We start from the raw sequence: 72,089 nt of genomic DNA, 5'->3' as shown, positions 1-72,089 counted from the left end.
GTGATATGTAATGCATATGCGTGCTCCGAAAGGAAAAGATTGATCAAGGCATCAACTTGGAAAATCAAGTGTGCCGCTGGAAAGATGAGATGAATTCGGTCGAAATTGATATAAAGATCACCGGAATCGGATGCACGGTTTGCAAATGGCAAGCAAAACAAGAATGGCACAATTCTGCGATTAACAGCACGATGCCATCTAGAATGCAACAAGAAACTATGCTACTGCACCCCAACATAGCAACAAAGCACATGGAAATGATCTACTCAAGATGCTTGACAAAACATGAACACTGAGCTACGGCTAAATCACACTAGAACAGGTTCAAACAAGCATGGCAAAAGTGCAAAAGATATCAGGTTCACAGACTTGGTGAAAATACTAACATGCTAGGAATTAACATCAGGAAGCAATGTTTAGAGCAAGAAAAACACATGCTACAGGACCACATCATAGCAAAACAAGGCATGGCATGAATCTACTCAAGGCATAGAACAAAAGTCCCTTACTGACCATGAGCCAAAAAGGATCAGAAGATATGATGGCACCCATGTAAACATAGCAAGTTTCGTTAACAGATTCAGACTTAGAAGAAAACTGAGCATGGCATAAACAGAATTATGAAGGCATGTTTGCGAGCTCGATTCACTCAACACAAGGCATAACAAGTGAAATGGGCATGATGGCATGATGGCATGATGCAATGCACATGATGCAATGATGAATGCAACAAACCAACAACTCACATGACGAAACTTGGAAAACATGGAAGGCGTCTGAAGCTCCGGTCTTGGGGCATTACAACACTCCACCACTACAAGAGGATCTCGTGCCGAGATGTAGACTGGCACCGGAGGGAAAACGGGAGAGGAAGAGAACATGTAAAGCTAAGTTGCTTCTTTGACAAATGAGTGAAACCAAAGAACCTCGCGAGGTTGAACAAATTGAAAGAAAGAATACAACGAAGATTAACAAAGTTGGAAACACTCCGTTAGAAAAGAGGAACAAGGAACATTACTAGAAGCTTGTAGGTTGCAAGACATAAGAAAAGTGTTACAATGGACAAGAAGTATATGCAAGCACTCCGGTTGAAACAAGATGTACAAGGGACGATAAAGACCAATTACGACAACACTCCAGTTGGAAATGGAAGGTAAGGAATATGAGCTTGGCAAAATGAAAGCACTTGGATGAGACTCCGGTTAAAAGAGGAATGATAGGCACAACACTCCGGTTAAAACAAGATAGAGAAGGAATAAGAATGATATAATTTGGGCAGCACTCCGACTATAAATGGAAGGAATTGAACATGAACTTGACAAGATGAGAGGATACTTGAAAAGAGGACATGGCACTCCGGTTGAAACGATAAGCACGAAAGGAACACGATCCTCGCAATTCGAGATGATGATTGAAAAGAGCAACATCACAAAGCCTCCAGGAGAAAGAATGGAAGATCGATCATTGGAATAACAGAATGGAGAAGGAAATGCCAACTTCTTCCACAAATGAGCTTGGAGAACACCCTTCCAAGAAAATTATAACGGAGTTGTTGGAAAACCCACAACGAAATGAATAAACTTGTAGAGGGCTTATGGAAAAACTTCTCAAAAATTAGGCGAAATTCAACCACTACGGAAACGAAAGATTGGATTGAGATCAACAGATTGGGTCATAGGTAAGCACCATAATGGAAACATTCCCAATGAAAGGCTTTAGGTGAAATCTAGACCAAGATAACTCCAAGGAAGAAAATGATGGGTTTAAATATCTCATTCCTGACAACTTTTGAGTCATGAAACATGAAGGAAATTGTCACAAATGACATAACACCACCTCAAAAGATAATGTAAAAGAATTTCACTTCGGAATGCAAGATGAAGAATGCTTGAGCTCCTTTGAAAAGAATCTCGATGAACACTTGGAGAAGGAGTTAAATCCTTGATGAGTCGTCATGTAGAGCCTCCCTGAAGAACTCCGGTAATAAAAAGAAAGAGAAGTAGAAAACACGAGGTGAAGACTTGCAATGATTTAGATGGATCTTCGTGATATAATTGAGAGAGCTTGGAAAAAAAGATGAAACAATTGAAACTGATAAATTGCTATCACGAACAATCTCTGGAAGGAAGGAACTAGATGACTTGGATGAAATAATAAGAATTACGTTATGCATATCCTTCATCAATTTGATTGATGACACACCATGGATTTGGCATACTACTTATTCTCATTTGGGAAGGATTAAGATAGATATAACGCCAACTTGGGAATGTTTTCAACGAACCACCGGTAGGACTGAAACAACGGATAAATTAATATGATAAAGAAGGAAGAGAAATCTTGAACGAACCACCGTAAGAATTGAAAACGAACGAAGTAAAAGGGGGTGAATCACCGGTAAGAATTAGAGAACGAATGAAGATACTTGAGGGAATTTAGATACCTGAGAATGAAGAGATCATGATCTAATTAGACAAAAACTTGAATGATGCGCCAGTAAGATTTGGAGAACGAGAGCTGAAAGCTGGAATGAATAATTCTGAGATGATGGCCTCCGGATAATCAAACTGAAAAATACTCCTGAACTACTCCAGATGGGTGAAAAGAATTCTCACAATCGAAAACAATTATGAGAGGATGGCATCAAGCTTGAACTACGCATCTATGAGAGAACGGATAAGATTTGGAGGAAAAACTCTTTTTCGGTCTTCAAAATCTGAGAATGACGGTGAGAAACACCACCAAGCATTTGTTGAGGCACTCCGAAATAATGAAGAATATAAAGGCTGAATCAACAGTGAAAAGAATTTGAAAAATCTTGGAAAAAGACATTTGACTGATGATAATTCATTCTTACGTCAAACTTGGAAAAGAATTTGAGAGTAACAATGGGAAAATAGGAGAGTCAGGTAAGATCCTGGGAAAAACCTGTGGGTTAGGGCCCACTCAAAAGAAACACCGTTGAATGATTACTTGAAAAGGAGATTGCGCCAGTTGAATTAAGTTGCTTGAATGAGATAACATCCTCAAAAGAAGTTGAGCGAACTGAGAATGGAAATGGAATCTTCTGAGATATCTTCGGCACTTCGGATATGAATAGAGAGAGATGAACGATTAAGAGGTGCACCGGCATGAGAAAACATTTGACATGAGGAAAGGATATGATCAACACAGCTTGAATTTAATCCACCGGGGAAGCCGGAGAAGAAAAGAGAACGAAGAACAATGAACTTGAAGCTCTGTTAGAATCTTCATGAGAATCATCGGATAAGAATATTGACGGAAAAGAATGGAGAGACTTCACATCAATAAAAAGGATACTTGATTAAGAAGTCTGAGCCTTAAAAAAAGGGGAGGGGGGGGGGGGGGGAAAAACAAAGGCAACTTGGGGAAAGATGAAACGAACAACATTGGAAAAACCAAGAGGTGATCTTGCGAATGTTGAAATGATCGGATCCACTTGAAGAGAAGCTCACCGGTTGAGAAGAAATTGGGATGACAAACTCGATGATCAAGAAGGATTAGCATCCACATAGAAATATGAGAACACCACTTAAGGAAGGTATGGAATCAACACTTGACATTGAAGCAACTCGAATACCACAATCAAAACAAAAACAAAGGATTGGCTTGCAGAATAAGCTGAAAACAAATATATGATAGATCCCATATCGTATCATGTGTCTGTTGGAAAGATATTCTAGGAGCTACTTGAATTCTCACTTATAAAACTCCCGAAACTTTCTGGTTATGCAATCAGGTGTTGGGAATACAAGGGAAGTATAATATCTCACCCAATACTAGCAAATCCTACATCCAGCTGTATCCATCCTTCAACACATAACCAAGAAACCTTCGGAAATCATTTACCTCAACCTTCGAAAAGCATCTGTTATACAAGTTATGGCAATACTCCCGAACTCCCGCCCCAGTACTGGGTGACGTCGAGGTTATCTCACCAACAACTGCATAAAAGAGATTTTTGATGTCGGCGAACTCATATATTCCAGAATTGCAACAATAAAATTGTGACGACAACACCTCGGAGCTCAACTCCCCAGGACACTGCCACAACCCCTAAATGTCAGGAGGCACCAAGAACAATGTTCTCATCACAAAACCGTCAGAACGATTCCAAGATACCCGCGTGATCCTAAAAAAATCATTAAATTTGAGAAGAGAAGAGTCAAAACTCTACGTCGGGAGGCCTCACCAGAGCGATGAACGGACTGAGGAGTAAAAAGAATCCTACTCTCCGATATATATAATCCTAAGACTCAAAACATTTTCTTCTAGACTCAACAACGTCAGCGATTCGATCAAGAAGGGGGCTCCTAAGTCGGGGAAGGCTCTGATTACCAACTTGTAACACCCACGATGCGGCTATATCTCCCACATGTCGGGGCACGACTTAGAGGCATAACCGCATGGTAGGCATGTCGCAAGAGGGGTAATCTTTACACATCCCATGTACTGAATAAGAAAGGGATAAAGAGTTGGCTTACAATCGCCACTTCACACAATACATAAATATATCATACATCATCCAAGAATACAATCAAGGTCCGACTACGGGACCAAAATAAAGAAAGACAACCCCAAATGCTAGATCCCCGATCGTCCCAACTGGGCTCCTCTACTGATCATCCGGAAAACAAACATAGTAACGGCCCGAATCCTCGTCGAACTCCCACTTGATTTCGATAGCGTCCCCTGCACTAGCATCATCGGCACCTGCATCTGTTTTGGAAGTATCTGTGAGTCACGGGGAATCAGCAATCTCACACCCTCGCGATCAAGACTATTTAAGCTTAAAGGTAGGAAAGGGTAGTGAGGTGGAGCTGCAGCAAGCACTAGCATATATGGTGGCTAACATACGCAAATGAGAGTGAGAAGAGAAGCAAAGCACGGTTGAGAAACTAATAGTGATCAAGAAATGATCCTGAGGCTACTTACGGTCAAGCATAACCCGAGACCGTGTTCTCTTCCCAGAATCCGCTGAAAAGAGACCATCACGGTAACACACGCGGTTGATTCATTTTAATCAAGTTAAGTTTCAAATTTTCTACAACCAGACATTAACAAATTCCCATCTGCCCATAACCACGGGCACGGCTTTCGAAAGTTCAAAAACCCTGCGGGGGTGTCCCAACTTAGCCCATCACAAGCTCTCACGGTCAATGAAGGATATTCCTTCTAGCGGGAAGACCCGATCAGCCTCGGAATCCCGGTTACAAGACATTTCGACAATGGTAAAACAAGACCAGCAAAGCCGCCCGATATGCCGACAAATCCCGATAGGAGTCGCACGTATCTCGTTCTCAGGGCACACCGGATAGGTCAAGCTACGAGTAAAACCAACCCTCAAGTTGCCTCGAGGTGGCCCCGCAGGTTGCCCGTTTCGGACCAACACTCAGAGGAGCACTGGCCCGGGGGGGTTTAAAAAAAGATGACCCTTGAGTTTGCAGAACCCAAGGGAAAGGGTATATGATGGTAGGTAGGCAAATGGTAAAACCAAGGTTGGGCCTTGCTGGAGGAGTTTTATTCAAAGCGAACTGTCAAGGGGTTCCCATAACACCCAACCACGTAAGGAACGCAAATCAAGGAACATAACACCGGTATGACGGAAACTAGGGCGGCAAGAGTGGAACAAAACACCAGGCATAAGGCCGAGCCTTCCACCCTTTACCAAGTATATAGATGCGTTAAAGTAAACAAGGTATAATAATGATATCCCAACAATATCCATGTTCCAACAAGGAACAAACTCCATCTTCACCTGCAACTAGCAACGCTAAGAGGGGCTGAGCAAAGCGATAACATAGTCAAACAACGGTTTGATGGGAAAGGTGGGTTAGAGGATTGACATGGCAATATGGGAGGCACGATATAGCAAGTGGTAGGTATCGCGGCATAGCAATAGAGCGAACAACTAGCAAGCAAAGATAGAAGTGATTTCGAGGGTATGGTCATCTTGCCTGCAAAGTTCTCCGAGTTGAGGAAAGCTTGATCCTCATAAGCGTACTCAACGGGTTCCTCGATCACGTATTCGTCTCCCAGCTCTACCCAAAGCAAGAACACAAGAAAAGGACCAACAATCAAACACGGTGCAATGTGCAAGCAACATGATGCAAAACATGGCATGACATGCGGGATGTGATATGCAATGCATATGCGTGCTCCGGAAGGAAAAGATTGATCAAGGCATCAACTTGGCAAACCAAGTGTGCCGATGGAATGATGAGATGATTTCGGTCAAAATTGATATAAAGATCACCAGAATCGGATGCACGGTTTGCAAATGGCAAGCAAAACAAGAATAGCACAATTCTGCGATTAACAGCACGATGCCATCTAGAGTGCAACAAGAAACTATGCTACTGCACCCCCAACATAGCAACAAAGCACATGGCAGTGATCTACTCAAGATGCTTGACAAAACATTAACACTGAGCTACGGCTAAATCACACTAGAACAGGTTCAAACAAGCATGGCAAAAGTGCAAAAGATATCAGCTTCACAGACTTAGTGAAAATACTAACATGCCAGGAATTAACATCAGGAAGCAATGTTTAGAGCAAGCAAAACACATGCTACAGGACCACATCATAGCAAAACAAGGCATGGCATGAATCTACTCAAGGCATAGAACAAAAGTCCCTTACTGACCATGAGCCAAAAAGGATCAGAAGATATGATGGCACCCATGTAAACATAGCAAGTTTCGTTAACAGATTCAGACTTAGCAGAAAACCGAGCATGGCATAAACAGAATTATGAAGGCATGTTTGCGAGCTCGATTCACTCAACACAAGGCATAACAAGTGAAATGGGCATGATGGCATGATGACATGATGCAATGCACATGATGCAATGATGAATGCAACAAACTAACAACTCACATGACGAAACTCGGAAAACGTGGAAGGCGTCTGAAGCTCCGGTCTTGGGGTGTTACATTGAGTCCTTAGGAAAAGCCAATACTATTAAAAGGGGATGAGGTGTTTCTTAATGGCTTGCTTGCTCAAAGTACTTAGTGATATACTCCAAAGCCCTCAACCACTTTCTCATATTCACATATGTCCCAAATCAAAAGTCAAACTCGGCCCCATCGAAACACTCTATCCGGCGCCATTGAGTTCACTTGACATAGCCGCTGCCACAAACCCTAATCAATTCAGTCTCACTGATGGGATCTCGGTCTCACCGAGATGGGCTTGCAAACTCTCTGTTGCCTGTTAGAATTATTTTGGTCCTATCGAGATAAGCAATCGGTCCCACCGAGTTTGCCTGACCAACTCTCTGTTTTGATTATTACCAAAATCGGTCTCACCGAGTTTGTGTAATCGATCAAACCGAGATGAGGTTTTACCCTAACCCTAGCACATCGGTCCCACCGAGTTGATCATATCGATCCCACCGAAATGCCTAACAGACACATTATGAACTAAATCGTGTTGGAAATATGCCCTAGAGGCAATAATAAAATGGTTATTATTATATTTCTTTGTTCATGATAATTGTCTATTGTTCATGCTATAATTGTGTTATCCGGAAATCGTAATACATGTGTGAATACATAGACTACAACACGTCCCTAGTGAGCCTCTAGTTGACTAGCTCGTTGATCAAAAGATAGTCATGGTTTCCTGACTATGAACATTGGATGTCATTGATAACGGGATCACATCATTAGGAGAATGATGTGATGGACAAGACCCAATCCTAAGCTTAGCTCAAAGATCGTGTAGTTCGTTTGCTGTAGCTTTTCTGAATGTCAAGTATCATTTCCTTAGACCATGAGATTGTGCAACTCCCGGATACCGTAGGAGTGCCTTGGGTGTGCCAAACGTCACAACGTAACTGGGTGACTATAAAGGTACATTACAGGTATCTCCGAAAGTGTCTGTTGGGTTGGCACGAATCGAGACTGGGATTTGTCACTCCGTATGACGGAGAGGTATCTCTGGGCCCACTTAGTAATGCATCGTCATGATGAGCTCAATGTGATCAAGTGGTTGATCATGGGATCATGCATTACGGTACGAGTAAAGTGACTTGCCGGTAACGAGACTGAACAAGGTATTGGGATACCGACGATCGAGTCTCGGGCAAGTAACGTACCGATTGACAAAGGGAATTGTATACGGATTGATTGAATCCTCGACATCGTGGTTCATCCGATGAGATCATCGTGGAGCATGTGGGAGCCAACATGGGTATCCAGATCCCGCTGTTGGTTATTGACCGGAGAGTCGTCTCGGTCATATCTGCATGTCTCCCGAACCCATAGGGTCTACACAGTTAAGGTTCGGTGACGCTAGGGTTGTTAGGAAGACTTGTATGTGATTACCGAATGTTGTTCGGAGTCCCGGATGAGATCCCGGACGTCACGAGGAGTTCCGGAATGGTCCGGAGGTAAAGATTTATATATGGGAAGTTGTCATACGGTCGCCGGAAAGGTCCGGGGGCATATCGGTATTGTACCGGGGCCACCGGAGGGGTTTCGGGGGTCCACCGGGAGGGGCCACCTCTTCCGGAGGGCCTTATGGGCTGTATGGAGAAGGGAACCAGCCCAAGTGGGCTGGGGCGCCACACCCCCCTAGGGCCCATGCGCCTAGGGTTGGGGGAAACCCTAAGGGGGGCGCCCCTTGCTTGGGGGCAAGCCCCCCTCCCCTTGGCCGCCACACCCCCTTTAGATCTCATCTAGAGGGGGCCGGCCCCCTTCCCCCTATAAATAGAGGGGTGAGGGGAGGGTTTCATACGCATCCAAGGCGCAGCCCCTCCCCTCCCCAACACCTCTCCTCCTTCATAAGAGCTTGGCGAAGCCCTGCCGGAGTACTGCAGCTTCATCACCACCACGCCGTCGTGCTGCTGTTGGAGCCCTCTTCCTCAACCTCTCCCTCCTCCTTGCTGGATCAAGGCGCGGGAGATGTCCTCGCTCCGTACGTGTGTTGAACACGGAGGTGCCGTCCATTCGGCGCTAGGATCTTCGGTGATTTGGATCACGTCGAGTACGACTCCATCAACCCCGTTCTCTTAAACGCTTCCGCTCGTGATCTACAAGGGTATGTAGATGCATTCCTTTCTCCATCGTTGCTAGATGACTCCATAGATTGATCTTGGTGATGCGTAGAAAATTTTAAAATTCTGCTACGTTCCCCGACAAATCGGTCCGACCGAGTTTTCTGATTCGGTCCCACCGAGTTTGGTGATTTGTGTGTAACGGTTAGATTTTGTGTGGGGGCTATATATACCCCTCCACCCACTCTTCATTCGTGGAGAGAGCCATCAGAACATGTATACACTTCCAACACATATTTTCTGAGAGAGAACCACCTACTCATGTGTTGAGGTCAAGATATTCCATTCCAACCATTTGAATCTTGATCTCTAGCCTTATCCAAGTTGCTTTCCACTCAAATCTTTTTTCCACCAAATCTAAATCAGTGAGAGAGAGTTGAAGGGGAGACTATCATTTGAAGCACAAGAGCAAGGAGTTCATCATCAACACACCGTCTATTACCTTTTGGAGAGTGGTGTCTCCTAGATTGGTTAGGTGTCACCTGGGAGTCTCCAACAAGATTGTGGAGTTGAACCAAGGAGTTTGTACGGGCAAGGAGATCGCCTACTTCGTGAAGATCTACCCTAGTGAGGCAAGTCCTTCGTGGGCGATGGCCATGGTGGGATATACAAGGTTGCTTTTTCGTGGACCCTTCGTGGGTGGAGCCCTCCGTGGACTCACGCAACCGTTACCCTTCATGGGTTGAAGTCTCCATCAACGTGGATGTACGATAGCACCACCTATTGAAACCACGCCAAAAATCTCCGTGTCTCCAATTACGTTTGCACACTCCAATCACACCCCTTTACATTCTTGCAACTTGCATGCTTTACTTTCCGCTGCTCATATATTCTTTCCATGCTTGCTTGAAATGTATGGTGAATGTTTGAACTTACGCTAAAACTCTACCTTAACTTGGAAAAAATAAAAAATGCAACTTTTATTTGTTAAGAGTCTATTCACCCCTCTCTAGACACCTCTTCTTGATCCTTTCAGGCACGCCCTGGACCGTGCTTGGGCGGGCTGTCACAACATGGCCGATTATCTTATACTCCTTTCGTCTCAAAATAAGTGTCTTAACTTTATACTAACTTTAGTACAAAGTTTTACTAAGCTTAAGACATTTATTTTGAGGCAGAGGGTGTATATATATACTCAGGGTGTAGAATAATTAATTCTTCACCGAGGTAGTCTTACGATCGTTTCATAAATAAATTACATTTGAATGACAAATAGTTACATTCATATTGATTCACTATAAAAATATTAGCATAAGAAAACAAAAATGTAGGTCACAACACTAGGAAAATTGCATTTTATGTGTATTTTACATTATGTTTTTATGTTTGTGATTTTACGTAACATAAAATATTTTACGGCAAGTATATATTTTCTTATGGTATATTTTTATATCTGAAATAAAACAAAATTTACAAAACGTAAAATTACGAAGCATTGATGTTAAAAAAAAAGAGGATGAAAAATAGATATTTCTCATTCAAGGTGACGAATAGTCAATCCCTATATATAGAGGCCGACACAAGACGACCCATATAATAATTATGCCCTAGTGGCCCGGGCCGTGCCAGCCACGATTACAATTGGCCGGGCTGGGCCGGCCCGTTTGGCCAACTCTAATCGACAAGGTGAGGCCGTCTTTGATGTGGGAGCGGCGACAACGGCACATCGTTCTGGCGGCGACAATAGTCCTTCGGTGGCCACGGACCTCAATTTAATTTTTATTATGTTTGAGGTGCTTTATCTTCTTGTGGTTATTTATGATAGATCTGATTTTTTTTTAAGTCGAGCCAAGGTAAAATGTAAATCTTGTGCTGCCCTACTAAAAAAAATCAAAAAAAAGAAGAGGAAAATCCGGTGTTGCTATTGCTGTACGCTGCCGAGCTCAACCACTCCAGGCCTGCTGCTCCGACCAAAGCGTGGAGCCGGACGAAGCAACCAATCTGGATCCCTCAGGCCGGTTTCTCGCAGGAGGCAGCGTAGGGCGGTGGCGCGGCACCCGGCGGGGTCACGGGAGCACAGGTAACGCTCCTTCGAATTTCTCCCCTTCATTTGGGGTTTGCCGATTTAGGAATTGGGGATTTGATGAAGTGTGAATGGTGGCTACAAATTCGAGTTTGCTCACTGTTCTTGACGTGATCTGCGAATGTAGGTTGGCAAGTTAGAGCGATTTGGGAAGCACAGGCTTTGGATTTGGAGTCGTGCGCGCCCCCGTTGACATTTTTTCTAGCTCCGCCACTGCGGTGTACTAGTGGAATGCTTACGAGCAAATGAGGAAGAGCTGTGGCCTCAACTCCGGCCCCGGGCGGCCCTTCAACGACCGCCGGTGGCTGCTCCCCTTCCTCGCGAGCCTCCTCGTGTCGGTGACCCTCTTCCTGGCCGCCGCCTGCGGCCTCTTCTCACCGCCCTATTTGGCCGGCGACGACGCCTTCCTCGTCGACGTCGTCTCGTTCACCGACTGGGACGATGGAGGCTCACCGTCGCAGCGAGACAGCGGCCAGTCAGTGGAACCCGAGGCCAAGGACCCGCTGCTGGATGACAACGACAACCCCGACAACGCCGCCGTGAACTCGGACGACTCCGACGCCGAGCCGCCCAGGCTGGCGTATCTCCTGGAGGGCACCAAGGGCGACGGCCTGCGGATGCGGAGGGTGCTGCAGGCGATATACCACCCGCGCAACCAGTACATCCTGCACTTGGATCTGGAGGCGCCGCCCCGGGAGAGGATTGACCTGGCCATGTACGTCAAGGGGGACCCGATGTTCAGCCAGGTCGGGAATGTGCGGGTGATCGCCAAGGGCAACCTGGTCACGTACAAGGGGCCGACGATGGTCGCCTGCACGCTCCACGCCGTGGCGATCCTCCTCAAAGAAGGCTTGGAGTGGGACTGGTTCATCAACCTCAGCGCCTCGGATTATCCCCTCATGACGCAAGATGGTTAGTGCTCTTGTTCAACATTTCCATTTCTATTTTCCTGCAGTGCATACCACTCCTGTCCAGGGACCAGTCTTTTGTTGCATTGAACAACTAAATGAAAGCTGGAGCTGCATTCTCATGATTGGCAAACACAAACCAGCCAATGTGATACTATGTTCATTCCTTGATTTACCTGCTGAAACTGTACTCCTGTTGTCTGATATAGAGCACTGTAGTTGGTAACATCGGAATTGCTGTGCACACGACGAACAGTATGCACGACCATCAGACGATGGTCCATCAAGGGGTGTGCTGCCTTTTGTTGCTATACATGGACGGTTTGATTGGCTTGTCGTCCAAAAATCGTCTGCATGCTATCGTCTGCGTAGCAGTGCTCTGGCAACAATATCATGTCATAAGATTAAAATCATCATCTTCTGCATTATCATCACTTATGTAGAGGATAGCCTCCTCAGTGAGTGAAGATTGTAAGCGTCAGGAAGCATCACTTACGTCGATATCTAGAGGATAGAGGCCATGGATAGGTTACAGGTGGTGAAGTGCCAGTGTGCAGTGTTCGTTTAAAATTTCACTAAATCAACAACATAACTACTGAAGGCAGTGTACTTGTAGTGTGAACTGATACTATCTCTGTGCTGATATACTTAATTTATTGCATACTCCATAAGTAGTTAACTGCTGTTATTTTTGTACAGATATACTTCATGTGTTCTCGTCTTTGCCAAGAAATCTTAATTTTATAGAGCACATGCAAATATCTGGATGGAAAAGGTACGTTTTCTTAATGGTGTAAACACTTTATTTTGATTTACATTATCTAGCTCTGTTTATCCTTCGCAAACTACTTTGCCTTTTCTGATGTCTGTGTGCTTTCATCACAGGATCCAAAGAGCAAAACCCATAGTTCTGGACCCAGGGCTTTATCTGTCAAAAAAGTTTGACCTTTCTACGACACCTGAGCGGCGAGAATTGCCAACATCTTTCAAATTATATACTGGTAGGACTGCTTTCTGATTTCAGTATTGGCAATTCTACATTTCAACCCATAAGCCAGTACATTTGTGTGGCAGTCGGCATACATGACATGTGGCCTTCGAGAACCACTTGCTTAAATTTATTCAATTGTGCTCTTAATTTTTACACTTGCTATAGCTTCTTAGTTCAAGTTGTACATTTTGCATAAAGAATAACAGTGGCTATTTGTTGGATTGGCATATCAGTCTGGAGGTATTGTGAGCAAAAGTATTTGAATCAGGGCGCTAATTTAGTTAAGACAGCGTGCTATTCTTAAATGATCAAAAGTTTGTATTATCTATGCATATGATTTTTATTTGCATTTCTTGTTACTAAACTGGAAACCCTTATCCTGCGAAACAGTGTATGGAATCATTTGTTGGCATCAAGAAAGTGACTCCAAATTTTATTCTAGTAAACAGGGATACAAACTGAATTAATAGTAGTATGGAAAATCAAAAGTTTTTGTGTATAAGGATGAGAATGTGAGCAACTTTATAACTGGTGGTCTTGGTGTCTGTTGAGTGTTAAGGCATGTTTTCTTGTTGAAACGACACTTTCTAGTGTATCTTAACATGACAGCCCTCCCTGTTGGGATCATCAGGTTCTGCTTGGATAATGCTCACGAAATCCTTCCTGGAGTACTGCATATGGGGTTGGGATAATCTCCCACGCACCCTCCTGATGTACTATGTCAACTTCATCTCCTCTCCAGAAGGTTATTTCCATACTGTGATCTGCAACTCTGATGAGTTTCAGGGCACTGCAGTTGGTCATGACCTGCACTACATTGCCTGGGACTACCCTGCAAAACAGCATCCGCTGACCCTCTCCATGAAGGACTTCAACAACATGGTCAAGAGTGGCGCGCCCTTTGCACGGAAGTTTCCAAAGGAAGACAAGGTCTTGGACAGGATCGACCGTGAGCTTCTGCACCGCTCTGAAGGCCGGTTCACTCCTGGGGCATGGTGTAATGGGAGCTTTGAAGGAGGGGCTGACCCTTGTTTGTCTAGACAGGAAGACTCTGTTTTAGAGCCTGGTCCAGGTGCTGAGAGGCTGCGCGGCTTGATGAAGAAGGTGCTGTCATGGGATTACCGCAACGGCAGCTGCTCGACTCTCTCGTACGATCAAACAAAGAGAGACTGGTATGTTCCCAAAAGTAAAGGATAATTTTGATTGCCTGCTTGTAAATGAAAGAGCTTGACCCCTTCCATTGAAATGAACAATGCTGATAAGTGCGTCATTCTGACCAAGGAAAATGTTGAAATGGTGATGTTCACACCACGATACACACTACCATCTCATGGAAATTAACAATTGTGGAACACTTCATTTTTAGTTCTACAATATTTGCTGTAGTCCAAACAAGACATGGATCCTTGTATCATATATGTTCTTTCTCTGGTCAAGATTTTTTCATGTGTTCTTGTTGCACTTTGTTCACAGGAAAAAAGAAGGAACATATCCAAATTCTGACTATACCTGGAATATGGTAGAAAGGAAAAAGAAAATCTCCCCAACAAAATTTTCCTCTGGAACACGGAATTCTTTTTGTCCGGTTGACAGCATCTTTTACAATACATAGCATTTCGTGATTACAATTTTTTAGACAAATTTTGTGATTACATAAACATGTGGATCTATGGGAGTGTTTGGATAGTCCACTTGGCTCACTGTCGGTTGGACCACATGTCCACCCATGTACTTTTTTTCTCTAGGTCCGGCTGACCCACCCTGCTGTCCGGATTTGATGTCTTAGTGTGTCCGTTTTGAGAAACAATGCTGGAGATGCGCCGAGTGGGTATAGACAAAATTGCAAGCCTTTTTGAATTAGGGATAATTAATTGTAGGGATAATTGGTTTTATGCCCCTAGTTGGGCCACTCGGCAGGTTTATCCCTAGTTCGCCCAAACAATGCTGGAGATGCACATATAGGTGATATTTTTCTGAACATAGTGATATCTTATTTGCATTTTTCAGAGTTAGTGTGAATTTGTTATGAAGTTTTTAAAGTGACAGTCAAACGGTCAAAGGGCAAAAGTATAAAACGAGCAAAGTGGTTGAGCGGAACGAGTGTTTTAGGGAACTAGGGGTAAACCTGCCGCAGTCCGAGTGTGACCCAACTAGAGGCATAAAATCAATTATCCGTGAATTGTATACCCCTAGTTGGTCCTACACGACAGTTTTACCCCTATTTTCCAAAAATCCCCGGTTCTGCCCAAACCACTTACCTCCTTCTATGCTTTCGTTTGACCATCACTTTGAAAACTTCGTAGCAAACTCGTACTAACTCGTTAAAATGCAAATAAAATATCAAAATATTCACAAAAACATCATCTATATGTGCATGTCATTTGCATTCATAACAGAAGTGTTGGAAAGTCCCCATCTCAGTTTGAGCTCATATGATCTCAACATGAACAGTAAAATATGAAACAATTGAAAAAAATATTCTAATTTCTTTTATGGCAAACATTGACCAATGTTTTGATTGCTTGCCAAGTTTCATCAAGGGATGGCATTCATGGAAGTCGTGGCAAAAAAAATTGTTGCTAAAAAAGAAAAGCATTTTGGAGTGCTGAATTTGTGTTTTTGTCACGACTTCCATGAATGTCATCCCTTGATGAAACTTGGCAAGCACTCAGAACAATGTTTGCCACCAAAAGTTTTTTATTTTCCAATTGTTTCATATTTTTACTGTTCATGATGAGATCATATGAGCTCAAACTGAGGTAGGGACTTCCCAACACTTTAGTCATGAATGCAAATGACATGCTCATCTAGGTGATGCTTTTTCTGAACATTTTGATGTTTTATTTGCATTTTTCCGAGTTAGTATGAATTTTCTACGAAGTTTTCAAAATGAAGGTCAAAGGGCAAAAGCATAAAAGGAGCAAAGTGGCTTGGATATAACCGAGGGTTTTTGAAAATTAGGGTAAAACTGCCGAGTGGGGCACAAGTAGGGGCATAAAATTAGTTATCACTTTGAATTATAACTATAAACTAAGCCCATAACGGTTATGTATATGTATGTAGACAAAATCAATTATATTCACATATTTGTCTTTTTTGTAGGCCACAAATAAACTTATATCTTTATAAAAATTTACTCGTGTATGTAAACCTTTGCCCACAGGGTGAGTTAGCAGGCAATACGAGAGTACGTATTTATTTTATTTTTAGAAAAGAAGGGAACACCATCGACCTCTGCATCAGGTGAAGCTCATTGACTTTACTAATTATTTTAAAGTTCATCGTTCGGGTTCAATAAAGTTCAACAAATAAAATGCCTCTAGTGGCTGCCCATGGGCAAATGAAAAAGGACGTAGAAAAATGAGTATTATGCACGAAAGTCTCTTTCTACACCCGAGCTCAAATGAGCTTGGGATGAACAGTAACTTGGAAAAATATTTTCAAAATGTTAAAAAAAAAAGTCTTTTTTTTGTTTGTGGAAAACTTTGACAAATGTTCTAAGAGCTTACAAAATTTCATCACGAAATCACATTTGTGGAAGTCATGGCAATAAATAAATAAATTAGTGCTCCAAAATGCTTTCAAAAGTAGCATTTTCAAAGTATCGACTTTTTTTGCCATGACTTCAACAAATGTGATTTCATGATGAAACTTGCGAACTTTAGAACATTTGTCAAAGTTTTACATTAAAAATAAGATTTTTTTGAACATTTTGTAATTATTTTTTGATTTTACTGTTCATCAGAGCTCATTTGAGCTCAGGTGCAAAAACTTCACGTCTCTTTATGCATCACAAAATGTATAGCATGTTGCCAATCAAATCGGTTGAAGAAATTCGGAGAGACAATCTCCCATCAGTTGCGCTGAAAGGCCATGGGCACGTGCTCCTCCTTGTGAAGTAACAACCACATATGGATTCACTGTTGGGGAACGTAACAATAATTCAAAAATTTCCTACGTGTCACCAAGATCAATCTAGGAGATACTAGCAACGAGAGAGAGGGAGTGCATCTTCATACCCTTGAAGATCGCTAAGCGGAAGCGTTACAAGAACGCGGTTGGTGGAGTCGTACATGCAGCGATTCAGATCGCGGTAGATTCCGATCTAAGCGTCGAACAACAGCGCCTCCGCGTTCAACACATGTACAGCCCGGAGACGTCTCCTCCTTCTTGATCCAGCAAGGGAAGAGAAGAAGTTGAGGGAGAACTCCGACAGCACGACGGCTTGGTGGTGATGGAGCTCGTGGTTCTCCGGCAGGGCTTCGCCAAGCGCTACGGAGGAGGATGAGGTGTAGGAGAGGGGGAGGGGCTGCGCCAGGGAAGGGGTGCGGCTGCCCTCTCACTCCCTCACTATATATAGGGGAAGGGGGGTGGAGGAGGCGCCCTAGTGTTCCCTAGTGGAGGGGCGGCGGCCACAGGGAAAACCCTAGATGGGTTTGGGCGCCCCCTGAAGGAAATATGCCCTAGAGGCAATAATAAAGTTATTATTTATTTCCTTATATCATGATAAATGTTTATTATTCATACTAGAATTGTATTATCCGGAAACATAATACTTGTGTGAATACATAGACAAACTAACGTCACTAGTGTGCCTCTACTTGACTAGCTCGTTAATCGAAGATGGTTATGTTTCCTAACCATAGACATGTGTTGTCATTTGATTAACGGGATCACATCATTAGGAGAATGATGTGATTGACATGACCCATTCCATTAGCTTAGCACCCGATCGTTTAGTATGTTGCTATTGCTTTCTTCATGACTTATACATGTTCCTATGACTATGAGATTATGCAACTCCCGTTTGCCGGAGGAACACTTTGTGTGCTACCAAATGTCACAACGTAACTGGGTGATTATAAAGGAGCTCTACAGGTGTCTCCAAAGGTACATGTTGGGTTGGTGTATTTCGAGATTAGGATTTGTCACTCCGATTGTCGGAGAGGTATCTCTGGGCCCTCTCGGTAATGCACATCACATAAGCCCTGCAAGCATTGCAACTAATAAGTTAGTTGCGAGATGATGTATTACAAAACGAGTAAAGAGACTTGCCGGTAACGAGATTGAACTAGGTATTGAGATACCGACGATCGAATCTCGGGCAAGTAACATACCGATGACAAAGGGAACAACATATGTTGTTATGCGGTCTGACCGATAAAGATCTTCGTAGAATATGTAGGAGCCAATATGAGCATCCAGGTTCCGCTATTGGTTATTGACCGGAGACGTGTCTCGGTCATGTCTACATTGTTCTTGAACCCGTAGGGTCCGCACGCTTAACGTTACGATGACTTTTTCATTATGAGTTTATATATTTTGATGTACCGAAGTTTGTTCGGAGTCCCGGATGTGATCACGGACATGACGAGGAGTCTCGAAATGGTCGAGACATAATGATTGATATATTGGAAGCCTATGTTTGGACATCAGAAGTGTTCCGGGTGAAATCGGCATTTTACCGGAGTACCGGGAGGTTACCGGAACCCCTCGGTAACCTAATGGGCCTTAATGGGCCTAGTGGAGGAAGAGGAGAGGAGGCCTAGGGGCTGCTGCGCGCCCCTCCCCCCCAGTCCGAATTGGACAAGGAGGGGGGGCGGCGCCCCCCCTTTCCTTTCTTCCCTCTCCTCCTTCCCCCCAAGTCCTAATCCAACTAGGGAAAGGGGGGGAGTCCTACTCCCGGTAGGAGTAGGACTCCTCCGGCGCGCCTCCTCCTAGGGCTGGCCGCACCCCCCTTCCTCCTTTATATACAGGGGCAGGGGGCACCTCTAGACACACAAGTTGATCTTCAAGATCGTTCTCTTAGCCGTGTGCGGTGCCCCCCTCCACCATAGTCCTCGATAATATTGTAGTGGTGCTTAGGCGAAGCCCTGCGACATTAGAACATTAAGATCGTCACCACGCCGTCGTGCTGACGGAACTCTTCCCCGACACTTTGCTGGATCGGAGTCCGGGGATCGTCATCGAGCTGAACGTGTGCTAGAACTTGGAGGTGCCGTAGTTTCTGTGCTTGATCGGTCGGGCCGTGAAGACGTACGACTACATCAACCGCGTTGTCATAACGCTTCCGCTGTCGGTCTACGAGGGTACGTAGACAACACTCTCCCCTCTCGTTGCAATGCATCACCATGATCTTGCGTGTGCGTAGGAATTTTTTTGAAATTACTACGTTCCCCAACACCCCCACCCCTAGGAAACTTGCCCCCCAAGCCGGGAGGGGTGGCTGCCCTAGGGGAGGCACCCCCACCTCTCAAAGTTACGTGAGATGGGGCGGGAGGGGTGCTCAGCCCCTTAGTGGGCTGATGTGCCCCCTCCCCTTGGCCCATAAGGGCCCCCAACGCTTGCCGGGGCCTCCGAAACCCCTTTCGGACATGCTGGTCGTCACCCGGTACCCCCGGAACAATTCCGGACTCCAATACCCTTCGTCCAATATATCGATCTTCACCTCCGGACCATTCTGGAACTCCTCGTCACGTCCGGGATCTCATCCGGAACTCTGAACAACCTTCGGTAACCACATACTATTTCCCATAACAACTCTAGCGTCACCGAACCTTAAGTGTGTAGACCCTACGGGTTCGGGAACCATGTAGACATGACCGAGACATCTCTCTGGCCAATAACCAATAGCGGGATCTGGATACCCATATTGGCTCCCACATGTTCCACGATGATCTCATCGGATGAACCATGATGTCGGGGATTCAATCAATCCCGTATACAATTCCCTTTGTCTATCGGTATGTGACTTGCCCGAGATTCGATCGTCGGTATCCCCATACCTCGTTCAATCTTGTTACCGGCAAGCCTCTTTACTCGTTCCGTACGTATCATCCCGTGGATAACTCCTTAGTCACATTGAGCTCATTATGGTGATGCATTACCGAGTGGGCCCAGAGATACCTCTTCGTCATACGGAGTGACAAATCCCAGTCTCGATTCGTGCCAACTCAACAGACACTTTCGGAGATACCCGTAGTGTGCCTTTATAGCCACCCAGTTACGTTGTGACGTTTGGCACACCCAAAGCATTCCTACGGTATCCAAGAGTTGCACAATCTCATAGTCTAAGTAAATGATACTTGACATTAGAAAAGCTTTAGCAGACGAACTATATGATCTTGTGCTATGCTTAGGATTGGGTCTTGTCCATCACATCATTCTCCTAATGATGTGATCCCGTTATCAACGACATCCAATGTCCCTGGTCAGGAAACCATAGCCATCTATTGATCAACGAGCTAGTCAACTAGAGGCTTACTAGGGACATGTTGTGGTCTATGTATTCACACATGTATTACGGTTTCCAGTTAATACAATTATAGCATGAACAATAGACAATTATCATGAACAAGGAAATACAATAATAACCATTTTATTATTGCCTCTAGGGCATATTTCCAATAGTCTCCCACTTGCACTAGAGTCAATAATCTAGTTCACATCACTATGTGATTGTAATGAATCCAACACCCATGGGGTTTGTTCATATCTCGCTTGCAAATGAGGTTTATTAGTCAATGGGTCTGAACCTTTCAGATCCATGTGTGCTTTAAAAATATCTATGTCATGTTGTAGATGCAGCTACCACGCGCTACTTGGAGCTATTCCAAATAACTGCTCTACTATACGAATCCGGTTTGCTACTCAGAGTCATCCGGATTAGTGTCAAAGTTTGCATCAACGTAACCCTTTACGACGAATTCTTTACCACCTCCATAATCGAGAAAATTCCTTAGTCCACTAGTTACTAAGGATAAGTTTGACCGCTGTCATGTGATCCATTCCTGGATCACTCTTGTACCCCTTGACTGACTCATGACAAGGCACACTTCAGGTGCGGTACACAACATAGCATACTGTAGAGCCTATGTCTAAAGCATAGGGGATGACCTTCGTCCTTTCTCTCTCTTTTTTGCCATGGTCGGGTCTTGAGTCTTACTCAATACTCACACCTTGTGACACAGCTAAGAACTCCTTCTTTGCTGGTCTATTTTGAACTCCTTCAAAATCTTGTCACGGTATGTATTCATTTGAAAGTACTATTAAGCGTCTTTGATCTATCCTTATAGATCTTGATGCTCAATGTTCAAGTAGCTTAATCCAGGTTTTCCATTGAAAAACACTTTTCAAATAACCCTGTATGCTTTACAGAAATTCTACATCATTTCTGATCAACAATATGTTAACAACATATACTCATCAAAAACTCTATAATGCTCCCACTCACTTCTTTGGAAATACAAGTTTCTCATAAACCTTGTATAAACCCAAAATCTTTGATCATCTCATCAAAGCGTACATTCCAACTTCGAGATGCTTACTCCAGTCCTTAGAGGATCGCTGAAGCTTTGCATACTTGTTAGCATCTTTTAGGATTGACAAAACCCTTCTGGTTGTATCACATACAACCTTTCCTCAAGAAAATTGTCGAGGAAACAATGTTTTGACATCCTATCTACAAGATTTCATAAATAATGCAGTAACTGCTAATACAATTCCAACAGACTCTTAGCATCGCTACGAGTGAGAAAGTCTCACCATAGTCAACTCCTTGAACTTGTCGGAAACATCTTTTGAGACAAGTCGAGCTTCACAGATGGTGACATTACCATCAGCGTCTCTCTTCTTCTTAAAGATCCGTTTATTCTCAATGGCTTGCCGTTCATCGGGCAAGTCCACCAAAGTCCATACATGGATCCTATCTCGGATTTCATGGCTTCCAGCCATTTGTTGGAATCCAGGCCCACCATCGCTTCTTCATAGCTCATAGGTTCATCGTTGTCCAACAACATGACCTTTAAGACAGGGTTACGTACCACTCTAAAATAGTACGCATCCTTGTCGACCTACGAGGTTTGGTAGTGACTTGATACGAAGTTTTATGATCACTATCATCAGCTTCCACTTCAATTGGTGTAGGCGCCACATGAACAACTTCCTGTGCCCTGCTACACACTAGTTGAGGTGACGGTTCAATAACCTTATCAAGTCTCCACCATCCTCCCACCCAATTCTTTCGAGAGAAACTTTTCCTCGAGAAAGGACCTGTTTCTAGAAACAATCACTTTTGCTTCCGGATCTGAAATAGGAGGTATACCTAACTGTATTGGGTATTCTATGAAGATGCATTTATCCTCTTTGGGTTCGAGCTTATCAGCCTGAAACTTTTTCACACAAGCGTCGCAGCCCCAAACTTTTAAGAAACGACAGCTTAGGTTTTTCTAAACCATAGTTCATACGGTGTCGTCTCAACGGAATTGTGTGGTGCCCTATTTAAAGTAAATGTGGTTGTCTCTAATGTATAACCCATAAACGATAGTGGTAATTCAATAAGAGACATCATGGTATGCACCACATCCAATAGGGTGCAGCTATGATGTTCGGACACACCATCACACTATGGTGTTCCAGGCGGCATTAGTTGTGAAACAACTTCCACAATGTCTTAATTGTGTACCAAACACGTAACTCAGATATTCATCTATATGATCATATCATAGACATTTTATCCTCTTGTCACGATGACCTTCAACTTCACTCTGAAATTACTTGAACCTTTCAATAATTCAGACTTTTGTTTCATCAAGTAAATATACCCAGTATCTACTCAAATCATCTGTGAAGTAAGAACATAACGATATCCACTGCGTGCCTCAGCACTCATTGGACTGCACACATCAAAATGTATTACTTCCAACAAGTTGCTTTCTTGTTCCATCTTACTGAAAACGAGGCCTTTCAGTCATATTGCCCATGTGGTATGATTTGCATGTCTCAAGTGATTCAAAATCAAGTGAGTCCAAACGATCCATCTGTATGGAGTTTCTTCATGCATATATACCAATAGACATGGTTCGCATGTCTCAATCTTTCAAAAAACGAGTGAGTCCAAAGATCCATCAACATGGAGCTTCTTCATGCGTTTTATACCAATATGACTCAAATGGCAGTGCCACAAGTATATGATACTATCATTACTATCTTATATCTTTTGGCATGAACATGTGTATCACTACGATCGAGATTAAATAAACCATTCATTTTAGATGCAATACCATTGAAGGTATTATTCAAATAAACAGAGTAACCATTATTCTTCTTAAATGAATAACCGTATTGCGATAAACATAACCCAATCATGTCTATGCTCAACGCAAACACCAAATAACAATTATTTAGGTTTAACACCAATCCCGATGGTAGAGGGAGCGTGCGATGTTTGATCACATCAACCTTGGAAACACTTCCAACACATATCGTCATCTCACCTTTAGCTAGTCTCCGCAGCCTTTTATTTCGAGTTACTAACACTTAGCAACCGAATCGGTATTTTTACCCTGGTGCTGCTAGGAGTACTAGTAAAGTACACAATAATATAATGTATATTCAAAATACCTCTGTCGACCTTGCCAGCCTTCTCATCTACCAAGTATCTAGTGTAGTTCTGCTTCAGTGACCATTCCCCTCATTATAGAAGCACTTAGTCTCGGGTTTGGGTTCAACCTTGGGTTTCTTCACTAGAGCAGCAACTGATTTGTCATTTCATGAAGTATCCCTTCTTTCCCTTGCCCTTCTTGAAACTAGTGGTTTAACCATCAACAATTGATGCTCCTACTTGATTTCTACTTTCGCGGTGTCAAACATCATGAGTTGCTCAAGGATCATCATGTCTATCCCTGATATGTTATAGTTCATCACGAAGCTCTAATAGCTTGGTGGCAGTGACTATGGAGAACCATCACTATCTCATCTGAAAGATTAACTCCCATTCGATTCAAGTGATTGTAGTACTCACACAATCTGAGCACATGCTCAACAATTGAGCTTTTCTCCCTTAGTTTGCAGGCTTAAGAAACTTGACAGAGGCCTCATACCTCTTGACGCGGGCACTAGTCTGAAATCCCAATTTCAGTCTTTGGAACATCTCATATGTTTTGTGACGTTTCAAAAACGTCTTTGGTGCCACAGTTCTAAACCGTTAGCATTACGCACTGAACTATCATGTAGTCATCAAAACTGGATGTCGGATGTTTCCCAACATCTACAGACGATGCTCGAGGTTCAGCACACCGAGCGGTGCATTAAGGACATAAGCCTTCTGCGCAGCAATGAGGATAATCCTCAGTTGACGGACCCAGTCCGCATAATTTCTACTATCAACTTTCAACTAAATTTTCTCTAGGAACATATCTTAAACAGTAGAACTAAAGTGTAAGCTACGACATAATTTTCAAAGACCTTTTGATTATGTTCATGATAATTAAGTTCATCTGATTATTTAATGAACTCCCACTTAGATAGAAATCCCTCTAGTCATCTAAGTGATGCATGATCCGAGTCAACTAGGCTGTGTCCGATCATCACGTGAGACAGACTAGTCATCATTAGTGAACATCTTCATGTTGATCGTATCTACTATACGACTCATGTTCGATCTTTCGGTCTCTTGTGTTCCGAGGCCATGTCTGTACATGCTAGACTCGTCAAGTCAACCTAAGTGTTTCGCATGTGTAAATCTGGCTTACACGAACGTTAGAATCTATCACACCCAATCATCACGTGGTGCTTCGAAACAACGAACCTTCGCAACGGTGCACAGTTAGGGGGAACACTTTCTTGAAATGTTAGCAAGGGATCATCTTATTTATGCTACCGTCGTTCTAAGCAAATAAGATGTAAACATGACAAACATCACATGCAAATCATAAGTGACATGATATGGCCAATATCATCTTGCGCCTTTTGATCTCCATCTTCGAGGCGCGGCATGATCACCTTCGTCACCGGCATGACACCATGATCTCCATCATCATGATCTCCATCATCGTGTCTTCATGAAGTTGTCTCGCCAACTATTACTTCTACTACTATGGCTAACGGTTAGCAATAAAGTAAAGTAATTACATGGCGTTTTTCATTGACACGCAGGTCATACAATAAATTAAGACAACTTCTATGGCTCCTGCCGGTTGTCATACTCATCGACATGCAAGTCGTGATTCCTATTACAAGAACATGATCAATCTCATACATCACATATATATAATTCATCACATCCTTTTGGCCATATCACATCACATAGCATACCCTGCAAAAACAAGTTAGACGTCCTCTAATTGTTGTTGCATGTTTTACGTGGCTGCTATGGGTTTCTAGCAAGAACGTTTCTTACCTATGCAAAAGCCACAACGATGATATGCCAATTGCTATTTACCCTTCATAAGGGCCCTCTTCATCGAATCTAATCCGACTAAAGTGGGAGAGACAGACACCCGCTAGCCACCTTATGCATCAAGTGCATGTCAGTGGGTGGAACCTGTCTCACGTAAGTGTACGTGTACGGTCGGTCCGGGCCGCTTCATCCCACAATGTCGCCAAATCAAGATAAGACTAGTAACGGCAAGCAAATTGAACAAATCACCGCCCACAACTACTTTGTGTTCTACTCGTGCATAGAATCTATGCATAGACCTAGCTCTGATACCACTGTTGGGGAATATAGCAATAATTCAAAAATTTCCTACGTGTCACCAAGATCAATCTAGGAGATACTAGCAACGAGAGAGAGGGAGTGCATCTTCATACCCTTGAAGATCGCTAAGCGGAAGCGTTACAAGAACGCGGTTGGTGGAGTCGTACACGCAGCGATTCAGATCGCGGTAAATTTTGATCTAAGCGCCGAACAACGGCGCCTCCTTGTTCAACACATGTACAGCCCGAGGACGTCTCCTCCTTCTTGGTCCAGCAAGGGGAGAGGAGAAGTTGAGGGAGAACTCCGACAGCACGACGGCTTGGTGATGATGGAGCTCGTGGTTCTCCGGCAGGGCTTCGCCAAGCGCTACAGAGGAGGATGAGGTGTAGGAGAGGGGGAGGGGCTGCGCCAGGGAAGGGGTGCGGCTGCCCTCTCTCTCCCTCACTATATATAGGGGGAAGGGGGTGGAGGAGGTGCCCTAGGGTTCCCTAGGGGAGGGGCGGCGGCCACAGGGAAAACCCTAGATGGGTTTGGGCGCCCCCACCCCTAGGAAACTTGCCCCCCAAGCCGGGAGGGGTGGCTGCCCTAGGGAAGGCGCCCCCACCTCTCCAAGTTATGTGAGATGGGGTGGGAGGGGCGCTCAGCCCCTTAGTGGGCTGATGTGCCCCCTCCCCTTGGCCCATAAGGCCCCCCAACGCTTGTCGGGGCCTCCGAAAGGGAGCTCCTACTGGACGCTCGTTGCGTCCAAACAGGGCGCCGATGCACAGGGGGCGACGCGACTTCGCACAGGCAGGTCGCTGCGGTGCGCCGATTGGGTCGGCCCATTGGAATGCGCTGCAAATACAAGTGACAATTTGCAAAAAATAGCAGGGCATGATTGGGTGGGAATCAAACACAACACAATTGACTTGCACTCGCACCCTACTAGCCACTATGATGGAAGCGCTCAGTTGACCAAACTACAACGGAAAACTACAAAAACTAAAGAAAGTATAAGACTGCTTGAAAAACATCCTTTATGATTTTCCAAATAGCAAAAACAAAACGTGAATGTTTTATCAAATGCAAACATTATTAGTTTTTTATTATAAAAATTGAGAAAACTCAACCATTTTTCAACACACAAACGAATTTTGGAGACGCGAACATATTTTTTAGAACGGAAACATTTTTTAAACTACCCAAAAAATTGAATAGGAACAATTTTACAAATTTCGAAACAAAATTTGGAAACACAAACAACTTTTGAATTTCCCAAACATTTTTGGAATTTGTGACATTTCTTTAAAGCATAAACATTTTTTGAATCTTTAGAACAAATTTGGAAATGGAGAACAAATTTGGAAGCGCGAGCAATTTTTAAAGCACGAACATTTTTTGAATCTTGAGAACAAATTTTGAAAACTCCCGAACAACTTTGGAATCGCAAACAATTTTTTAAAGCATGAACATTTTTGAATCTCGAGGGCAAATTTTGAAATAGAGAACAATTTTGAAAAATCCCTAACAAATTTGGAAGCGTGAACAATTTTTAAAGCACAAACATTTTTTGAATCTTGAGAACAAATTTTGAAATAGAGAACAATTTTGAAAAATCCCAAACAAATTTGGAAGCGCGAACATTTTATGAAATCCGGTATATTTTCAGCATTTCGAAAGTTTTGAACTTTTTGTGTAACGGGAACAAATTTTGAATTGGAGAACATTTTTTCCCAAAATTGAAAATTTTATGAAAATACGAACAAAATTTGAATATTTTGAATTTCTTTTGGGAAAAAGAGAAGAAAAAGAAAGAAAACAAACAAAAAAATCAGGAACATTTTTCAAAATTGTGAACAAAATTTTGTAAATGTGAACACTATTTCAGAAATATGCACAATTTTTGATAAAAAGAATATTTTTGAAAATTCTGAACCATATTTGAACTTTTCGAAAAGCTTACAAAGAAAAAGTAAAAGAAAACAGAATAAGACAAAGAAAACGAGAAAAAAGAAAGTGAGAATAAGATTGAAGAAAAAACGGTAGAAGGAACAAATGGTTTTTTTCCTCGTTTTTAGTTTCCTTAAGTTTAGCATTGTTATTCTTACAGATGCATGAGCCAGTCGCGGTGGCTAGCGTAGTGTGTTGCGCTACTGGAGGTCGTAGGTTCGATCCCTAGCGCGATCGTTATTTGCGGTTCATCTTACGAGGCGAAACCACTCAAATGGGCCGGCCCAGGGTGAGCTGCGCCTGTGCGAAGCGGCGACTACTTGCCGCAGTAAGCGGCGAATAGGAAATTCCTCTCCGAAACCCCTTTCGGACATGCTGGTCGTCACCCGGTACCCCCGGAACAATTCCAGACTCCAATACCCTTCTTCCAATATATCGATCTTCACCTCCGGACCATTCCGGAACTCCTCGTCACATCCGGGACTCCGAACAACCTTCGGTAACCACATACTATTTCCCATAACAACTCTAGCGTCACCGAACCTTAAGTGTGTAGACCCTACGGGTTCGGGAACCATGCAGACATGACCGAGACATCTCTCCGGCCAATAACCAATAGCGGGATCTGGATACCCATATTGGCTCCCACATGTTCCACGATGATCTCATCGGATGAACCACGATGTCGGATTCCCTTTGTCTATCGGTATGTTACTTGCCCAAGATTCGATCGTCGGTATCCCCATACCTCGTTCAATCTCATTACCGGCAAGCCTCTTTACTCGTTCCGTAACGCATCATCCTGTGGCTAACTCCTTAGTCACATTGAGCTCATTATGATGATGCATTACCGAGTGGGCCCAGAGATACCTCTTCGTCATATGGAGTGACAAATCCCAGTCTTGATTCGTGCCAACTCAACAGACACTTTCGGAGATACCCGTAGTGTGCCTTTATAGCCACCTAGTTACGTTGTGACGTTTGGCACACCCAAAGCATTCCTACGGTATCCGGGAGTTGCACAATCTCATGGTCTAAGGAAATGATACTTGACATTAGAAAAGCTTTAGCAGACGAACTATACAATCTTGTGCCATGCTTAGGATTGGGTCTTGTCCATCACATCATTCTCCTAATGATGTGATCCCATTATCAACGACATCCAATGTCCATGGTCAGGAAACCATAACCATCTATTGATCAACGAGCTAGTCAACTAGAGGCTTACTAGGGACATATTGTGGTCTATGTATTCACACATGTATTACAGTTTCCAGTTAATACAATTATAGCATGAACAATAGACAATTATCATGAACAAGGAAATACAATAATAACCATTTTATTATTGCCTCTAGGGCATATTTCCAACATTCACCTCATAACTTTGAGAAGAACATGCAATCTATTTGAAGCTTTTGTTCTGTTAAAAATGCAACCATTATGAGTGTTTCAAATGGTTTAAAGTAAACTACAAATTTTTATGCGGATCGAGACTTCAATTTGAGATGCATTCCAACTAACCAGTTTTTGAACGTAGTACTTGTATTAGCAGTGGGTGAAGATAGATTAAAAGATCTATAGGCAGAACATCATAATAGCTTGGCAAGTGGGCAGGGAAGGAATAAATGTTGTCGCTGCCACAAAAGTAACATCACTACTAATTTTACAACAGTTTTGAGTTAGCTGTGAGCTAACTAAGAGCATCTACAACCAGAATTGCCTAATCCGGCTCCCTATATGTCCACAGGCGCGGCCAAACGCGACCGCGAAAGGTTTGAACGGGCCTTATTTTGTTGTCATTTGCAACTATATATCTTATTTTTGAAACACCAACTAAATGCACGTGCATGCACGTTGATCATTTTGGATGTTAGTTCGTGTTAGGCCAACCGGGTTGTTATAAACACCAAATGAATTTTTGTACTTAAGATTTTCAGTGTAGATATAACATCTGTATTGGGCAGGCTTGGTTGGGGGTTTAGTCCCACCTCGCCAAGGGATGAACGACACGGCCGGCTTAAATAACCACGTCTTTCAATTACGTTAAGCTTCGGTTATCAACATATCCTTTTTAAAGGTTATGGACTGCCTTTATGAATATTCTTTGTCACTATGAAATATGAATAGAGAAGATTCATCATAACAGTCCATATCTCTTACAAAGCGAGCATTGATGCTCTTGCTTTTTGTAAGTATAATCATTTTCGCTTTGTTTGTCCGAATCTGAAAGGGTATATTCATGGCCATATTTTTTTAAGTCCCGTCGCAGCGTCTAGTGGCGCTGACCTTCAGCAGCAAGGAAATGGGACGAATATGGGAGAATTGGCAAGGGCCCTCCCGGTCAATCCGACTTAGCATGCGCGTCCGAGCACGTCTGAGCATCTCTATATTTGCTCCATATTTGAGCTAGATATGGAGAATGCCGAGCAGTCCAGACATTTGGGCCGGCTATGAAGAAGCCGGTTTGATGGCATTGTTTCGTCCAGGCATTGACCGGACAGCCCATTCGGCCTTTTAGGGTGGGTACAGGGAGTCAGGTTGTAAATAGTGTAACGAGTTTCATGAATTTTCTTATCTTTCAATACGATATGCTTAGGCAAACAGGTCCCTAGACACAAGTGACAAAATGATAGCTGGAAGAGTAGTTTGAGTACGGTGTTGGATATCTGTTGAGTAGCATGATTGTATTAAGAAACATAAGTTAGATTAGAAAATATTCTGGCTTGTTTTATATTTGAAATAGATTATGTACTTCTATATATATGCTCATTAGACTCAAACAATACAACAACTATTCCTCCAATTCTTTCTCTCCTTTCTAACATGGTATCTATCGCAAGTTGATCCTAAACCCTAACCGCCACCACTTCCTCACCCACGCGCCGCCTCCGGGGCGATCGGCCTCTATGACCCCGTCGGGGGCCGCGCCGCCCGTACCTAGGGTTAGTCTGCCGGCCGTGTTGGCCGGCTGCCCTAGAGAGTCTTTTTCCCGAGCCCTTGCTCCGGGTTTTTTTCGCTTTCTCGCCGGTCGTTTTAAGCGGCGTTTTCTTTTCTTTTTGGTTTTCTGATCTAATCTTGATCGATTTGCATCACCCGCCGCAGCCGTCGACCCCCGTGCACCTCTACTTCGACCCCGGCGCGACCAGCCGGCCTCTCCTTCGACCAGGCGGCCACGCGCGCCGAGGCGGTCAGTCCGGGCAAGCCGTCGTCCGCGCGCCGGTCCGCTCGTTGCCCTACGCCGGACGTCACCGCCCTGCTCCGATCGGGACACCTGCATCGCCCCGACCCGGCGGCCTCATGCCATGCGACGATCAATCATAGCCATCGCTCGCGCACCGTCCCGCCCATCTATCCACGTCACCCGCCTCTGTCGCGTCTGCACAGCGGCCCAGCGGTCTACCTCGTCGGCCTCGTTCTTGGCTGTGTCGGGACGGCTACGTCAGGCTCGTCGGCTGCCTCAACTCGGACGCCGCTGCTCCGTTGGTCGCTCGGGCCTCGCTGCCTGGGTGCCAGCACTGCTTTGGCAGCCCAGGTGCCGGTGCTGAAAAGCTCGTCCGCGACGTCCCACAGCGTCCGTGGTCGCCGGCTTCATCTCGGACTCCGCCGCCACCACGCCTTCACCGACCGGCGTCTCCGATCTCGCGCGCGATCGGCTTGATCACCCGCTCGCCGCCGCGATCCGCCTCATCTACGCCGCACGACCGACCTGGCCCGTCGGCTATGCGCGCCTCCGCAGGTCCCGTGAAGATCGTCCCCGAGTTCAGCGCACATCTCCACCGATCGAGAATCGGGCTGCCGCTGCGTCGCCACGTCGGGCTGCAGCGCCGCCGCCCCGTGGTTTTCCTCGCGGCTGCATCGACTCGTGCGTCGCCGTTGCGTCGCCCCTTCGAACCGTAGTGTCGCGATACGCGGTCCCTGCCGCCGCCCCGAGGCCGTCCCCGCGGCTGCACCGACTCACGCACTGCCGTTGCGGGCCGCAACGTCGCGGCGCGCGGTCCCCGCCGTCGCCCCGACCCGCCTGCCGCCGCTGCGTCGCCCCTTCGGGCCGTAGCGCCGCGGCCCGCGGTCAGCTCCGCCGTCACTGTGCGTCGACCTCACGTGGTATGCCTCGCGCCGTCTTCCTTGGCGCGGAAACGCCACCGTCCGCGCCAGTATTCGTCACGCTGTCAGGGTTCTTCGCCTACTTCGAGCACCGCCGCCGCACTTCTAACCTAGCTGTCGCCGCCGCCGTCAGGTTGCCGCCGCCGCTGCTACCTCCGTAGCTACCGCCGCCGCCCGTCCACCCCGTTCGTCTTTGTCCAGCACCAGCCCGTCGCCAGCGTCGCCGTCATCTACCCCGACCACTTCGTCTACTCCGACCACCGTTGGTGACATTGGCACCGCGCCGATGGACGCCGCAATCGTCGTTGAGTTCTTCTCTGCTGGTCCCTCCGACTTCTCCGACATGGCGTACAACTCGTGCAGGTCCCTCATCTATGCATGCCCGGTGCTGGCAACACCGATGCGTGCCTTCATCCATGACGGGTGTCCCCGGGCCTGGCAAGCCTGGTCGGCGCTTCGTCAACTTCGTCTTCGTCCGTCTACGCATGCCCGGTGCTGGCAACACCGGTACGTGCCTTCGTCCATGATATGTCCCCGGGCTTGGCAAACCCGCCGCGACGCGTCGTCAACCACATCTTCTTCCCGGCGGACCACTACTTCGACACCACTATACCCATGCTATCTTGGCGCCCCTTGCGCCTGCGGCTCCACGGTGACTTCCTCGACAGCGGCCACCCCGACTCGACATCGACCATGGCATTCTTCGCACGGCTACCTCGACCACGACTCCACCACCCACGCTCTTGGCTACATCGACAAACGGCACAAAGGGCTACCGCCTAGTTGAGCAACCTCGTCGGTTTCCACTCCAGCCACGACTCTGTGATGCATCGACCGTTACGACTGTGGGGGGTGTCCGTCGGCTTGCCTTCGGATTCTTCTCCAGTCTCACCGTCTGCGTCGCTACCGTTGTGACTGCAGGGATGTTGAGTAACGTGATTGTATTAGGAAACATAGGTTAAACTAGGAAATATTCTAGCTTGCCTTGTACTTCAAGTAGATCATATACTTCTATATATATGCCCATGAGGCTCAAGCAATACAACAACTATTCCACCAATCCTTTCTCTCCCTTCTAACAATATCGATCGGCCCGGTTACTTTGACTGCTTACTCTCCATCGCTTTCCATTCAACGAATCTACCGCACGAGCAAAGTTGATCAACGTTGCTTTTGGCTTTGTGTACTTGTAAGTTGTAGCGAACAAATCAACACCTACCTGGGCTCCTTTACGCTTTCAAAGAGAGAAAAGGTTCCAAGAAATGGAATCAGATTAGCGGTGCAACTTTTTAGCCGCCCGTATGTTCTTTTGTCCCCTATGTTAACTGAAAATAAAAAAAATGCTCTTTCAATTTGACGACGATTAAGTGACATGTGGCCTGGTGAGAACGTGATCTCCTTACAACGAAAGTGGGCTGACCGTTAACAACCCATGGAGCAGCAACATTGATTATTATTTTTATTACCTACAGCAAGATTAAATGTTGAAAACCATAGCATTCACAGGGAATAAAAGACCCACGAACCGACAACGTATGTTGGTCCGGGATCGTACGGCCTTGAACAGGATACAATTCCGGTTCAAAGATTTCTTCCTTTCCTCACCGAAAGGCACATATTTGGTGCAGCTCGTAAGACATTGTCAGAAGTTCAGGAGTCATGACAATAAGGGCATGTACAATGCATAGTCTCAAAGTGATGCCTCACATGCCATGTAGGATCGGATATGACGTAAAGTAGGTTCGGATAGGAAAACGGGATTCTTTTCAGGAGAAGGGTGCTTGAAGAAAAAAAGGTATGGTCCGCTGAAAAGGTTGGAGTGAAAAGTAAAGATGCATGTGCACTAAAATCTTTATTTTCTATTTCTTAATGAGGCCCACTAGTGGTTGATTGCATGAGGAGAAAAAAATAAATGTAAATGTCTCAAATTACTTTTTGTCATGAGGCATATGTATCCATATGCCACCGTTGTATATGCCCTAAGTCCACGAATAGGACACAACACTGTCCCTGTGTTATTATTATTATTATGTTGTACTTCCTTTGTTTCCTTTTTTACTTTGCATATAAGTTTTATCTTAAGTCAAATTTTGTAAAAATTTGATCAAGGTTATAAAAATACATATCAATATTTACAATATCAAATCAATATTATTAGATGCATCATGGAATTAATTTTCATATTATAAACCTTTTGTATTGTAGATGTTGATATATACACCCTCCGTTCCTTTACGTAAGGTGTATTATTTTTGGTAAGGTAACTAAGACACTAATTATAGAGAAGTTAGGACTAAATTACCCTTGGCAAATTTATTGATTAGTGGCAAGTAAATCAGTTAGTCCAGAAAAGTAAAAGATACATGCAATCGAGAGAGATAGTTTTCTTTTTTTACTACAAGTATTATATAAACTTGGTCAAACTTTATGAATTTTAAGTTAAGACAAATCTTATATGCGAAGTAAAAAGAAACAAAGAGAGTATTTTTTTTGCAGGAAACTGTCGATCTATTCATCTTCAATCATGGTAGTACAATGAACACCAGAAATAATAAAAATTACATCCAGATTCATAGACCACCTAGCGACGACTACAAGCACTGAAGCGAGCCGAAGGCGCGCCGCTGTCGCCGCCCCTTCCTCGCAGGAGCCAGGCACAACTTGTTGTGGTAGACAATCGAGAAGTTGTTGTGCTAAGATCCCATAGAACTAACGCCCCAGAACAGCAACCGCCGTCGATGAAGATAATTTTAGATTGGAATGATCCAATCTGAAGACACATGAACAAAGACGAACAAAGACCGGATCATGAAGGAGCGGCATAGCCCGTTCAATGTTTGGGATTGAGAAGGATTATGCTAATGCAACTTTCGCAGCCATCTTTTTATCCAATCAAATTGCTTCGTCCCTATGTTTCGTAGAATAATGCACGATGAGATATTTCAAAATAAATGCAACTTCTACAACAATTTTTCTTTTGACATGCATATTTCTTTTCATTTGCACAAGCATTTTATTTCATCCCAACAAAAAAGAATAAAGAGACTAGTCTAGACGAGGGCGGGGGGTCGATAGGTCCTTACATTAGATCTGATAACCCTCACATCACACATGTGCCACTGGTAGAGGGGGGGGGGGTCAATAGGTCCTTACATTAGATCCGATAACCCTCCCATCACACATGTGCCACTCGTAGAGGGGGGGGAGGGTTGCTCGGTGTCAACCCTAGCCGCCACCACTGCCGTTGGAGGATAGCGGCGGGCAAAGCCCGCTCAGCCGACAACGAGGGTGGGGTTGCCTCTCACGTGTCGGGAGCGCTCTGATCACGTGGTGCGGTGGCCCGGATGATGCGATGATCCTAATGGATTTAGACGTCGGGGTGATGGTCTCGAAAACTGTAGGTAGTGATCGTGTCGCAATGGTGCATGGGCAAGAGCATCTAACATGGGTGGCACCTGCAGTAGAGTTGGGTCTCTAGCGCCCTTATCTAGTCGCCAGCCGTTGGCGGCGTCTTGGGATCAGTTTGACGGTGGTGGCGTTGTTGTTACGTCGGCGACATGAAGTGTTATAGTAGTGAGGCGAATTGTTGCAGAGTTGTTGTTGTCGTTGTCGTTGTTGGCCTCCATGGCGGTAGCTCTGGAGCATGTGCACGTGAGTTGAAATTGTTGACATCATTCGGCTGCACAGGTCTTGCAAGCATGGATTCGACGCGGGGTGATGTCCATGCCGGAGATTTGCAGACGAGCACCTGCCTTTGGTCATGTATGTCGTGGAACAGTTTGAATGTCATTTCCCAGTGACCATGGTGTGTGCCCTTCCATGCAACATTATCTTCTTCGGTAAGGGTGGCAGTGATCACGATGACTTCGGCTGAGTGCTGCTCTTTGAGCATCGGGTCTCAGCCTTCGGGGTGGAAACCCTAGATCTTACCTTTGATTGTCGCACCTAGCAATGACAGTGTTTACGCGTTGTGTCCTTGTTGAAAGTATTGCTTTGGAGTCTGCTGCGGGTCCTTGGCCGCATCGACTTTCTTTGTTTTCTCTTGTTCCCTTTTTAAAATCTTTTTACTATGTGCGTCCTTGATGCCTCGATTTAGTCTTGATTTTGTATCATTACAGAAACCAGGTGTAGTTGATATCATTTTGATATTAATATGCTGCCCTTCCTGATAATAAAAACAAATAAAAAGTCTTAAATAACCAATTTGGTGGTCTACTCTTCACGAGAATAGAGAATATGAACACTCTTATGTACACATCATCATACCTCACAAAGATAATTGCTCATATGAAAGAGAGGAAAATAAAAATAAAACCCTTAATTACTACTCCCCCCTAAAGAAATACAAGACCGTTTAGATAAGTAAAATAGTGATTTAAACATTCTTATATTTCTTTACAGAGGGAGTATGACGTGTTTTATACTAACTGACTGTACAGAGTGGTTTAAAGTACAATCGTCTTCATGACATATTACATTGTTGACTGTAGAAGTACGTCCAAACTGAACAACTTTGGCTGTAGTTGCTGGGTGTTTTTCTGCGCGGGAAACTTCGCAGGGCTTGCAGTTCGAACAGGGAAACTTGACTCTCCTGCCTATCCAGCTGGCAACTGTGGACTCTCCAGGTACGTGGTGGAGTATATCTCGCACCTCTGACTTTTCGATATTTTCCAGGTTTTTTTCTCATACTTTTCCCTGGGAGACCAAGTGTTCTGGACTTCAACTCCGTGTCTCACTTTGGGACACAGCGACGGCGAGCAGGACAATTAATTAAGAGCAAAATGCGAGATTATCTGCGAATAATACACGTACTCCGATGTTGTGGAGTAGAGGGCTTAGGCTGGCCATAGTGGAGGTAAGTATCATGTATTTGGGACTCGCAAACATGCTTATGTGACAGACAATTAAAAAAGAGAGAGATGGTTATAGTAATATAGGTAGATACCGCAATATAATAAATGTGATACTACTATGTGTCATGCATGACAATAAATAAGACCACTTATGATACTAATCTATAATACTATACATTATAAAGATAGTAATATAGACTAGTAACATATGCATGTTACTAGTCTAAATTACTCCCCACTATGACCAGCCTTAGCTGGTGATATGATTCGATCTGGGAGCTTGCTTTCTTTTTCTGCGGGTAAATCTGGGAGCTTGCTTGACCCAATGGTGATGCCTAGCTAGCACTTGTCTTCTTGTTCTTGTCTTGAGAATATTATGTGTACCTAGCTAGCTACCATGAACCTTCGCTTTGATCCGAAAAGTAAGCAGGGAGATGTTTTTGAATCCTCCGTCGTGCGGCGTTCGGCCGTGGATTGTCGTCCGCAAAACAGTTTCGAAATGTTTTCTCCTACTACGATCGACGTCACCCAGCTGCATATCAAATGTTCGGCCGTGGAGTACATTAATTTGCATGCTACACTTGTAACGCACTGGGACTGGATCATCAGTCGGTCGCATGCTACAAGAAACCATTCGTGCAGTCGCGCCGCTGGTTTTCCAGAAGATGTACTAACTGCCATGCCACAACGGCCGGCCGGGCGGGATTCCAATCCCGCATTCATCGCAATTCTGAGTCCAACATGCTCGAGTATAGGCCTAGTAGCACCACTCTTAATTTTCCAAAGTGAACTGATGCGCTAACTAGAAGCAGCATTTCTCTTCTCCGAGTTACTGGAGTCGTCGTAGTATTATAATAACAATAATATCTCTAATGCATGTACATGGTTAATTAGATTATTTATTCACCCGCAAATAAAAAAATAGATTATCTATTAGTTCAGTCTGCGTCCACAGAGGTAGGTCAACGTGAGAGCAACAGTTTCATACGTGCACTGCACCACCGCGTAACGTACGCCGGTGCTCCATATATTTCCGATTAATAATACTCAAAGCCAAAAAAATAATAAAATAATAAATGACCTAAAACTGAGTGTATTTTGAGCTTACACTTAGGAGACAATAGAAAGGCAAGACTCGTAGTACATTTCGTTCAGCTAAGCACTCCAGGCTCTAAATCAGAGCATGCTGTCCCGCGAAAATAATAATATCACAGCATGCTACATCAAGTCAAGTCCGATATTTAAACTCGAACCAAGAGCTCGACCGGCTGAAACAAGTCAATGACAAAACTTGGCCGCTGCTACTACTTCCCTGTCAAACTAGCTACTTAGTAAACAACATTTGCGAAAACACGGAATGTTTCATACCGGAATTAATACGATCAGTCGTCAGTGAACTTACGTACTTTGCATGACAGCATGCATGACGCAAAGCTATATAGTATGAACAAATGTATGCACTGTACTTAGGCCTTGTTTGGTTTCAACAAGTCACCTGACTTATAAGTCAGGTGACTTAAAACCAGTGACTTATAAGTCATGTCTGTTTGGTTGTCACATGATTTATAAGTCATCTGAGCACACCTTTTCACCTTGTTTTTAATGTAAAGATGATGGGACCCACACAAAAGGGGATGACTTATAAGTTTTAAGTTGCGGTGGAGCAACTTATGACTTATAAGTTGGGTCCGTTTGGCAAAATAAGTCACTTTTTGTACTTTTCGACTTATAAGTTGATGACTTATTTGAAACCAAACAGGCCTTTACCTACAGCTAGCAACAGCAACGCACATTGGATGCAGTCTCTGGTCTCTCATTGGAGCCGGCTAATAAGGTGGGGTCCTGTAGTCGAGTAGTACTTAATTTCTCTTTGGTTTTGTAATTATCCTATTTTTATGGAGACTGTAGTCAGGTACTCCCTTCGTATTTGGATATAAGACGGTTTTGCAGTTGCTTACTCTTATATTTTGATACAAAAAAAGTAGTAGTGCTTAATTTCTATTTCTATGTTTTTTGTCCACTTTTCCATTGAACCGAATAAGGCCTAAGTCATGTTATTTATTAAACGGTTGGTTAATGCTTGCTCTCCGATGGATTTCACTTTTTTTGTTAAGCAAACAACATAATTTCTTCCCTTTATTATAAAAATGGATTTACAAGAGACCGGCCAGAAATAAGTGCAAAGAGGCTCAACCCGCTTAGCTAAATTAGACCTGAAACTCACACACACTCATAACATGACAGAAGCAACAAATAGACAAGCCATTGGTAATGCATCTTGTGGCTAGCAAGAAATGGGGTGAAATATTGCAGCTGTTGTAGTTCATACTCCCTTCGTCCGCAAATACTTGTCATCAAAATGGATTAAAAGGGATGTATCTAGGACTAAAATATATTTAGATACATCCCCTTTTATTCATCTTGATGACAAGTATTTTCGGACGGAGGAAGTATGTTTTATCCCTTCTAGTGTGTGTCTCATTGCAAAATTCAGAATGTCCTTGGTGCCCAAAACAACAGAAACTGGTAAAGGTTGCTAGTTTAATATGCAAAAGTGATTAGTAAAACATCTAAGAAAATCAATGATTCTTGTTATCATTAATATGAGAAATAAACAATTTTTATTGCGTTATTCAATTTACAAAGAAATGGTAGTGCTATTTCAGTTGCCAAATAGCAATATAAGTCTCAACCATCAAAATTCTTATGCATTCTATTGTTATTTTAAAATGTGTTTTAAGCAAAATCATACTTGAACTTTTCACTATGTACGATTATATAGTTAATTGCAGAAAATAGTTCACTATCTATTATATAAGAAAAGCACAATATGACACATAACAAACTGGTGTATTAGAATTAACAAAAAAATCTAGTTATTTGTCTGGTGGACAAGCTCTTTATTAGCATATCACAATCGGCTACATAACCATACCTAAAAAGATTGTACCTGTTAGATCCATAACATGGTACCTATATTGATCGCATTCTATTTTGAAGGAAAACCATCATGTCAACTTTATTGATGCCCCTACACATCAAACACCGACAACGAGCAAAGATAACATGATCAAAATCCAAGAACTAAGCACATACTTTTAGATCTTCATATCGTGTTTAAATTTGTCATAACTCACTAGATCAACATTATTGTACTTAAGCACATCATATCTCTTAGACCACATAAGTGTACATAAACAAATCACATATGCATAATTGTACATTGACAAGTTGTATCCGTTAAATCTTCATGATTGTATCTAAGGAGATCATAACCAATATTACTTCGTAATTGTTGCTAGATATATCATAACTCATAAACCAACATAATTGCAATTAGATAAGTCTGACATGAAACTTATTTTAAGTACGCATACTAATTATCATTGTTCGGGAACTCGGTAACTGGTAACTGCTCGGTCGACTACTGATTAGCGATTAATCGGTTAATCGGCCATTTAACTGAATTAATCGGTCGATCATTAATCGGCTGCACATGAGAATATATTGGCAACATGTAACTAGTTTTTCACGTATTGTACACCACATAATCCAATGCTCATAGCTACGTATTATACATTTATACTAAAATATAATGTCGTAGCTCGTAGGCCTATAAAAAGCATGGACAAGAGGTAGAATTGTTACCTGGATGGTTTGATCATGATGCATCCAAACAGGAAGGCAACAAACCTACAGAATTGATGATAGATATGCATTTGTATATGCTCTAAACTTGTCATTGTCAAGATAAATGATTAAATGACAGCAATACATGTGACAACAAGAAGCCACACATGAAACATGACAAGATAAATTAAAATGACAACCACACAACTTGGCAATATGCAGCCACACATAACAAGATAAATAGCAGCCACACATGTGAACATGGAATAATTCACTACAAGGTTCAACACAAATAGCATAATAGGTAATAAGGTTCACTGACCACAAATACTCAAATAGTTCTCATAACTCGTAATAGCCTGAATTGCCGCTTCGGTTACCCCCCTTTTTTTATGGATGCCGCTTCAGTTACATGACCCATCACCGATTAATCGGTTTGACAACCAATTAATCGTCTGACAACCGATTAAATGCCAGTTAATCAGCTTGACCATTTAATGAAACGAGTACGTGCTACTCGCCTCAGTTAGGCATTGAGTAGCGATTAAATGGGCATTTAAATGATAACTCGGCCGAGTTCTTGAACAGTGCTAATTATTAGACACAAGTAGTGACTTACAAGAAAATATAACCAGTGAGAAAATGCCTCTTACCTTCTTTTGCTCTTAGGGAATGAGTAATAATGCTAACATATGGCATACAACAAATTTGGCTGATGAATGATTAGGCACTAACATGATCATCGATCGAGGAATACCTATAGGAGCGTTTTGCAATGGAGAGGCTAATGACTTGGGGGAGGGGTGGGTTTCATAAGTCTAAAATCAATACTTTCAACACATTAAAATGTTTGCATAAGATGGCGCCCTCGTATTTTCAAGGACTACAATGCTAGTTGCTCACAAAATGCAAATGAGATTTGAGGTATCATACAAATAGTGGAACCGACAATTTCTTACACAATTATCATATAGGACAAGTACCAATGCTTTATCACAAACATCTGTATTGACAGGTTTACATGAACATACTACCTCTGTCCAGAATTACTCGACGATGAAATCAATGTATCTGGACGTAGTAGTATTATCCATTCGCTGACAGCGGGATCTCCGATGGATCGCCCTTTCACACGTAGGCAACACCACTGTTTTTGTACATAAATACCAATAAATCAACAAATCTTGAGCTGCACAAGTCTTCTTGTGACTTTGACGTGCACACCAATTCTGTGTCTGCTGATCAAAGCAACACATCATTATCATCTTTACTTGGTAAAACTTGAGGACCGGCTATATATTCTAAAAGAATATCAAAAGTCAGCTGCTTTTACCCGCCCTGAACAAGAGACCAAACACGGTGCCGCCGACATTTCCCGCCGGTCCGTCGTCGTCCTCAGTGCACGCACTCAAGCACGGTGCTCGGCGCAACGAGACGACTGAGCGGCGAGCCAGGCATGTCAACGGCGCCACCGGCGTCGAGCCGGGCGCGCATGTCCATGGCCTTGCTGATGTAGAGCTGCTTGACGTTGCCACCCTGGTTCTTGAGCAGCCGCAGAATGCTGCGCTTGGCGTTGGCGCGGAAGGGGCAGTGCGAGCTGAGGAAGCCGTCGACGAGGTGGATGTACGCTTCCAGGTCGTGGCAGCAGGCGGCGTCGGCATCGGGACGGAGGTACGGGGATGCGCGGCTGTCAAGGCGGAGCTCGCGGCCGATATCAGCGTACCACCGGCCGCCGGGCCGCGGCGGGAGGTGCGGCACGACGTCGTGCGCGTTCACCACGCGGAGCACGCGCGCGCCCCGGGCCTCCACGCGCTCCGCGAACGCGCGGTTCCCCACCCTCGGTCCCCCGAACGAAAACACCGTCACTTGCTTCGGCGCGTCGCCGTGGCCCGCGAGCTCGTCGGCGATCAGCACCGCCAGCGCCGCCCCCAGGCTGTGACCCGTCACCGTGATGCTCACCTCCTCTCCCTCGTACTTTTTCAGTAGTCTGCGCACTTCGGTGACGACCATCTCTGACAAGCTCGGCGAACCGTCGCCGGCTGTCTTGTAAAGGTTCCGGAACCCGCACTCCACCTTTGCGTCGGAGGCGGAGACCGCCGAAGCTGCGGCGTCAACCGCTTCGGTGGCCGGGACGAGACCGGCGCGGAAGTTCTCAGCCCACTCAAGGACCGTGCAGGTCCCACGGAGTGCGATGACTATGTCGCGCCGGCCCATACGTCGGACCTCGTCGGGGCTGTCACACACGGCCACGTACCCGACGAGGCTCGTGCGCTGCGCGGCGCACGGCGCGGCAAGCGCGAGCCAGGACGGGAAGCCCACGGACGAGGTTGCGAATAGTGGCGCCGTGACGCGGTAGGCCGCGTCCTGGAGCGGGACGTGCACGGGGGCGGCGAGGTCGCCCGGCGTGGCGTCGGGCTGGGAAAGGAACGCGCCGTACGCGGCGTCGACGAACTCCCCGTAGCGGACGATCTCGCGGCGGAGGTCCGGGTGCAGCGGGTCAAGCAGGCCGCGCCAGCCGTCCTCGCCGTGCAGCCGCCGCCACGACGCCGCGATGTCCCCACGCGGCGACGGCCCGTCGGGCGGCACCGGCTGGAACAGGCGCGGCGACAAGTCCACCTGCTCCTCCTTGGCCACGGCGAAGTCGCCCTTGGCCCGCTTGAAGAAGGACGGCAGCCGCAGCAGCGGTGCCTGCTGCCTCCTGCGTGCCGGCTGCACAGGCGCCGCGGCAGTCCCACTGCTCTCGATGGCACCGCGGCTTCGGAAGAGGTGCTCGAGGTTACCAAGGTGCACCCTGTTGCTCGACGCCGCGACGGACGCTCTGGCTCCGTGTGTGGCGCTCACCGCCGGGCGGTGCAGCGATGTTGGCGGCGCGGCGGCGGAGGTCATGCAAGGCAAAAATGGTGTCGAGGCCAGCGGAGCCGCATACAGTAAGTTGGGTACGTACGTCCAAGATACGGAAGCCAGGAGGAAGAAGAGGCGATCGGAAGCGATGAGCTCACGAGTGCCTTTTTATAGCGGCACCAGCGAAGTTGGCGTCAACGCGGAAACTTCGTTTGTTACGATGATCAGGATCGCTCACATCATCAAGTCATTATCAGTCCTGATTCTGAACAGCAATACGTCTTAGATTTTGACATGATTTCAAACACGCAACTAATTTAATCTTTATAACTTTTAAATAAATAGATAATACCTTATGCGTTGCTGCCAAATCGGTCAAAATATATTTCAGTAAAATTGTATTGCATTTAACATGAATCGTCCGAGAAATGGGCGGCCTATCAAATTCTTTGCGAGATGAAGGAGTTAAGTAGCCAGTTTCAGGCTTCCAGCTCTAGTTTTCGAGTCGGTCGATCTAATGTGGAGGTTAACCTCAAACACCTTCAAATGCTCATGGACACGTCCGAATGTGTTCGCGGACAGCCGACCGCCAGGTGTGCCGGTCATCCAATGCTATTCCTTGATTATCCATCCCTTTGTCCAATGAAAATATGAGAGGGAAGGAAAAAAAAAAGGAAAAATGAGTTCATGATGGTGGGGTTAGAATGATCCTTTGCCGAGTTGGCAGTGTTGCCGGACACGCCTGGCTTACCTATATCTCCATTGATTTAGGGACGGGCAGGGGATTTCGGATCGTCGAGGCTAGTCCGTGAATAAACGAGGAATTATGTTGAAGGTCTAAAATTGTCTGAACCGTCATGTCGAGATGTATATAGGCGGTTTGATAAGCCAGGTTAGAGATGCCCTAACTTTTACGATTTAAGAGGACAATAATAAGAGAGCAGCCGCATGTTGTTTTAAGGCTGCTACCACATGGCTAGGGTTTCAGCCCCTTTAATAAAATGAGTGTTAAACTGCGGATTACCTTACGTTTAGGCTTATGGTAGTCGAGACCGTTCCACCATGCACCTTTTTATGTGATCTTGTGTAGATTCGGTAAACAGCGGTGGTTGTTACTTGTTAGACAGGGATTCATTCACTAGTCAAATTGTACTCAATTACTTCTTAGAAGATGGAACCTAGCTGCTTGGCAAGCAAGTCTCCATGTTCTTACTGAATCTCCTTTGCTAATTGCTATTGTACTTTTCGGTCCCTATCTCCTGTGAATTCTTTGCTTACACGTCCATGGCATCTCTACCTTTCCAGCTAATGCGAGATAAGACTAGCTCTTGGTTTTACTTTTCAAGATCTACAAACAACAAGATGAATTTTAGTCAGACAATACCATGTACCAATTACACCCGCAAACCTTTTCCATTATATTTATCATTTTTAAATATTCGTATCAATACTTTACATAATTTTGACCTATAGGAATGTGTTATATACTAATCATCAACCTTTGAATGTACTAATCACCAGCCTTTGCATGGTTATATTGGTGTGTCCTAGGACTTTTTGGGTTGAATTGCAAAGAAGAAGAAGAAGACTTTTGGGTTGAGTCAGACACGTCCTCGTTATCCTAAAATGCACGATTTAGTCCTATCTGATCCAATACCAAAATTACTCGAAGGTGCTATGCATTTTACCCAAATGAAAACCATCTAACTAAAGCCTCATCCAGTCATTTTGACTTTTGTTTTGCCGTGCGCCTGCCTTGAGGTGCAAAATGAACTTGTTTTTTTATTAGTTGAACTCACATTTTACTTGTATTCTGAATGCTTTAGTATAACTACAACGACAATAAATATGGATCAAAGGGAGTATCATGTTTTATTCAAGTAATGGAACGGGAAGGTTGATCTCGCTTCCTATTGGTTTGCATAAACATCAAACTATTTATTCATTAACATAATTTTCCCTTATGAGAGAGTAGCTGGGGACTATTAATTAATAAGAATACATCTGTGGGTAAAATGATGAGTAGCTATTAATTAACCCATCGTGTGTTTTCTATTTGATCCATTTGTTGGAAATATGCCCTAGAGGCAATAATAAATTGGTTATTATTATATTTCCTTGTTCATGATAATCGTTTATTATCCATGCTAGAATTGTATTGATAGGAAACTCAGATACATGTGTGGATACATAGACAACACCATGTCCCTAGTAAGCCTCTAGTTGACTAGCTCGTTGATCAATAGATGGTTACGGTTTCCTCACCATGGACATTGGATGTCGTTGATAACGGGATCACATCATTAGGAGAATGATGTGATGGACAAGACCCAATCCTAAGCCTAGCACCAAGATCGTGTAGTTCGTTTGCTAAAGCTTTTCTAATGTCAAGTATCATTTCCTTAGACCATGAGATTGTGCAACTCCCGGATACCGTAGGAGTGCTTTGGGTGTGCCAAACGTCAAAACGTAACTGGGTGGCTATAAAGGTACACTACAGGTATCTCCGAAAGTGTCTGTTGGGTTGGCATGAATCGAGACTGGGATTTGTCACTCCGTGTAAACGGAGAGGTATCTCTGGGCCCACTCGGTAGGACATCATCATATTGTGCACAATGTGACCAAGGAGTTGATCATGGGATGATGTGTTATGGAACGAGTAAAGAGACTTGCCGGTACCGAGATTGAACAAGGTATCGAGATACCGATGATCGAATCTCGGGCAAGTACAATACCGCTGGACAAAGGGAATTGAATACGGGATTGATTGAATCCTCGACATCGTGGTTCATCCGATGAGATCATCGTGGAACATGTGGGAGCCAACATGGGTATCCAGATCCCGCTGTTGGTTATTGGCCGGAGAGTTGTCTCGGTCATGTCTGCATGGTTCCCGAACCCGTAGGGTCTACACACTTAAGGTTCGGTGACGCTAGAGTTGTTATGAGAAATAGTATGTGGTTACCGAAGGTTGTTCGGAGTCTCGGATGAGATCCCGGACATGACGAGGAGCTCCGGAATGGTCCGGAGGTGAAGATCAGTATATTGGACGAAGGGTATTGGAGTCCGGAAGTGTTCCGGGGGTATCAGGCTATGGCCAGCATGACCGAAAGGTGTTTCGGGAGCCCCGGCAAGTGTGGGAGGGCCTCATGGGCCAAAGGGGAAGGGGCAAACCAGCCCACTAAGGGGTGGTGCGCCCCCCACACCCTTTCCCACATTACTTGGGGGGTTGGGGCGCCTCCACCTGGCTTGGGAGGCAAGCCTCCACCTGCTTGGCTTGGGGGGTAAGTCTCCCTAGGATTTTCCCTAGGGAGATCCAATCTGCCTAGCCGCCGCCCCCTAGGGGAAACCCTAGGGCGCCTCTCCCTCTCCCCTTGCCCCTATATATAGTGGAGGGGTGGGAGGGCAGCCGTGACCTCTTCCCTGGCGCAGCCCTCCCTCCTCCTACACCTCCTCCTCCTCCATAGTGCTTGGCGAAGCCCTGCTGGAGAATCACGAGCTCCATTGCCACCATGCCGTCGTGCTGCTGGAGTTCTCCCTCAACTTCTCCTCTCCCCTTGCTGGATCAAGAAGGAGGAGAAGTCCCCGGGCTGTACGTGTGTTGAACGCGGAGGCGCCGTCCGTTCGGCGCTAGATCGGAATCAACCGCGATCTGAATCGCTGCGAGTACGACTCCTTCATCCGCGTTCTTGCAATGCTTCCGCTTAGCGATCTACAAGGGTATGTAGATGCACTCTCCTTCCCCTCGTTGCTAGATTACTCCATAGATTGATCTTGGTGATGCGTAGAAAATTTTAAATTTCTGCTACGATCTCCAACAGTGGTATCAGAGCCAGGTTTATGCGTAGTTTCTATGCACGAGTAGAACACAAAGCAGTTGTGGGCGTTGATTTTGTCAATTTACTTGCCGTTACTAGTCTTATCTTGATTCGGCGGCATCGTGGGATGAAGCGGCCTGGACCGACCTTACACGTACTCTTACGTGAGACTGGTTCCACCGACTGACATGCACTAGTTGCATAAGGTGGCTAGCGGGTGTCTGTCTCTCCCACTTTAGTCGGATCGGATTCGATGAAAAGGGTCCTTATGAAGGGTAAATAGAAATTGGCATATCACGTTGTTGTTTTGGCGTAGGTAAGAAACGTTCTTGCTAGAAACCTATAGCAGCCACGTAAAAACTTGCAACAACAATTAGAGGATGTCTAACTTGTTTTTGCAGCATACGCCTTGTGATGTGATATGGCCAAAAGGATGTGATGAATGATATATGTGATGTATGAGATTGATCATGTTCTTGTAATAGGAATCACGACTTGCATGTCGATGAGTATGACAACCGGCAGGAGCCATAGGAGTTGTCTTAATTTATTTATGACCTGCGTGTCAACATAAACGTCATGTAATTACTTTACTTTATTGCTAAAGCGTTAGCCATAGTAGTAGAAGTAATAGATGACGAGACAACTTCAAGAAGACACGATGATGGAGATCATGATGATGGAGATCATGGTGTCATGCCGGTGACAACGATGATCATGGAGCCCCGAAGATGGAGATCAAAAGGAGCAAAATGATATTGGCCATATCATGTCACTATTTGATTGCATGTGATGTTTATCATGTTTTACATCTTATTTGCTTAGAACGATGGTAGCTTAAATAAGATGATCCCTCACTAAAATTTCAAGAAAGTGTTCCCCCTAACTGCGCACCGTTGCGAAGGTTCGTCATTTCGAAACACCACGTGATGATCGGGTGTGATAGATTCTAACGTTCGAATACAACGGGTGTAAGCCATATTTACACACGCAATACACTTAGGTTGACTTGACGAGCCTAGCATGTACAGACATGGCCTCAGAACACGGAAGACCGAAAGGTCGAACATGAGTCGTATAGAAGATACGATCAACATGAGATGTTCACCGTTGATGACTAGTCCGTCTCACGTGATGATCGGACACGGCCTAGTCGATTCGGATCATGTTTCACTTAGATGACTAGAGGGATGTCTATCTGAGTGGGAGTTCATTAAATAATTTGATTAGATGAACTCAATTATCATGAACATAGTCTAAATTGTCTTTGCAAATATGTTGTAGATAAATAGCTCACGTTGTAGCTCCCTGTTTCAATACATTCCTAGAGAAAGATTAAGTTGGAAGATATTGTAAGAAATGATGCGGACTAGGTCCGTAGTCCGAGGAGTGTCCTCACTGCTACACAGAAGGCTTATGTCTTTGATGCACCGCTCGATGTGCAAACCCCTACAACGTCGTCTGTGGATGTTGTGAACACCTGACAGACACATCCTGATGACTACTTGATAGTTTAGTGCACCATACTTTACGGCTTAGAATCGGGATTCCAATGACGTTTTGAACGCCATAAGACATATGAGATGTTCCAAGAGCTGAAATTGGGATTTCAGGCTCATGCCCGTGTTGAGAGGTGTGAGACCTCTGACAAGTTCTTTAGCCAACAATATGGAGGAGAATAGCTCAGCTAGTGAGCATGTGCTCAGAATGTCTGGGTGCTACAATCACTTAAATCAAGTGGGAGTTAAACTTCCAGATAAGATAGTGATTGATAGAGTTCTCTAGCCACTATCACTAAGCTACTAGATCTTCGGGATGAACTATGACATGCAAGGGATGGAGTTGATCCCGGAGCTGTTCGCGGTGCTTAAGACCGTAAGAGGTAGAAATCAAGAAGGAGCATCAAGTGTTGATGGTTTAACAAGACCACTGGTTTCAAGAAGGGCAAGGGCTAGAAGGGAAACTTCATGGATGGCAAACCAGTTGCCGCTCCAGTAAAGGAACCCAAGGTTGAACCCAAACCCGAGACTAAGTGCTTCTATTGTAAGGGGAACGGTCACTGGTAGCGGAATTACCCCAAATGCATGGTAGATAAGAAGGCTGGCAACTTCAACAAAGTATATACGTGTTATTAGTGTGTACCTCGCTAGTACTCCTGGTAGCACCTGGGTATTGGATACTGGTTCAGTTGCTATTACTGGTGACTTGAAGCAAAAGCTACGGACTAAACGGAGACTGGCTAAGGGCGAGGTGACGATGTGTGTTGGAAGTGTTTCCAAAGTTGATGAGATCACCATCGCACGCTCCATCTGCCTTCGGGATTAGTATTGAACCTAGATAAATGTTATCAGGTGTCTACGTTGAGCATGAATATGATTAGATCATGTTCATTGCAGTACGGTCATTCATTTAAGTTAGAGAATAATGGTTATTCTCTTTACATGAATGATACCTTTCATGGTCATGCACCCTATGTGAATGGTTCATTGAATCTCGGTCGTGGTAATACACATGTTCACGCCAAAAGATGTAGAGTTAATAATGATAGTACCACTTTCTCGTGGCACTGCCGCTTAGGTCATATTGGCGTAAGATGCATGAAGAAACTCCATGTCGATGGATGTTTGGAGTCACTTGATTTTGAATCGCTTGACACATGCGAGCCATGCCTCATGGGCAGGATGACTAAGACCCCGCTTTCAGGTACAATGAAACGGGCAAGTGACTTGTTGGAAATCATACATGCTGATGCGTGTGATCCAATGAGAATTGAAGCGTGCGGTGGATATCGCTATTTTCTCATCTTCACTGACGATTTGAGTAGATATAGGTATATTTACTTAATGAAGCACAAGTCTGAAACGTTTGAAAAGTTCAAGCGATTTTAGAGTGAAGTTAAGAATCATCATAACAAGAAGATCAAATTCCTATGATCTGATCAATGAGAATACCTGAGTTATGAGTTTGGCAAACACTTAAGACATTGTGGAATTGTTTCACAGTTGAAGCCACCTGGAACACCACTGGGTTATGGTGTGTCCGGACGTCGTAATCGAACCTTATGAGATATGGTGCGATCTATGATGTCTCTTATCAATCTACCGTTTTCATTTTGAGGTTATGCATTAGAGACAGCTGCATTCACTTTAGATAGGACACCATCTAAGTCCGTTGAGATGGCGTCGTATGAACATCGGTTTGGCAAGAAACCAAAGTTGTCGTTTCTTAATGTTTGGGGCTGCGATGCTTAAGGCTTCAGCCGGAGAAGCTCAAACCCAAAGCGGACAAACACATCTTCATAGGATACCCAAAGGTGATAGTAGGGTATACCTTCTATCTCAGATCCGAGGGCAAATTGTTTGTCGCTAAGAACGGGTCCTTTCTCGAGAAGGAGTTTCTCTCGAAAGAATTGAGTGGGAGGAAGATAGAACTTGATGAGGTTGTCGAACCTTTACTTCAACCAGAGAGTGATGCAACACAGAAAGATGTTTTCTGTGGCACCTACGTCTGCTGAATAGGAAGTTAATGATAGTGATCATGAAGCTTCGGATCAAGTTGCTATCGAACCTCGTAGGTCGATAAGGATATGTACTACTCCTAAGTGGTACGGTAATCCTGTCTTAGATATCATGTTGTTAGACAACAATGAACCTATGAGCTATGGAGAAGCGATGGTGGGCCCGTATTCCGACAAATGGTTAGAAGCCATGAAATCCGAGATAGGATCCATATATCAGAACAAAGTATGGACTTTGGTGGACTTGCCCGAAGATCGGCAAGCCATTGAGATAAATGGATCTTTAAGAAGAAGACGGACGTGGGCGGTAATGTTACCGTCTATGAAGCTCGACTTGTGGGAAAGAGTCTTTTCACAAGTTCAAGAAGTTGACTACGATGAGAATTTCTCACCCGTAGCGATGCTTAAGTCCGTCGGAATCATGATAGCATTAGCTGTATTTTTCGATTATGAAATCTTACAGATGGATGTCAAAACAAGTTTTCTTACCAGTTTTCGTAAGAAAAGTTGTATGTGATACAATAAAAGGTTTTGTCGATCCTAAGGATGCTAAAAGGTATGCTGGCTCTAGCAATCCTTCTATGGACTAGAGCAAGCATCTCGGAATCGGAATATATGTTTTGATGGAGTGATCAAAGCTTTTAGGTTTATACAATGTTTGCTAGAAACTTGTATTTACAAGAAAGTGAGTGGGAGCACTACAACATTTCTGATGAGTATATGTGGATGACATATTGTTGATCCGAAATAATGTAGAATTTCTGGAAAGCATAAACGGTTGTTTGAAGAGTGTTTTTCAAAGGAAGACCTGGATAAAGCTGCTTACATATTGGGCATCAAGATCTATAGAGATGGATCAAGACGCCTGATGGTACTTTCAAAGAATGCACACCTTGACATGTTTTTGAAGGAGTTCAAAATAGATCAGTCAAAGAAGGGGTTCTTACCTGAGTTGTAAGGTGTGAAGTTGAGTAAGACTCAAAGCTTGACCACGGCATAAGAAAGAGAAAGGACGAAGGTCGTCCCCTATGCTTTTGTCATAGGCTCTGTACGGTATGCCATGCTGAAGTACCGCACCTGATGTGTACCTTGCCACATGTCTGGCAGGAGGGTACAAAGGTGATCTAGGAGTAGATCACCAGATAGCGGTCAAAATTATCCTTAGAGGAATAAGGAAATGTTTCTCGGTTATGGAGGTGATAAAGAGTTCGACATAAAGAGTTACGTCGATGCAAGCTTAACACCTATCCGGATAGCTCTGAGTAGAGATACCGGATACGTATAATGGAGCAATAATTGGAATAGCTCCAAGTGGAACGTGGTAGCAGCATCTACGATATAAAATTTTGCGAATACAAAGGGATCTGAATATGGCAAGACCCGTTGACTACAACCTCTCTCACAAGCATAACATGATCAAACCCAGAACTCTTTGAGTGTTTATCACATAGTGATGTGAACTAGATCATTGAGTCTAGTAGACTCTTGGATGTTGGTCACATGGCGATGTGACCTGTGAGTGTTAATCACATGGCGATGTGAACTAGATTATTGACTCTAGTGCAAGTGGGAGACTGTTGGAAATATGCCCTAGAGGCAATAATAAATTGGTTATTATTATATTTCCTTGTTCATGATAATCGTTTATTATCCATGCTAGAATTGTATTGATAGGAAACTCAGATACATGTGTGGATACATAGACATAGACAACACCATGTCCCTAGTAAGCCTCTAGTTGACTAGCTCGTTGATCAATAGATGGTTACGGTTTCCTCACCATGGACATTGGATGTCGTTGATAACGGGATCACATCATTAGGAGAATGATGTGATGGACAAGACCCAATCCTAAGCCTAGCACAAGATCGTGTAGTTCGTTTGCTAAAGCTTTTCTAATGTCAAGTATCATTTCCTTAGACCATGAGATTGTGCAACTCCCGGATACCGTAGGAGTGCTTTGGGTGTGCCAAACGTCAAAACGTAACTGGGTGGCTATAAAGGTACACTACAGGTATCTCCGAAAGTGTCTGTTGGGTTGGCATGAATCGAGACTGGGATTTGTCACTCCGTGTAAACGGAGAGGTATCTCTGGGCCCACTCGGTAGGACATCATCATATTGTGCACAATGTGACCAAGGAGTTGATCATGGGATGATGTGTTATGGAACGAGTAAAGAGACTTGCCGGTACCGAGATTGAACAAGGTATCGAGATACCGATGATCGAATCTCGGGCAAGTACAATACCGCTGGACAAAGGGAATTGAATACGGGATTGATTGAATCCTCGACATCGTGGTTCATCCGATGAGATCATCGTGGAACATGTGGGAGCCAACATGGGTATCCAGATCCCGCTGTTGGTTATTGGCCGGAGAGTTGTCTCGGTCATGTCTGCATGGTTCCCGAACCCGTAGGGTCTACACACTTAAGGTTCGGTGACGCTAGAGTTGTTATGGGAAATAGTATGTGGTTACCGAAGGTTGTTCGGAGTCTCGGATGAGATCCCGGACATGACGAGGAGCTCCGGAATGGTCCGGAGGTGAAGATCAGTATATTGGACGAAGGGTATTGGAGTTCGGAAGTGTTCCGGGGGTATCAGGCTATGGCCAGCATGACCGAAAGGTGTTTCGGGAGCCCCGGCAAGTGTGGGAGGGCCTCATGGGCCAAAGGGGAAGGGGCAAACCAGCCCACTAAGGGGTGGTGCGCCCCCCACACCCTTTCCCACATTACTTGGGGGGTTGGGGCGCCTCCACCTGGCTTGGGAGGCAAGCCTCCACCTGCTTGGCTTGGGGGGTAAGTCTCCCTAGGATTTTCCCTAGGGAGATCCAATCTGCCTAGCCGCCGCCCCCTAGGGGAAACCCTAGGGCGCCTCCCCCTCTCCCCTTGCCCCTATATATAGTGGAGGGGTGGGAGGGCAGCCGTGACCTCTTCCCTGGCGCAGCCCTCCCTCCTCCTACACCTCCTCCTCCTCCATAGTGCTTGGCGAAGCCCTGCTGGAGAATCACGAGCTCCATTGCCACCATGCCGTCGTGCTGCTGGAGTTCTCCCTCAACTTCTCCTCTCCCCTTGCTGGATCAAGAAGGAGGAGAAGTCCCCGGGCTGTACGTGTGTTGAACGCGGAGGCGCCGTCCGTTCGGCGCTAGATCGGAATCAACCGCGATCTGAATCGCTGCGAGTACGACTCCTTCATCCGCGTTCTTGCAATGCTTCCGCTTAGCGATCTACAAGGGTATGTAGATGCACTCTCCTTCCCCTCGTTGCTAGATTACTCCATAGATTGATCTTGGTGATGCGTAGAAAATTTTAAATTTCTGCTACGATCTCCAACACCATCTACATGATAAATTTTGTTTTAATGCTCTATTGAACGATGTTTCGCCTTGCAACATATCTCACATTTTTGGGTCTTGGTTATGGCGTTTCCATTTCTCTTCGCTTGCTTATCAATGTTGGCCTCGCTACAACTTTATTTATTTGACTATGCGGAAATGATATTTACATCTGACAGGAAGGAATTATAATATTTTTGCACAAAGTTTAAATTTTTTTTTGACTTCATAATAAATCTGGGTTGCATATGCATCCTCAATGCAAAGAGCACGATAATATAAATTGTATTGAAAAAAAAAAACTTGCTCGTAACTGTTAAGCTAGTATTTAGTTCCATCTGATTACTATGACAAAGAAGAGTAGTAAGACTTCGAACTATGCCTATAGTCTTAGGGACTGTTCACATGGATCTGGTCCTAGACAATATACAAGTAATATTCTTGTCTACACAAGGAGGAGACATTTGTAAGGCATACACGTACTAGTGCACTCAACGATGGAGCTGCTGGAATTGGTCATGCAATTAAAAAAGGGTTTGATTCTGAGATGAGGCTCCAACCAAGCCTAGCTAGCAGCCATGCAATTTTTTTAATCGAAGCGTAGGTGGGAATGACAGAGTTTTAAGGTACGCGTATTCTGTGATATAGTAGTTAGGTTTAATTAGGTCAATGCTGCCTGTGTGTTTGCTGGATTCATCCGATGGATTCGCCTCATCAGGAATCATGCTCGTGCTCCCAGTTCAGCTATGTACAGTACGATAAAACTTGCTTAAAAACAGCCTAATTGTTCTGCTTGTTAAAAGCTTGTGGACAGATGGCAGACTCTAAAACTGCTGCTGGGGTGCTGCTTGGCCATTTTTACAACAACCAGTTATAAGATGTACGTGTATAAATAGTACGAGTTTTAATTTTAAAATAGGCTTTGGTTCCTCTTTATAGATAAATTCACACGTCCAAAAGGTACGAAGTGCCGGAGGAAACCTCATACAAGCCGATAAAACATATACAACCGACAAGGCCAACAAAGCACCAGGGATGAGTTGTTGGATGCCACCAGTGTGCCGTTAAATGAAGCACATGAATGGTTGAACCACAACTTGAAGAAATCTAAGCAACCCACAAGCCACAAACATATGTCCCCTTCGTGAAACCATCATAGCATGCCTCAAAGTCCATACAAATCGGTCAATGAAAAAGGCCTTCTACCCTTTCACTTCGGATCCAAAAACGCCGCCCTTTCCGACAAGTAGAAGTGACTTAGAGTGATGATCCGCACTAGCCAAAGAACGCCGCCAAAGCTGAAGGAACCCGCACTCCCCAACAATGCCCCATGTGAGATCCACAATCTATAATCACAGACAAGGGTTTTTACCTAGAGTACAGGCAGAGGGCAGTAGGAGACCCACAATGGCACCCCAAACAGGGGAGCAGCGCATACATGTGAGATCATCGTCAATATCGAAAAGTTGAGTTTGTGCTCGAAACCTCAGTCGCACCTTGCGCGGACCCTAGCCATTGAGCCCATTTATGAGTGACTTTTGCATGCATTTTACTCGTCTCTAAACGGGATATTCCCGGATATTATTGAGATTATGCATTCGATTTTCTCACTAATGACTAACAAAAACAACTATTTACAACTCTCCTTGTTTATTTTGTTCCTTGCAAAAATGGGTGTTTTTAGGTAAAAAAATCAAGCCATATATGTGATAATCCAGAGGAGATGGCCATTTCCATATAATTAGCCACACGGCACAGAAGATAAGATGGTGTGTGGTACGAACACGACCGTTCGTACCAGCAGCCGTACCAGGTGCCACCGCCTCCTGATGTCATCCCTGACAACATTCGTGAAGAGGCCCGAGCCAAATACGCAATAGAGACGCCACGAAATCCTATGATGTTCGTGTGCACTATATTCATCTTTAACATAAGAAGCTAGTGTATCATTAACATTGTACTCAAACTAGAACAGGAAGTGTTCGGTAATTTTCTTAGAGCAACAAATTGTATCATAGATTTCATACAAATCATGAGCATGACTATTCAATAACCTTAGCCTATCCTCCGATTGTTTCCTTTTTTGAGGCAAACATGTCTTCATAAATTTTGCAAAACCCTTCTATTGAGCCAGCTGGGGTTTTAGAACAAACATGCATGGATTCAAGAATATCCATGTAGTATCTCTCTTTGGTAGCGAGGATTTTAGGTGCTTCATCAACCCTAACACTAGTAAGTACAACTAATTTTTTGGTAATTTTTATATTCTACCCATAACTACAGATATAAAACAACTACAAAACAGAAATAAAAGCTATTTGGTGATAAAGTAAACTAATGCACACTAGAATATTCATCCTAGCGCTATAATCCTCGACAACAACGCCAGAAAGGGCTTGATAATCCTCAAGTGTAGGGAGTATTGTAGCCCTTTTCAAAGTGGAGGTGGTAGGTATGGAGTGTCAAACCCAAAAGAAGGATATTTTTCTGCCGTTTTGCATGATTTTTTCCTGTGTTGATTTTTCTGTGGCTGATTTACAATTTGGTCCGCCAACCTGCATTCGGTATGGTGGTTCGGCCGGTTCCAACACGGCGCTTTTGGCCGGCCGGCTTCATCATCAGTGGACACCGCATCCGCAATATGGTCTGCCAGGTGAATTCGAACTATGTCACGGGGTCGTTGCATCTCGCCGTCATGCCACCAATCTGACCTCAACACTCAGGCCAAACTTACCTGATTATTCGCTTCGCATATATTAATTATGCAATTTTTCTTTCAATTATTATTGCTTTTTGCTTGCGCTATTTTATATGTGCGGGCAGTTGATCTCGAACGCGTCACGCAGTCACCTCGGCACACCGACGTCGTCGCCCTACCTCCGGTGACCAAATTGTGTCGTCACCTTGGCGCGCCACACTGTGTGGGCATCCCCACGCCATTACTTCATTGAGCCGACGTCTAATGCGCCAACCTGCTCCGTCACCTCGGTTGGGTCAGGGGTTTCGCCTCACCACGTCGACCGCACTACGTCGCCACTTTGGAGTGCCAAGCTCTATGCTCGGGCACCTCGGGACTGGCTTGGGGGCTGGGACCTTGACCGGCCGTAAGCTCGGACCACGTCATCAACACCGAGCACATTAACCAACTAAGTTGCTTTCATGCTCAACTTTTTTAATTTTTAATTTATGTTCGGTTCGACCAAGCATTATATTTGTGTCAAAAAACTCTGTTTGTTTAAAATGTTGTTTGTTAAAAACACTCCTTTTGCCCAAGTTAACCGGGGGCTCTTAAATTTACATGAGTCATTTTACAATGAAAGTTTTTCTTCCTAGTTGTTGCAATGTCTTTATCTACCATTCCTTTCTTGACTCGAGTGTGTGGTCAATAGCCGGATAGTCTGGTTTCTCTCTAAAACCGCTCGTGTTTAGTTTGCTAAACTGGCATGAGAAGCACTACACCTTCAAGATAGGAGGTTGAAGCCAAGGGCTGATTTGCTTGAAGTCTTAAGATCGGATGTGTCATGTTAAAGCACGACGAAAGCACATACTAATTTTAAGACCAATTTCATATTGACACCAAAAAACTTCATCTAATTTAGACGTAAAGTTTTTATGTGAGTTTTTTGGTTTTCCAAGCTTATGGCACTTTAAACCTATTTATGTGTCTCCAGCATAGGTCTCGCAATACAACGTCGGACACCTTTAAAGCTTCGGCAATATTAATGAGTGGCTATGGATAGAGCCGAACCCACCAAAAGCCAAGGTACTCCATGGACTCCTCGGCAAACCATTCTAGGATACTGCTTTATATGCATCGGTTTTGAATTGTGTCTTCGGTCAATAGTTGGGTTGCCCGGCTCCTGTGCTCGCCTCCTACGTTCCGCTTTGTTAGGCTAGGTGTGCAAAGCGAGAACTACTACGATTATGCTTCCAGCTCAAATGGTTAAGCGCCTCAGTGGAGAAAGCCAAAAACTGACTGTAATAATGGGCGTAAATTGGCCAGCGATCCGATGACCGTGTCAAACTATAGATCGATAGAGGTTACCCCATGTTAAACAATGGGCCTTTCATAAAATTGGCCAAAGTGTTAATGGCTTGACCTCGACTGATGCCGAACACTAACCGGGGGCTAGTAACTGGCCTCTCAACTTTAAGCTCCTATGACTAAGTGAAAATTATAAAGCCCGCATATCTGATTGCTTCGTTTCCGCTAACGCAACCGCCTCCGGGCACCGAGACATCGGCTAAGGGTTGTCTTGTTACTGCGGAAACACCATGTGTAGCATCTGCAAAGGGGTAGAAGCCGACGATGGGCCACTTTCAAATGATAAACGGTCGCAATGGAGTCAAAATAAACATATATCATTAGTGTTTGTATTCAGTATACAAGCATTGCCTTCAGTAATCATCGTTATAAAGCCATAAATATGCATCAAATTTGACTTAAGATTTTGGCCAAGCTGGGTTGCCTGGCTCCTATTGAAAGGATCGAGATGGACCTAGAGGGGGGGGGGGTGAATAGGTACAATTGCAAATTTTAATTGTTACTTCGCAATTTTTAGGCAATAATGCGGAATATGAAAGTGAGCCTAAGAATTGCAAGTATGATGCTAAGAGCTAAGCAAGGTAAACAAGTGACACAAGCGAGTGAGTAAGCAAGCACAATATGATATAAGTAAAGGCTAACAGACAAGTAACCACAAGTAGAGAGTTAGGGTTAGGAATAACTGCAACTCCGAGAGACGAGGATGTATGCCCATGTTCACTTCCTTGGAGGGAAGCTACGTCACCATTAGAGAGGTGGATGTTATCACGAAGGCACACCAACACCACGAAGGCTCACTCTATTCTCCCTTTGAGATAACACCACGAAGGCGTTTCTCAACCACTAGTGGTAGACCTTGGGGTGGTCTCCAAACCCTCACAAAATTTTCGAGGGAAATCAAAATGGTCGATTCCTCGCTAGAGCACTCCTACCGCCTAGGAGTCTCCAACCTCCAAGAGTAACAAGATGCACCACAACAACAAGGGGGAATCAACTTTCACTTTGGTGAATGTGTAGATCGAGCACTTCTCCTTTGCTTCCCAAAAAATCAAGAGCTTTGGGTGGCTAAGGAGGGAGATCTCCAAGAAATCGAGGTGTGAAAATGGAGGTGAGAGAAATGGAGTCGTTAAGTTCTTCGTGAGGAAGAAGAAGACTATTTATAGGTGGGGATGGAATCTGGCCATTGGAGGCAGATTTCTGCGTATCCCGGAAGTTCCGGCCACGCACGGAAGTTCCGGACCCCGAAAGTTCTGGCCAAGTTCCGGCCAGGTTCCGGGCTACACAGAGAGTTTGCATCAACTCAGTAGTACCCCAGAAGCTGTTGAAACAGGGGACGGAAGTTCCGGAGCCCAGAAGTTCTGGCCAACCCGGAAGTTCCGGGGGACGGAAGTTCCGACCAGGGTCGGGCGAGGTTCCGGGCTACACAGAGAGATTGCACAAAAAGAGCAGTTTCTCTAGGTACCATGGAAGCTTCCCGGACCCCTGCTGGACCTTCCGGTCCCTAGAAGTTCCGGCCGTCCCGGAAGTTCCGGCCTGAACAGAAGCTTTGCACTGTGAGATTTTTCAGATCAATCAAAGAAAGCAAGTTGATTCCCCGGACGTTTTTATGATGCACTCCCTCTTAATAGTGCGACTGCCCTAAAGACTCAAGAAACAAGAAAACACTATGGAACTCTGCTTTTCTTGGGCACTCCACTTTTCCTTTTTCAATAAGAGAGGGAAAAACCATCCATTCTTCACTTTAACTTAATCAGTGTTTTTTTACACTGGAGCATGTGGCTAGAAACACAAATAAAGTTTTCATAGATGTCAAAAACAATTTAGTGCAGCAATGCACTTTCAATCTCCCTCTTTTTGACATAGATGACAATAATGCTTGAGAGGATAAACACATACAATATAAAGCAGTTTCAATGAAAAGGAAGGTACTCCCCCACAACGCATGCCTTATTTTAGGATTGCATTTGAATTAAATGACATGGTTAGAAGAGAACTCCCCCTATCACTGTGAATACCCACACAAGAATGATATATCGACATGGAATGTTTTACTAACCTTGTTTTTCATAGTGACGAGACAAATATAGATATATCATTGCCTGATAGATGTCTCTCACAATATGAGAATATAGAATATGCCATGTAACCCTTCATGCCATAAAATTCTCACACGAAGATAGATAATTAACGGGACATAATAGTTTCAAATAATAAGATAAGATCCAAATAAGAGCAAATAGGAGCAAAGGTTCAACGGTTCACCAAGCAACATAAAATAGGCAGATAAACAAAGATAAATGATAAGCCATAAGCCCTAACAAGCACCACAACATCTCCCCCTGTTTTCACCAAGATGGCAAAAAGGAAAGATGGAGGAATCCATAAAACAGCCCCTAGGAAAGAGATGCAGAGGGGTCATCAAACGACTCCCCAGAAGACCCTGGGCCGTGAGGGCAGTGAGAAGAGGCTTCATCTCCGGCTTCAACATCAAACTGAGCAAACTTGGACTGGTATTTCTCAAAAGAGTCACATTAGACTCAGAGCCGTGAGCAATATTCATGCCAAATGCATGCATACCATCCTTAATAGCCTTCATGCCCTTCTTCCTGTACTTGTGCTCCTCCCACTTTTTCTTGTGCATGTCTTGCTGCAGACAGAACATGTTCTTGAGAAGACGCCAAAGTTTGTTGCTCCTCCTTGACCTGGAGTCACTGAGCTCCCCACGATGAAAAGTATGAGAGCGGGGGCGAAGCTCAAAGTGGTGTGGATCTCCAGCATGTAGATCCTCTTCCTCATCATCATCTCCCTCAGTAGCAGTCGCCTTGCCCTTCTTAACCAATAGGCTAACACTGGAGTGAACAGTCAGACGCCGTCCCGCAAGTGCATCAGGAGAAACCTCAACAATCAAGGCAGTAATATAGGGAGCATAGACAGGAACCTTGCGGTTCATCACCACACTGTACATTTCATGCCACAAAAAGTCCATCACATCAATGGGGCCCCTGCTACCTCTTGAGCACTGCGTTGGTTTCCCCTTGAAGAGGAAAGAGTGATGCAGTAAATTAGCATAAGTATTTCCCTCAGTTTTTGAGAACCAAGGTATCAATCCAGTAGGAGGTCACGCTCAAGTCCCACACACCTACACAAACAAGTAAGAACCTCACAACTAACGCGATAAAGGGGTTGTCAACCCCTTCACGGTCACTTACGAGAGTGAGATCTGATAGATATGATAAGATAATATTTTTGGTATTTTTATGATAAAGAGAAATAGAAGATGCAAAGTAAAATAAATGACAATAGAAATAACCAAGTGTTGGAAGATTAATATGATAGAAGATAGACCCGGGGGCCATAGGTTTCACTAGTGGCTTCTCTTGAGAGCATAAGTATTACGGTGGGTAAACGAATTACTGTCGAGCAATTGATAGAATTGAGCATAGTTATGAGAATATCTAGGTATGATCATGTATATAGGCATCATGTCTACGACAAGTAGACCAACTCCTGCCTGCATCTACTACTATTACTCCACACATCGACCGCTATCCAGCATGCATCTAGAGTATTAAGTTCATAAGAACAGAGTAATGCTTTAAGGAAGATGACATGATGTAGAGGGATAAACTCATGCAATATGATATAAACCCCATCTTTTTATCCTCGATGGCAACAATACAATATGTGTCGTTTCCCTTTCTATCACTGGGATCGAGCACCGCAAGATTGAACCCAAAGCTAAGCACTTCTCCCATTGCAAGAAAGATCAATCTAGTAGGCCAAACCAAACTGATAATTCGAAGAGACTTGCAAAGATAACCAATCATACATAAAAGAATTCAGAGGAGATTCAAATATTGTTCATAGATAAACTTGATCATAAACCCAAAATTCATCGGGTCTCGACAAACACACCACAAAAGAAGATTACATCGAATATATCTCCAAGAGAATTGAGGAGAACTTTGTATTGAGATCCAAAGAGAGAGAAGAAGCCGTCTAGATAATAACTATGGACCCGAAGGTCTGAAATAAACTACTCACACATCATCGGAGAGGCTATGGTGTTGATGTAGAAGCCCTCCGTGATCAATGCCCCCTCCGGCGGAGCTCCGGAAAAGGCCCCAAGATGGGATCTCACGGGTACAGAAGGTTGCGGCGGTGGAATTATGGTTTTTTCTCAGTATCTGATGTTTCCAGGGTATATGGGTATATATAGGAGGAAGAAGTACGTCGGTGGAGCAACAAGGGGCCCACGAGGGTGGAGGGCGCGCCTGGGGGGGGGGGGTAGGCGTGCCCCCTGCCTCGTGCCTTCCTCGTTGATTGCTTTTCGTGGACTCCAAGCCTCCTGGATCACGATTGTTGAGGAAATCACGTTTCTAAAGGTTTCATTCTGTTTGGACTCCGTTTGATATCCTTTTCCTTCGAAATACTGAAATAGGCAAAAAAACAACAATTTGGGCTGGGACTTAGTCCCAAAAATAATATAAAAGTGTATAATAAAGCCCAATAAACATCTAAAATAGTATATAATATAGCATGGAGCAATAAAAAATTACAGATACGTTGGAGACGTATCAAGCATCCCCAAGCTTAATTCCTGCTCGTCCTCGAGTAGGTAAATGATAAAAGAAGAATTTTTGATGTGGAATGCTACTTGGCATAATTTTCGATGTAATTCTCTTATTTGTGGCATGAATATTCAGATCCGAAAGATTCAAGACAAAAGCTTAATATTGACATAAAAATAATAATACTTCAAGCATACTAACTAAGCAATTATGTCTTCTCAAAATAACATGGCCAAAGAAAGTTATCCCTACAAAATCATATAGTCTGGCTATGCTCTATCTTCACCACACAAAATATTTAAATCACGCACAACCCCGATGACAAGCCAAGCAATTGTTTCATACTTTTCGTGTTCTCAAACTTTTTCAATCTTCATGCAATACATGAGCGTGAGCCATGGACATAGCACTATATGTGGAATAGAATGGTGGTTGTGGAGAAGACAATAAGGGAGAAGATAGTCTCACATCAACTAGGCGTATCAATGAGCCATGGAGATGCCCATCAATAGATATCAATGTGAGTGAGTAGGGATTGCCATGCAATGGATGCACTAGAGCTATAATTATATGAAAGCTCAACAAAAGAAACTAAGTGGGTGTGCATCCAACTTGCTTGCTCATGAAGACCTAGGGCATTTTAAGGAGGCCCATCATTGGAATATACAAGCCAAGTTCTATAATGAAAAATTCCCACTAGTATATGAAAGTGATAACATAGGAGACTCTCTATCATGAAGATCATGGTGCTACTTTGAAGCACAAGTGTGGAAAAAGGATAGTAGCATTGTCCCTTCTCTCATTTTCTCTCATTTTTTTCTTTTTTTATGGCCTCTTTTTTTATGGCCTCTTTTTCTTTTTTTCGTCCGGAGTCTCATCCCGACTTATAGGGGAATCATAGTCTCCATCATCCTTTCCTCACTTGGGACAATGCTATAATAATGATCATCACACTTTTATTTACTTTACAACTCAAGAATTACAACTCGATACTTAGAACAAAATATGACTCTATGTGAATGCCTCCGGCGGTGTACCGGGATGTGCAATGATTCATGGTGACATGTATGAAAGAATTATGAACGGTGGCTTTGCCACAAATACGATGTCAACTACATGATCATGCAAGCAATATGACAATGATGAAGCGTGTCAAAACTAACGGAACGGTGGAAAGTTGCATGGCAATATATCTCGGAATGGCTATGGAAATGCCATGATAGGTAGGTATGGTGGCTGTTTTGAGGAAGGTATATGGTGGGTGTATGATACCGGCGAAAGTTGCTCAGTACTAGAGAGGCTAGCAATGGTGGAAGGGTGAGAGTGCGTATCATCCATGGACTCAAAATTAGTCATAAAGAACTCATATACTTGTTGCAAGAATCTATTAGTTATCAAAACAAAGTATTACACGCATGCTCCTAGGGGGATAGATTGGTAGGAAAAGACCATCGCTCGTCCCCGGCCGCCACTCATAGGGAAGACAATCAATAAATAAATCATGCTCCGACTTCACCACATAACGGTTCACCATATGTGCATACTATGGGAATCAAAAACTTAAACACAAGTATTTCTCAAATTCACAACTACTCAACTAGCATGACTCTAATATTACCATCTCCATATCTCAAAACAATTATCAAGTATCAAACTTCTCATAGTATTCAACACACTCATAAGATAATTTTTATTAATCCTAAAAGCAATTGCCATGTTGTTCTAAAGGACTCTCAAAATAATATAAGTGAAGCATGAGAGAACAATAGTTTCTATAAAACAAATCCACCACCGTGCTCTAAAAGATATAAGTGAAGCACTAGAGCAAAAACTATATAGCTCAAAAGATATAAGTGAAGCACATATAGTATTCTAATAAATTCCGAATCATGTGTGTCTCTCTCAAAAGGTGTGTACAGCAAGGATGATTGTGGTAAACTAAAAAACAAAGACTCAAATCATACAAGACGCTCCAAGCAAAACACATATCATGTGATGAATAAAAATATAGCTCCAAGTAAAGTTACCGATAGACGACGACGAAAGAGGGGATGCCTTCCGGGGCATCCCCAAGCTTTGGCTTTTTGGTGTCCTTAGATTACCTTGGGGTTCCATGGGAATCCCCAAGCTTAGGATCTTGCCACTCCTTGTTCCATAATCAATCGAATCTCTACCCAAAATTTGAAAACTTCACAACACAAAACTCAAAATAGAAAATCTCGTGAGCTCCGTTAGCGAAAGAAAACAAAACACCACTTCAAGGTACTGTAATGAACTCATTATTTATTTATATTGGTATTAAACCTACTGTATTCCAACTTCTCTATGGTTTATAAACTATTTTACTAGCCATAGATTCATCAAAATAAGCAAACAACACACGAAAAACAGAATCTGTCAAAAACATAACAATCTGTAGTAATCTGTAGCTAAAGCAACTTCTGGAACCCCAAAAATTCTAAAATAAATTTCTGGACGTGAGGAATTTATCTATTAATCATCTGAAAAAATAATTAACTAAATATCACTCTCCAAATAAAAATGGCAGCAATTCTCGTGAGCGCTAAAGTTTCTGTTTTTTACAGCAAGATCAACAAGACTTTCCCCAAGTCTTCCCAATGGTTCTACTTGGCACAAACACTAATTAAACACAAAAAGCACAACCAAAACAGAGGCTAGATAAATTATTTATTGAATAACAGCAAGGAAAAAATATTGGGTTGTCTCCCAACAAGCGCTTTTCTTTAAAGCCTTTTAGCTAGGCATAAGATTTCAACGATGCTCACATGAAAGACAAGAATTGAAGCACAAAGAGAGCATCATAAAACACGTGAGAAACACATCTAAGTCTAACATACTTCCTATGCATAGGCATCTTATAGGCAAACAAATTGTCAAGGCAAGCAAAAACTAGCACATGCAAGGAAGCGGAAAGAAACAATAGCAATCTCAACATAACGAGAGGTAATTTAGTAACATGAAAATTTCTACAACCATATTTTCCTCTCTCATAATAATTACATGTAGGATCATAAGAAAATTAAATAATATAGCTATCACAAAACATATTCTTAACACAATCCACATGTATGCAAAGTGGACACTCTTCCAAAATAGTGGGATTGACATTAACTAAAGTCATGAACTCTCCAAACCCACTTTTATCAAAAACTTCATAAGATTGAACATTCTCCAAATATGTGGGATCTAAGGTTGACATTCTTCCAAACCCACTTTCAATATTATTGCAAACATTATAATCAATCTTATACTCATCATGGGGCTTAAATAAATTTTCAAGATTAAAAGAAGAATCACCCCAATCATGATCATTGCAACAAGTAGAGGACATAGCAAAACTAGCATCCCCAAGCTTAGGGTTTTGCATATTATTTGCACAATTGACATTAATAGAATTTATAATAACATCATTGCAACCATGCTTTTTATTCAAAGATCTATTGTGAATCACTTCATAAAATACTTCATCACAATTTTCAGATTCACGAATTTCAAACAAAACTTCATAAAGATAATCTAGTGCACAAAACTCACTAGCAATTGGTTCATCATAATTGGATCTCTTAAAAAGATTAGCAAGCGGATGAGGATCCATAGATCTTAGGTTCTCTATTTAGCAATAAATAATCAACTATTCCAACCAAACGAGCCAATTAAGACATCAAAGCAAATGGAAAGATGAACAGAAGAAGGGCGAATAAAATGGCAAGGGTGAAGTAGGGGAGAGGAAAACGAGAGGCAAATGGCAAATAATGTATGCGAGGGATAAGAGTTTGTGATGGGTACTTGGTATGTCTTGACTTGCAACGGCGCCATGACTCGTTGTCCGGTGTCAAATCTTGACTTGACTTGGCACGAATCTCCCAAGCAACGGCGCCAGAAATGACTCGTCGTCCGAAGTCAAATCTTGACTTGACTTGGCACAAATCTCCCCGGCAACGGCGCCAAAAATCCTTCTTGCTACCTCTTCAGCACTGTGTTGGTTTTCCCTTGAAGAGGAAAGGGTGATGCGGTAAAGTAGCGTAAGTATTTCCCTCAGTTTTTGAGAACCAAGGTATCAATCCAGTAGGAGGTCACGCTCAAGTCCCACGCACCTACACAAACAAGTAAGAACCTCGCAACCAACGTGATAAAGGGGTTGTCAATCCCTTCACAGTCACTTACGAGAGTGAGATCTGATAGATATGATAAGATAATATTTTTGGTATTTTTATGATAAAGAGAAATAAAAGATGCAAAGTAAAATAAACGGCAATAGAAATAACCAAGTGTTGGAAGATTAATATGATAGAAGATAGACCCGGGGGCCATAGGTTTCGCTAGTGGCTTCTCTCAAGAGCATAAGTATTACGGTGGGTAAACGAATTACTGTCGAGCAATTGATAGAATTGAGCATAGTTATGAGAATATCTAGGTATGATCATGTATATAGGCATCACGTCCACGACAAGTAGACTGACTCCTGCCTGCATCTACTACTATTACTCCACACATCGACCGCTATCCAGCATGCATCTAGAGTATTAAGTTCATAAGAACAGAGTAATGCTTTCAGGAAGATTACATGATGTAGAGGGATAAACTCATGCAATATGATATAAACCCCATCTTTTTATCCTCGATGGCAACAATACAATACGTGTCGTTTACCTTTCTGTCACTGGGATCGAGCACCGCAAGATTGAACCCAAAGCTAAGCACTTCTCCCATTGCAAGAAAGATCAATCTAGTAGGCCAAACCAAACTGATAATTCGAAGAGACTTGCAAAGATAACCAATCAGACATAAAAAAATTCAGAGGAGATACAAATATTTTTCATAGATAAACTTGATCATAAACCCACAATTCATCGAATCTCGACAAACATACCGCAAAAGAAGATTACATCGAATAGATCTCCAAGAGAATCGAGGATAACTTTGTATTGAGATCCAAAGAGAGAGAAGAAGCCATCTAGCTAATAACTATGGGCCTGAAGATCTGAAATAAACTACTCACATCATCGTCGGAGAGGCTATGGTGTTGATGTAGAAGCCCTCCGTGATCAATGCCCCCTCCGGCGGAGCTCCGGTAAAGGCCCCAAGATGGGATCTCACGGGTACAGAAGGTTGCGGCGGTGGAATTATGGTTTTTGCTCCGTATATGATGTTTCCAGAGTATATGGGTATATATAGGAGGAAGAAGTACGTCGGTGGAGCAACGAGGGGCCCACGAGGGTGGAGGGCGCGCCTGGGGGTGGGGGGTAGGCGCGCCCCCCTGCCTCGTGCCTTCCTCGTTGATTGCTTTTCGTGGACTCCAAGTCTCCTGGATCACGTTTGTTGAGGAAATCACGTTTCCGAAGGTTTCATTCCGTTTGGACTTCGTTTGATATCCTTTTCCTTCAAAACACTGAAATAGCAAAAAAACAACAATTTGGGTTGGGCCTCCGGTTAATAGGTTAGTCCCAAAAATAATATAAAAGTGTATAATAAAGCCCAATAAACATCTAAAACAGTATATAATATAGCATGGATCAATCAAAAATTATAGATACGTTGGAGATGTATCAGGCCCTGCTCGGAGTTGTGACAAGTGTAGTGAAGAAGGTCGATGAGGTGGCCACGAATGTTGTTCTTGTCACACACTTTGACAGCAAGAGTTTCTCGAAAGATCCGGTGCATGATGTCATACAAATTCAGAAGATCACCAACAGATCCAACTTTCCGGATGGAGGATACAAATCAGCCAAGTGAATAGCCTGAAAGACCCCTTTGTCATGGATCTTGTAGCCATGGTCAACAGTAGTGTCAGTATACTCATATCCCAAAAGACCGGCCATCACTGAGAACGGAGCAGAGAACTTCTCCTCACCACTCATCTAAGTAAGAGTGCGCTGCATAGCAGTCCCAGTATGCACATTGGCATAGAACTGAGCCACAAGAGGTGGATACACATCATGTTGAAAGTGCATGAGTGGAAGGAGGTTGAGCTTCACACACATGCCCTGGATCCCATCAAAGTAAGCAGAATTTGTTGGAGTCTTGTCAAAGTGAGCAATGTTGATACTCATCTGAATGACACTCTTGTTGACAAACTGAGTAAAGATCTCATCATAGTTGCGTTGCTGGAGTAGTGTCCAAAACTTGGAATCAACCACATGGTCACGGTCATGGCGATAGGGATTGACTCGACGAAGAGCAATCCACTCAGGTGCGGGCATTTACCTCATGGTGACCGGATCAGGAGGAGGAGGTTAAACATTTGGTGCCTTGGCCTTCTTGGAAGTAGTCTTCCGCTTCTTGGAGTGAACGGGAGCAGCAGGAGGAGATGCACTGTCTTCAGCCTTAGCATCTTCCTCAGGATGGTAGTCAAACATGTTCTCACGTCCCAAAACAATAGCAGTTGTCTTCTTAACCCATTCTTTAGATTTCCGTTCATACACCTGGGATGGGTGAGCACGCGAACTAGACCGTCCTGCTGACAGAGATGAGAGAATAGCATGGGGACAAAATAAGTACACAAGATTCAAAACAGAAAATCAAAGAATCTCATTATATGAAAAATATGTAAGAACTCTGCTTAGGCCAGAAGTTCCTGGGGGAGGCCGGAAGTTCTGGGGATCCCGGAAGTTCTGGCTGACGGAAGTACTGGCCCTGGCTCGGACGTGGAAACCCTAGCGAGGCCGGAAGGTCCAGCCTGCCCGGAAGTTCCGAGCACCGACATGGTCGCAGGGCTCCTTCCAAATCTATGCAGGGGACAGACATATATCGAATAATGAAATATAAATGAGATGGAGAATTGCAGATCTGAAGTGGATGCAGAACTCGAGATGCGATGCTTGTGTTTATCCTAGAACCATAAGCATAGTCTTCAATCCCTAGGAGAATCCAGAGATAGCAGAGAAATGCTTACGCTACCTTCCTCCATGGAGATGGTGGAGAGCACATATGCACTCCAAGCACGATGAAGGGAAGAAGGGGCCAGAGGTTCCGAGGGCCGGCAGCTCGCCTGGAAGTCGGCGATGGGTGAGGGGCGCCGCAGGGAGAGATCAGAGGGAGGAACAGAGGAAAAAGGGGAATATACCCCTTTGTCATCCTGATACGTCTCCAACGTATCTATAATTTTTTATTGCTCCATGCTATATTATCTACTGTTTTAGACATTATTGGGCTTTATTATCCACTTTTCTATTATTTTTGGGACTAACCTATTAACCGGAGGCCCAGCCCAGAATTGTTGTTTTTTGCTTATTGTAGGGTTTCGAAGAAAAGGAATATCAAATGGAGTCCAAACGGAAAGAAACCTTCGGAAACATGATTTTCTCATGAGATAAGATCCAGGAGACTTGGACCTTCCGTCAAGAAAGCCACGAGGCGGTCACGAGGGTGGATGGCGCCCCCCCCTAGGGCGCGCCCCCCTGCCTCGTGGGCCCCTCGAAGCTCCACCGACGTACTTCTTCCTCCTATATATATATCCATGTACCCCCAAACGATCGGGGACGGAGCCAAAAACCTAATTCCACCGCCGCAACTTTCTGTATCCACGAGATCCCATCTTGGGGCCTGTTCTGGAGCTCCACCAAAGGGGGCATCGATCACGGAGGGCTTCTACATCATCATCAAAGCCCCTCTGATGAAGTGTGAGTAGTTTCCTTCAGACCTATGGGTCCATAGTTATTAGCTAGATGGCTTCTTCTCTCTTTTTGGATCTCAATACAATGTTCTCCCCCTCTCTCGTGGAGATCTATTCGATGTAATCTTCTTTTTGCGGTGTGTTTGTTGAGACCGATGAATTGTGGGTTTATGATCAAGTCTATCTATGAATAATATTTGAATCTTCTCTGAATTCTTTTATGTATGATAGGTTATCTTTGCAAGTCTCTTCGAATTATCAGTTTAGTTTGGCCTACTAGATTGGTTTTTCTTGCCATGGGAGAAGTGCTTAGCTTTGGGTTCGATCTTGTGGTGTCCTTTCCCAGTGACAGAAGGGGCAGCAAGGCACGTATGGCATCGTTGCCATCGAGGATAACAAGATGGGGTTTTTATCATATTGCATGAAACTATCCCTCTACATCATGTCATCTTGCTTAAGGCGTTACTCTGTTTTTAACTTAATACTCTAGATGCATGCTGGATAGCGGTCGATGAGTGGAGTAATAGTAGTAGATGCAGAATCGTTTCGGTCTACTTGTCTCGGACGTGATGCCTATATACATGATCATACCTAGATATTCTCATAACTATGCTCAATTCTGTCAATTGCTCAACAGTAATTTGTTCACCCACCATAGAATACTTATGCTCTTGAGAGAAGCCACTAGTGAAACCTATGGCCCCCGGGTCTCTTTCTCATCATATCAATCTCCATCACTTTATTATTTCTTTGCTTTTACTTTTTACTTTGCATCTCTCTACCAAAAATACCAAAAAATATTATTTATCATCTCTATCAGATCTCACTTTCGTAAGTGACCGTGAAGGGATTGACAACCCCTAAGCATGTTGGTTGCGTTGAGCTATTGTTTTTGTGTAGGTACGAGGGACTCGAGCGTAGCCTCCTACTGGATTGATACCTTGGTTGTCAAAAATTGAGGGAAATACTTACGCTACTTTGCTGCAACATCCCTTCCTCTTCGGGAAAATCCAATGCAGTGCTCAAGAGGTAGCAAGAAGAATATCTGGCGCCGTTGCCGGGGAGTCTACGCAAAAGTCAACATACCAAGTACCCATCACAATCCTTATCTCCCGCATTACATTATTTGCCATTTGCCTCTCGTTTTCCTCTCCCCCACTTCACCCTTGCCGTTTTATTCGCCCCCCTCTCTCTATCCTCCCTCTCTCTCTCTCTCTATTTGCCTCTTTTGCCCGTTTGCTTTTTGTTTGCTCGTGTGTTGGATTGCTTGTTTTTCACGATGGCTCAAGATAATACTAAATTGTGTGACTTCACCAATACCAACAATAATGATTTCCTTAGCACTCCGATTGCTCCTCTTGCCGATGCTGAATCTTGTGAAATTAATACTGCTTTGTTGAATCTTGTCATGAAAGACCCATTCTCCGGCCTTCCTAGTGAAGATGCCGCTACCCATCTTAATAGCTTCGTTGATTTGTGTGACATGCAAACGAAGAAAGATGTCGATAATGATATTGCTAAATTGAAGTTATTTCCTTTTTCGCTTAGAGATCGTGCTAAAGCTTGGTTTTCATATTTGCCTAAAAATAGTATTGATTCGCGGAACAAGTGCAAAGATGCTTTTATCTCTAAGTATTTTCCTCCCGCTAAGATCATCTCTCTTAGAAACGATATTATGAATTTTAAACAACTTGATCATGAACATGTTGCACAAGCTTGGGAGAGAATGAAATTAGTGATACGTAATTGCCCTACTCATGGTTTAAATTTGTGGATGATTATACAAAAATTTTATGCCGGATTGAATTTTGCTTCTAGAAATCTTTTAGATTCGGCCGCGGGAGGCACTTTTATGGAAATCACTTTAGGAGAAGCTACTAAACTCCTAGATAATATTATGGTTAATTATTCTCAATGGCATACTGAAAGATCTACTAAAAAGGTGCATGCGATAGAGGAAATTAATGTTTTGAGTGGAAAGATGGCTGAACTTATGAAATTATTTGCTAATAAGAGTGTTTCTTTTGATCCTAATGATGTGCCCTTGTCTACTTTGATTGAGAATAATAATGAATCTATGGATGTGAATTTTCTTGGTAGGAACAATTTTGGTAACAACACGTATAGAGGAAATTTCAATCCTAGGCCTTATCCTAGTAATCCCTCTAATAATTATGGTAATTCCTACAACAATTCTTATGGAAATTATAATAATATGCCCTCTGATTTTGAGTCTAATATTAAAGAATTTATTTCTTTGCAAAAGAATTTTAATGCTATGATTGAAGAAAAATTGCTTAAGATTGATGATTTGGCTAGGAAAGTTGAT

At 43.9% G+C, this 72,089-nt stretch overlaps 2 protein-coding genes across 2 annotated transcripts; one reads left to right on the top strand and one right to left on the bottom strand.

Annotated features, from left to right (window-relative positions):
* Positions 1-10,911: 10,911 nt before the first annotated feature.
* On the top strand, positions 10,912-14,461 carry LOC125519935 (beta-glucuronosyltransferase GlcAT14B-like). The gene is made up of 5 exons (XM_048684714.1): positions 10,912-11,105; positions 11,236-12,020; positions 12,716-12,791; positions 12,902-13,017; positions 13,639-14,461. The coding sequence occupies exons 2-5, from the start codon at positions 11,354-11,356 to the stop codon at positions 14,202-14,204; spliced, it is 1,425 nt and encodes a 474-aa protein (XP_048540671.1). The 5' UTR covers positions 10,912-11,105; positions 11,236-11,353; the 3' UTR covers positions 14,205-14,461.
* Positions 14,462-40,912: 26,451 nt separating this feature from the next.
* LOC125521035 (phospholipase A1-Ibeta2, chloroplastic-like) lies at positions 40,913-42,971 on the bottom strand. The gene is made up of 2 exons (XM_048686092.1): positions 41,335-42,971; positions 40,913-41,236 (listed from the first exon to the last, which is right to left on the bottom strand). Exon 1 carries the CDS (start codon positions 42,885-42,887, stop codon positions 41,397-41,399), a length of 1,491 nt encoding a protein of 496 aa, XP_048542049.1. The 5' UTR covers positions 42,888-42,971; the 3' UTR covers positions 40,913-41,236; positions 41,335-41,396.
* Positions 42,972-72,089: the final 29,118 nt, after the last annotated feature.

This window comes from Triticum urartu, chromosome 7, assembly GCF_003073215.2.
Source record: "Triticum urartu cultivar G1812 chromosome 7, Tu2.1, whole genome shotgun sequence".
Classification (NCBI taxonomy): Eukaryota; Viridiplantae; Streptophyta; class Magnoliopsida; order Poales; family Poaceae; genus Triticum; species Triticum urartu.
The sequence above is the reverse complement of the archived record's forward strand: the minus strand, read 5'-3'. Positions and strand labels throughout refer to the sequence as shown.

Bases quoted from the DNA above. Each gene is read 5' to 3' on its own strand.
- LOC125519935 (XM_048684714.1), top strand. From the start codon at position 11,354: ATGAGGAAGAGCTGTGGCCTCAACTCCGGCCCCGGGCGGCCCTTCAAC. The intron at 12,792-12,901 runs GTACGTTTTCTT...CTTTCATCACAG, and splicing joins CAAATATCTGGATGGAAAAG to GATCCAAAGAGCAAAACCCA. The intron at 13,018-13,638 runs GTAGGACTGCTT...TGGGATCATCAG, and splicing joins ATCTTTCAAATTATATACTG to GTTCTGCTTGGATAATGCTC.
- LOC125521035 (XM_048686092.1), bottom strand. From the start codon at position 42,887: ATGACCTCCGCCGCCGCGCCGCCAACATCGCTGCACCGCCCGGCGGTG.